Source organism: Oncorhynchus mykiss, chromosome 14 (genome assembly GCF_013265735.2).
Source record: "Oncorhynchus mykiss isolate Arlee chromosome 14, USDA_OmykA_1.1, whole genome shotgun sequence".
Lineage (NCBI taxonomy): Eukaryota > Metazoa > Chordata > Actinopteri > Salmoniformes > Salmonidae > Oncorhynchus > Oncorhynchus mykiss.
Window position 1 is genome coordinate 5521596 of NC_048578.1, and position 72089 is coordinate 5593684.

Below are 72089 nucleotides of genomic sequence, written 5' to 3' on the forward strand. Positions count from 1 at the left end.
CTCCAAACTAAGTGTATGTAAACTTCCCACTCGTGATTTTTGCAATTCGTTCCAGTCATTGGCAGCAGAGGACTGCACGGAAAGGCAGCCAAAGCAGGAGCTGACTTTGGGAATGACCAGTGAAATATACCTGCTGCAGCGCATGCTACGGGTGGGTGTTGCTATGGTGACCAGTGAGCTGAGATGATGCAGGGCTTTACCTAGCAAAGACTTAGATGACCTGGAGCCAGTGGGTTTGTGACGAATATGAAGCGAGCGCCAGCCAATGAGAGCGTACAGGTCGCAGTGGTGGGTAGTATATGGGGATGGCACTGTGATAGACTACATCCAATTTTCTGAGTAGAGCGTTGGAGGCTATTTTGTAAATGACATCGCCGAAGTCAAGGATCGGAATGATAGTCAGTTTTACAAGGGTATGTTAAGCAGCACGAATGATGGAGGCTTTGTTGCAAAATAGGGAGCCGATTCTAGATGTATTTTTGGATTGGAGATGCTTAATGTGAGTCTGGAACGAGAGTTTAGTCTACCCAGACACCTAGGTATTTGTAGTTATCCACATATTCTAAGTCAGAATCGTCCAGAGTAGTGATGCTAGATGGGCAGGCAGCGATCAGTTGAAGAGCATGCATTTAGTTTTACTATCAGTTAAGAGCAGTTGGAGGCCACGGAAGGAGTGTTGGCATTATATGGCATTGAAGCTCATCTGGAGGTTTAACACAGTGCCCAAAGAAGGGCCAGTAGTATACAGAATGGTGTTGTCTGTGTAGAGGTGGATCAGAGAATCACCAGCAGCAACATCATTGATATATACAGAGAAAAGAGTCGGACAGAGAATTGAACCCTGTGGCACCCCCATAGAGACTGCCAGAGGTCCGGACAACAGGCCCTCCAATTTGACACACTGAACTCTATCTGAGAAGTAGTTGGTGAACCAGGCGAGTCATTTGAGAAACCAAGGCTGTGAGTCTGCTGATAAGAATGTGATGATTGACTGAGCCGAAAGCATTGGCCAGGTTGATGAAGACAGCTGCACGGTAGTCTTTTATTGATGGCGGTTATGATATCGTTTAGGACCTTGAGCATGGCTGAGGAGCACCCATGACCAGCTAGGAAACCAGATTGCTAAGCGGAGAAGGATTGGGATTCGAAATGGTCGGGTGATCTGTTTGTTAACTTGGCTTTCGAAGACTTTAGAAAGGCAGGATAGATATAGGTCTTTTATTTTATTTACAATGACGGCCTACCCCATCGAAACCCTAACCCGGACAATGCTGGGACAATTGTGCGCTGCCCTATAGGACAATCACGGCCGGTTGTGATACAGCCTGGCCTCAAACCAGGGTCTGTGGTGAAAAAATTCTAAAAACAAATTCGTATTTTTATACAATCGGGATATATTGTATAAAAATACTTTGTTTTTAGAATATTGGTTCCAAAATAATATCCTATTGGTAAGCCAACTGGTAAATGCAGAGGGTCGTTTACTTAGTTATAAGGAATTCTTATCACTTTACAAGGTCCCTGTAACACCTAAAGATTTCGTAATGGTTTTAGATGCCATTCCCTCAGGTGTTGCTTTATTATTCAGAAACGTGTCAAGACCTGACCCTCAGAGCCTACCTTCTGTTGACCCTGTTGACTCATCAGTAGGAAAGATTTGTTTCTCTTTTGGTCCATTCAACAACAGAGCGATACGGACCTTGTTTCAGCAGGATGTTGTATCTATAACTTATGTCATGCCTTATAGGAATGGATTTATTGATATCGGTTGGAAAAAAGTTTGGATGTTGCCACACACATACCTACTTGTTAACAAAATTAAGGAAGTTTCCTTTAAAATTATTCATAAATATTATGCCAACCACTATATGAAGAAGTTTAAGGAAAACATCAACTCAAATTGTTCCTTTTGTAATGACCACCCAGAAACAGTGTTGCATATTTTTTGGAATTGTATTCATGTAAGAAAACTGTGGCAAGACATCAGTAGGTTTATAATTGATGATCTTACACTATTGTACTGCTTGGATTCTTTACCTACAATAGAAATAAGAACCTTTTTTATGTATTTAATTTCATTATTCTTTTGGCCAAATTTCATATTCACACATGTAAATTTACAAACAAAACACCACATTTTCTTACCTTACAAAAATAAATTGAACTGTATTTTAAGACAACACTCTACTAACAAAAAAGCTGTATAATTACAAGTGTATGTATGTCCCTTAAGGTCCTTGTGTAATGTGATATTGTACCCCCCTAGCCCAATTGTCCTTTGTATATTATTTATATATACTTGTGTTCCCACATGTACTTACTGTATTGATTTCTTGTTATTAAAAAATGTATAAAAAATAAAAACATTTTCAAGGTTCTGCTTAGGATATTTGGATTGATTGTGATTGTGTAAGACGCCGCCTCTTGTATTTGCATATATCCACGTGATTGGATTAGAAGGGGCACTAGTAGAGGTGGGCGTTGCGTCGATGGAAAGACATTTGTGTCTGCTGCACCAGGTAGATTTTAAAAAAAGCTGTCTAAAAATAATTTGACCTTTATAAAAAAAAGTGCGATGTTGTCCAGTCCGGATTGACCCTTCTGGGTCCGGATTCAGACCACCAGTTGAGTTTGGCTGGCCTACATTATGATCAAATAGCCACAGTAGCCTACATGGTCACTATTAAAACTAACTTAAAGCAGGTACAGCCAGTGTTCACAGTAAACGCACACTGGAAGTTGCACAGAATTTACAATATTCAAGTTTGCGCTCAGCAGACCTGAAATTTGCAGTGCTGAAAAAAAATGAGGGAACGTTGGTTGAGTGCTATTGTTGATTTTGCCTTTAGAATGTGCTGGCAATACAGAATCCGTTTTAACTATTGTAACGAATTCAATGGTCGTGTTCGACAGCATCAAAACCTTGATGGGATCATGGGGAAATCGTTTCTGCCTGATCTACAAATCACTACTCATTATTTGTAGAACCGTCAATCGATCACAATTTACCCATGAGACATAAGCGTTTTGATCCTCTCGAACACGGTTAAAAACACTGAATGTAAAAAAATTGAGACTCACCAGCAATATATTTTGAGTCCTCTTTATTTCACCCTCAGAGCTTCTTGTGCCATCTAGTGTCATAAGATGTAATGGTCCAATCAGCAACATTTTCACAACTTTTATTTTTAAACCAACAGTATTTTCTAATGGGGGCAGGTATCCTAGCGGTTGGGCCATTAACCGAAAGGTCGCTGATTCGAATAGCCGAACTGACCAGGTGAAAAATCTGCCAATGTGCTCTTGAGCAAGGCACTTAAACCTAACTTGCTCCTGGGGTAACGTACTATGGCTGACCCTGTAAAACAACACATTTACCTGCACCTATCTGGTGTATGTGACAATAAAAAAAATCTAATGTGGGATGTTATACTCGTGTGCGACGTAAAATACACTAGCTAGTAACCCCACCCCAAAACATGTAATTCTTAGAAGAAAGCTGGATCATAAACAAACATACAGTACCAGTTAAAAATGTAAGTGGCTTTCATATGGGGGATCCGGCCCTTTAAAGTTAGCAATTAAGATAAATAATTAACCACAAATGCTGGAATACTTTTGTTAGTGTTGAAATTATTTACAGCCCAAATCAGTAGACCAAGCTATAGTTATTGGAATTCATCTTGGAACATCTTGCAAAAACAAAGAACAGTATTCATTCTAAAATAATAGTCCATATAAAAAAAAGCTTTTAAAATGACCATTTCAATGCATTGTACTTCATATCAATATATTCTTAAAGCATTACAGACTGGTATGACAAATATCATGACACTTAAATACTAACAAACAATATCTGGATGTTATGAAGAAAAACAAATAATCCTGGTTAGCAGTAGCCACTCATCCTTTCAAAAAAAAGAAAAAAAAAAAGGTCAACTGATGTGACCAAGATGCCAGCAGCAAGCTTAGGCACAACGTCAGTAAAACCACACTCACTGTTAAATTTGTGATAAAAAAAAAAAACTAAAGCGTCAGAGGCGATTGAGTATAGTTGAGTGAAATGACATTGGCTGGGTACTGTACAGTGCTTTAAGTGAAAGTGAGTTAAATATAATGAGCTTGGGGGTTTTCATCCAAAGCAGGGGACTCATGAGACATCAAAACCACAATTTCTATCTCATGACATCACTGAGAAGCAGACGACAACAGGGCATTGTATGACAAAGCACCCCTCCAAAAAAGTGACCCTCTTGAGGCGAGGTGGATGGAAATGCTCCGTTTGGTGCTTTAATTGAGGAGAAGTGGGGGGAGCAGGCATAGGGTCATAAAACATCAGGGTTCAGGGAATATGGGGATATAGTTCTGTAGCTCGTCCTCCATGTTTTCCATCTCGGTGTTCCACAGAAGCTGAGGAGGCTTAGGAGACAGAGGAGGGTAGTAGACCTGCTATTGGCCAACAAGGAGGCAAGGGTATCAGAATCCAGATGGTGTCAGGACGTTCATGTCCCGGGGTTTGAGTTTGTGTGGGCGGGTCTGGAGGGGTCTGTTGCCCTCGATGCTGTTGATCTCAATCTTGGGGGGGTTGAACTTGGCAGGGTCATCCACCATGAGGTTGACCTGGGTCTTGATGCCCTCCATGGTGCTAGACTTCTGCACACCAAAGTATGACTTTACTGTGAAGCCTGAGGAACAGCAGAGGAGACAAGGTTGTTAACGTACCTGACAAAAAGGTATGGCATCAAAGCAAAAAAAATGCAACATCCATTACATTTCAAGTTATTTTTTAGAAACCGAAATGCTGACTTGACCATGACTATAGAAGACTATAATTCACACATTCTCTCTTGGGAACACAGAGTCTATTCTTAGACCCTTCTCACTTTTTTTATACGAAGAAAGAAACAGTCCTGATAATTGAAACTCCTGAGGGACTGATTACTCACCTGTGTTGGTTTCTGAACCGGGGTCAGTGGTGGACTTCTGTACTACTGGGCGAGAAGTTCCAAATAAGCTCCACCTCTCCCCTCCCGCTCCACCTCCTCCCTCATTGCCTCCCATTTCAGGGCTGAGGTTAGGACTACTGAGCTCTGGGGCAGCGAGAAATGGTGCAAGACTCTGGCTGTTGAACCAGCTCCTGTATGCCCACACACAACAAAGCTGTTAGAGACATAGAACAATTGAACCTAATGTGCCATCTGAAAATATTACTCAGATTTGAATCTAGTGCTCATTCAGAGGGGAGTGGACGTCTATTCTACTACAGGAACTCTTCCAAAATAGCCAAAAATAGCCATTTGATGCATACCTGCGGTTGAGTATCGGTGAGGAGTGGGGGCTGATGCTGGGGGTAACACAGGGGGTGCTGGAAGGGGTGCCACAAGGGGTGGATTGAGCTGATGTCGTAAGCCTGTCCTCCTTGAAGTCCCCGCTTGGCATTCTCAGCTTCTGCAGAGACAAAGAGGTAGAAAGATGCAGCTTAGACATGTTGTTCAGTAGCACTCTTGTTTGCAGCCCATGAGGGAGCGAGAGGCATGCGTTTTGCATGGTAAAGACACGCATACACAGACAACTACCCAAATGACGAGACCCAAGAGCAAGATTGTGACATTGAGGCGGGTCAAATGATGGTGGACCACGTAAACACACAAACCAAAGACCAGTTTGGCCTGTTTTCCCCCCATCAACATTTGTTTTTGCATCAAACTAAGGATATTTGGAAACTGTTGACCGCAGTCAGTGCGAGAGATGAGTGATTAACCTAAGGGGGCCACTATCTGGCAGCCTACCAGGCTACACAAAGTCCATTTGACTGGTGCCCAGACTAATGGTCTTCTAAGACCCCTCTCTATGCAGGAATAATATTATTGTCAGCAGTGGTAAAGAGTACTGAAGTAAAAAAAAATACTTAAGTACTAAGTAGTAGTCTGTACTTTACTATTTATATTGTTGACGACAACTTTTACTTTTATTTCACTTACATTCATAAAGAAAATAATGTACTTTATACATTTTCCCTGACACCCAAAAGCCCTTTTGAATGCTTAGCAGGACAGGAAAATGGTCTAATTCACACACTTATCAAGAGTACATCCCTGGTCATCCCTACTGCCTCTGATCTGACGGACTCACTAAACACATGCTTTGTTTGTAAATGATGCCTGCGTGTTGGAGCATGCCCCTGGCTATTCATTAAAAAAATATATATATATAAAACAATTCTTCATATATAAGGAGTTAGAAATGATTTATACTTTTAGTATATTTTAGCAAATACATTTACATTTGATACTTAAATATATTTGAACCCAAATACTTTTAGACTTACTCAAGTAGTATTTTACTGGGTGAGTTTTACTTTTTCTAATAAGATCTTTTTACTTTAACTCAAGCATGAAAATTCTGTAATTCTTCCACCACTGCTCCTCAGTCCAAAATGATATGATCACTGCATGCCACGTATTTATTATACACAAGTATATAACTCAGAGGCATCAAGCCAGGGAGTGTTTTCCCCAGGCCAAATAATAAACAGGCAGACCACAACTGTCCTGCACCCACCAGCACAAGTCAAGACCTGTCACCAAACAACACCTATTCCCTATATAATCCATAGCAGGGTACCCAGAGTCAAATAAGGTTTCCCAGCTAGGTATCAATATTCCCAGAAGACTCAGCCTAGTCTCCTATCTAGAGTTTCCCAGCTAATGAAATCCATAGAACCATCATATGCTAATGAAAAAGCATGCTACCCAAGCTCCAATCTTACCCTTTCGAGTCTGTTGATTTTGGTTACTACTATCTCTGGAACGATATTCTCTATGTTCCATCATTCTACATTCCTTCTGGGAATGTTGGGAGAAATATCCCATACTTCTGTGTGTGCTATGCTCCTGCATTCTCGGCCTGTCCTCACTGTTGCAATCCTTTCCTTACGAGTTCTGATCACTGTAGTGCTCATCATTCGAATGCAGCGTATACACTGATCCCTCTTAGACTGTTAGGAGCAGAGAAAACTAACTAACTATCTAGAGGTTTCTTCTAGGGTGTCAGCACAAGACCCAAACATCTTTGGAACCCTGCCCTTTCGAAACCAAATCTGGTGTTCAGCATAGCACAAGCCGGTTGGGGACCACATTTTGATGTCATACAACCACTTAGCCCTTGATCATGACTCTCAGTTCCATTACATTGCAGAAGAATCATGGTGAAGAAGACGTCTTCTGTATGGGAGAGTGTCAGAGCCCAGACACTCCGTCTGAACAGTAACATGCATCGCTTGCAGTACGGTTTTGGAAGCATAAAGGACCTTATCTTTACTTTGTTTCAACTATACTAGAATGCTTTAAAAAAAACGCAAACATTGTAAATATTGGTTATCGGTAACTGTATCAGGTTTTTTGGTAAGGAAAAGATTGGATATCAGTAATGACAAAAATGTCATATCGGTGCATCCATTCTTTATAGGGTTAGGGTTAGGGTTAATTGACAGCATGCCAGGGTGGATTGCAGAGGTCTTGAAAAAGAAGGGTCAACACTAGAGGTCGACTGATTTATCGGAATTGCCGATAAATTAGGGCCGATTTCAAGTCTTCATAACAATCGGAACTAGGCAAGTGGTTAAGAACGCATTCTTATTTTCAATGACGGCCTAGGAATGGTGGGTTAACTGCCTTGTTCAGAGGCAGAACGACAGATTTTTACCTTGTCAGCTCTGGGATTCAATCTTGCAACCTTACGGTTAACTAGTCCAACGCTCTAACCACCTGCCTTACATTACACTCCACGAAGAGCCTGCCTGTTACGCAAATGCAGTAAGAAGCCAAGGTATGTTGCTGGCTAGCATTAAACTTATCTTATAAAAAACAAACAAAATCAATCAATCAATCATAATCACTAGTTTACCAATAATATCATCAACCATGTGTAGTTATCTAGCGTGTCCTGCATATAATCGATGTGGTGCGCAGTCGCGAAAAAGGACTGTCGTTGCTCAAACGTGTACCCAACCATAAACATCAATGCCTTTCTTAAAATCAATACACAAGTATATATTTTTAAACCTGCATATTTAGTTAATATTGCCTGGTAACTTGAATTTCTTTTAACTAGGGAAAATGTGTCACTTCTCTTGCAACAGAGTCAGGGTATATGCAGCAGTTTGGGCCGCCTGGCTCATTGCGAACTGTGTGAAGACTATTTCTTCCTAACAAAGACAGCCAACTTCGCCAAACGGGGGATGATTTAACAAAAGCGCATTTGCGAAAAAAGCACAATCGTTGCACGACTGTACCTAACCATAAACATCAATGCCTTTTTAAAAATCAATACACAGAAGTATACATTTTTAAACCTGCATATTTAGCTAAAAGAAATCCAGGTTTGCAGGCAATATTAACCAGGTGAAATTGTGTCACTTCTCTTGCGTTCATTTCACGCAGAGTCGGGGTATATGCAACAGTTTGGGCCGCCTGGCTTGTTGAGAACTAATTTGCCAGAATTTTACGTAATTATGACATAACATTGAAGGTTGTGCAATGTAACAGGAATATTTAGACTTATGGATGCCACCCGTTAGATAAAATACGGAACGGTTTCGTATTTCACTGAAAGAATAAACATTTTGTTTTCGAGATGATAGTTTCCAGATTCGACCATATTAATGACCTAAGGTTCGTATTTCTGAGTGTTATTATGTTATAATTAAGTCTACGATTTGATAGAGCAGTCTGACTGAGAAATGGTAGGCACCAGCAGGCTCGTAAGCATTCATTCAAACAGCACTTTCGTGCTTTTTGCCAGCAGCTCTTCGCAATGCTTCAAGCATTGCTCTGTTTATGACTTTAAGTCTTAACTCCCGAGATTAGGCTGGTGTAAACGATGTGAAATGGCTAGCTAGTTAGCGGGGTGCGCGCTAATAGCGTTTCAAACGTCACTCGCTCTGAGACTTGGAGTAGTTGCTCTGCAAGGGCCGCGGATTTTGTGGAGCGATGGGAAACAATGCTTCGATGGTGGCTGTTGTCGTTGTGTTGCTGGTTCAAGCCCAGGGAGGAGTGAGGAGAGGGACGGAAGCTATACTGTTACACTGGCAATACTAAAGTGCCTATAAGAACATCCAATAGTCAAAGGTTAATGAAATGCAAATGGTATAGAGGGAAATGGTCCTATAATTCCGATAATAACTGCAACCTAAAACTTACCTGGGAATATTGAAGACTCACGTTAAAAGGAACCACCTGCTTTCATATGTTCTCATGTTCTGAGCAAGGAACTGAAACGTTAGCTTTCTTACATAGCACATATTGCACTTTTACTTTATTCTCCAACACTTTGTTTTTGCATTATTTAAACCAAATTGAACATGTTTCATTATTTACTTGAGGCTAAATTGATTTTATTGATGTATAATATTAAGTTAAAATAAGTGTTAATTCAGTATTGTTGTAATTGTCATTATTACAAATACATAACAAAAATATTTAAAAAATTAATCATCCGATTAATCGGTATCTGCTTTTTTGGTCCTCCAATAATCGGTATTGGCGTTAAAATCATAATCGGTCGACCTCTAATAAATATACATACACACACACAACGAAAAACTAATATATATATATATATATATTTCTTTCCTCCCTTGCCCCGCAAGTGTATACTCGTCAGACATCATCAGAGGTGTCCACTTAATTTGAGGGCTGAGGGGATAGGATGTATTTTAAGTGTTTGGAAAGCAGCCAGGGTTTCCCAAACTCGGTCATGGAGGCCACGTCTTGGTGTTTGCCCTAGCACTACACCACAGCTGATTCAAATAATCAAAGCTTGACGAGTTGGCTATTTGAATCAGCTGTGTTGTGCTACGGCAAAAAACAAAACGTGCACCAAGGGCCGAGTTTGGGAAACCAGGTCTAAGAGGTGCGCCAATGGGCCATTTCTGAAACATAGCATAGGCTGGCTAGCTAGCGTTACAGGCTAAGGGCTAATTATTTGTTTAGCTCGAAATGACAACCAACCATGTGGCTTGACAAATATTTTGAGTTGGCTAACTAAACAACAACTTAGCTAGATAGCTAACTAACCTACAACCAAGTAAACTCTTTAAAGTTACCCATATAACGTTAGTGTGATGTTTCTTTGAGGACAACCACACAAACACAGCTAGGTAGTAGCTAACGTGTTAGCTAGCCCAGTGAAAACGCGAATATTGCATGGACCAAATTGGCTAGAGCCTGAGCAGCGGTAAAACGTCGGCTAACTAAAAAAGCTTAAACTAACGATGATTACAAAAATAACGAACGTTACTTTGCTGTCCTGATACTATATCGACAGAATACACGTAAAGAGGTACACTTTGTGCTAGCTACGTTGACGTTACGTAAAGGTCGGTTAACTATTCAACTGTTATGGCTTAACAAATAGCAAGATTTGGCTCTGATCAAATACCTTTTCATGGGAAGATTTCTTTGACTCTCCAGGCCAATCCACTCTCTCATTTTATCCATTATTCGTTGTTTTTCAAGTGTAATAAACAAATACAGCACGGAGGTACAATGTGTATTGCAGCTACGAACCTAAAAATGGCCTCATTCTCCCTTTGTTACAGGTGTTCCGATTGGCTGTTTTAGGGAAAACGTGGGCTCGTCTAATTTAACTGTGTTGCCTGGCAACATGCACAGCACAAATAGCACTCAAATGTGGAACAGACAGTTATTTAATTGTTTCAACATTGTTTCAATAATATATAGAACTTTTCTCACAGCTCTGGTATATAAAGCTTTTTTGAGGCCTTGCTCACAATGCATTCTGTGGCAGCACAATGACCAATCGATATATGTATGTGAGGCTCTTGATCAAATCTTTGATCATGACACTGGTGAGGAGGAGAAAGGCCAAGAAACTGACTGTGAAGTAGTAGTCTGCACAATATGTTTCATCTGAGTATTGGTTATAGACCAAATAATCCATACATTCATACTTTTTTTTACTCAAAAACGAGTTGTATGAGCTCAGGTCAATGAGGCCTACAGGCCATAAATAGCCAATTGAAGTTCACAACTTGGAATGTTCACAAGAACTTAAGTTGATAAAAATATCTAACACAACATTAGGTGATAATATATGTATTGTTATGGATTTATATTCAGATATAATGGGGCGGTCATTTTGGACCGGGAACACATAATTAATAACATGAAACAAATCCAACAGGAGGGTTAAACCGCATTACGTAATTACGCACCTAGAACCCTGAAAATCGAATTGAGAACCTGTCAGTAAGTCAGATGATCTAAAAACAAATAAATCACACAAGAAAATAGCCCTGATTTGTTATTGGTGACAATTTATATATCCAGTAGTATTTTCATAAACTTTAGTAGTGGTGTTTGTTTTACACAAAGTAACATTTCTATAAAGCTATTGAGCCATTAAATGTGTTGATTGAAATGAGTCAACCACATGTGGAAATCATTCACCTATAAAATAATGTGATTATGTTTATAGTAAAAACATCTCTGTGTCCTGTTGAATATGAGTGGATACATTAATTAATATGTGTTACATTGTTGGTTATGCCTCCACTTACCACTTTAGAAATATGTAAGCAGAGGAGGGAACATGCCCCAATCCATATCAACAGGGCTGCAGTAGATATAGTCAGCAGTTTTAAGTTCCTCTGTGTCCACATCACCAAGGACTTGTCATAGACCAACAAAACCACCACTCTTGTCAAGAACCCAATGGTCACTCTGACAGAGCTCCAGAGTTCTTCTCCCTTATTTTTGAGCTACAGCCATCTTCGTTCCCTTCGGACCGGTTGAAGACGATAATGTCAGGAAGGGCACTCTCCTGGGCTATGGCAGTTTGGGAGCAACAATCTGCCATTTGTCATTCTCCGGTATCCGGGAGAGAGGCGGCCAGAAAACTACTTGAGTTATGTCAAGACTCCAGAACAAGAGCAGGAAGTCAACATACCCTCGGCCCAGATGTTCATCCGCCGCTTTCGGCGTACCTGGAGAAGAGCCCGGGCGGCACTTCTCAAGACCAACTCGCTATCGCATTGGCAGAGGGTATGGCTATCCACACGGGACCTGCCCCTTCGGGTGGAGTCATGCAAACTTTCCACCCATTTCATTGGCCGTTTCCCTATCTCTAAAGTCCTTAGTTCCATTGCTGTTCGTCTTTTGTTACCCCGTACGCTCCGTATTTACCCTACGTTCCATGTGTCTAAGACTAAGCCCGTGTCTCACAGCCCTTTGTCTTTTCTGTTTCCAGGCCCACCCCTCCAGCCCGTGTCATCGTTGGCCATTCGGCGCACATGGTGAGACGCCTCCTGAGTGTTCGACCGCGGGGCAGGGGTTTCCAGTACCTGGTTGACTGGGAGGGTTATGGCCCGGAGGAGAGGTGCTGGGTCCCCGCTAGAGACATTCTGGACCCAGTCCTCATCACCGACTTCCACCGCTGGCACCCCGGTCAACCATGTATGCGACCAGGTAGGATGCCAGGTGGCACCCCTAGAGGGGGGGTTGGGGGGGTACTGTCACACCCTGATCTGTTTCACCTGTCCTTGTGCCTGTCTCCACCCCCTCCAGGTGTCACCCATCTTACCCATTATCCCCTGGGTATTTAAACCTGTGTTTTCTGTCTGTCTGTGCCAGTTCGTCTTGTATTTTCCAAGTCAACCAGAGTGTTATTCCATGCTCCTGCCTTTTCTATTTTCTTTTGCTAGTCCTCCCGGTTTTGTCCCTTGCCTGTTTTCTGGACTCTGTACCCATCTGCTTGACCATTCTGCCTGCCCTGACCTCGAGCCTGCCTGCCACACTGTACCTCCTGGACTCTGAACTGGTTTTGACCTTTTGCCTGTCCATGACCATTCTCTTGGCTACCCCTTTTGGATTATTAATAAATATCAAAGACTCAAACCATCTGCCTTCCCTGTCTGCATCTGGGTTTCGCCTTGTGCCCTATACAGGGAGGGAAATGTAGCGAAAAAAACAAAGCGTAGGGCGATAGATCCCTGTTTTAGATGTGGGGCCATTGGTCATTGGAAGAATGAGTGGTAATGGAGCCCACTGCATTCGGAGAGAATGCATTTTTGGAGGGAATGCATTTTTTTTTTACAAAGAACCAGCAGCCAACACTCTTGAAAGCAGCGGGGCAGGAAACTCTCACATAGTGGCATGTGGCCTTGGTTCAATTAATAGAAACTTTTATCTCTATGAACCTCTATGTGAAAGGAGACGTAGGAGGCCATGTCTCACACAACTTTTGAATAGATGCCTGGGATCAAATATCACTGATTCCTTACGGTGAGAAATAGGCTACATTTATGACAGGGAAAGTGTTACATTTAACAAGGTAACAGGGGCAGCATCGAAAGCGATACGAATACTTCCTGTCTTTAAACATGGACCAGCAACAATACCAAGATCATTTTACATGGGAGTAAGTGGAGACAATTTTGGGGTTGGGGAATCTTTGCGAAATACCAGGGGAATGGATTCTAAAGTGTAATACTTTAAAAGTACCAGTCCAAATACTCCTTGTAAACTCAGAAAACCTTGCGAGGTTTTAATCTCGTGAGGCATTTTATTTAATTTTCGAGGAATTCGATTGGAGTTAATATTGTGGGAAAAAAAACAAAATGCCCCAAACACGGGGACTAAAACAGTCCAGCAAAAAACCCACGAACAGGAAAAACATGTTAACCTCTACGTAAACACTAGTCACAAAATCAATCCCGCACAAAGAGCAGGCTGGCTAATAAAGCCCAACTAATCAACAAATAAACAACAGGTGTATCTAATAAACAGACAAGGAGGGGGAGGAAAGAATCAGTCGCAGCTAGCAGGCCGGTGACGACGACTGCCGAGCGCCACCCGAACGGGAAGGGGAGCCACCTTCGGTAGGAGTCGTGACAGTACCCCCTCCCTGACGCACGGCTTCCGCAGCGCGCCGACACTGGCCTCACTTCTCCTCCGGACCGTACCCCTCCCAGTCCACGAGGTGCTGCAGGCCCCTCTCGAGTCCGGAATGGCCCGTATCGTGTACGCCGGGGACCCCTCGATGTCCAGAGGGGGAGGAGGGACCTCCGGCACCTCACCGTCCTGCAGGGGACCAGCTACCACCGGCCTGAGGAGAGACACATGAAACGAGGGGTTAATATGATAATAGGAAGGGAGTTATAATCGATAACACACCTCATTTATTCTCCTCAGGACTTTGAAGGGCCCTACACACTGCGGCCACAGCTTCCAGCAGGGCGCAGCGGAGGGGTAGGTTTCGGGTCGAGAGCCAGACCCTGTCCCCCGGTACAAACACGGTGGCCTACCTGCGGTGGCGGTCAGCACTCCTCTTCTGCCATCCATTGGCTTGTTGGAGGGATTCCTGGATGGCCCTCCAGGTCTCCTTGGAGCGCTGCACCCACTCCTCCACCACAGGAGCCTCAGTCTGGCTCTGATGCCATGGTGCCAGGACCGGCTGGTACCCCAACACGCACTGAAATGGGGACACGTTAGTAGAGGCATGGCGTAGTGAGTTCTGGGCCATCTCAGCCCAGGGGATGTATCTCGCCCACTCCCCTGGCCGGTCCTGGCAATACGACGCAGAAACCTACCCACCTCCTGGTTCACTCTCTCCACCTGCCCATTACTCTCGGGGTGATAACCGGAGGTCAGGCCGAGACCCCCAGACGCTCCATTCTCCTGGTTGAGAATGAAACGACTGAACAAATTAACAACGAAACAGCACAGCAAGTAAGTTAAATAATTAGGTTTTGATTATGTTTTACTGGTAATGGGGACATACGTAAATGCCAACAAAATAACTTTTGGTGTGTGGTGTGTGTGTAACCTTTATTTAACTCGGCAAGTCAGTTAAGAACAAATTCTTATTTACAATGACGGCCTACCCCGGCCAAACCCGGATGATGCTGGGCCAATTGTGCGCTGCCCTATGGGACTCCCAAACACGGCCGGATGTGATACAGCCTGGATCGAACCAGGGACTGTAAGTGACGCCTCTTACACTGAGATGCCGTGCCTTAGACCGCTGCAGCATCCGTGTGTGTGTGTGTGTGTGTGTGTTAACTATTTAACTGTACTGGAATGCTTAAAAGGCCGCTAAAATTTTAAATATCGCTTATCGGTATCGTATTTCTTTGTCAAGGAAAATATTGGATATTGATATCGGCCAAAAATGTCTTATTGGTGCATCACTAGTAAAAATGATGTTTAGTAACACCAAGTGTAAAATAGTAAATAATGGTTACTTCTCAGAAATAATTGAACAATCAAGAGGAGTTAAACTGTCCATTGTCTCCATATCGATTTGTTATGGCCATAGACATTTTAGCTATTCAAATCAGATCCAACAATAATATCAAGGGGTTAGAAATCCAGGGCTTAAAACCAAACTGTCAATTTATGCCGATGATTCAAGTTTTTTCTTAAATCCACAATCTGGATCCCTGCACAGTCTCACTAGATCATTTTTCTCTGGACTAAAACCTAACTATGGTAATATTACATATTGGATCATTAAAAGACACAACATTTACCTTACCCCTGCCCCCTTGCAACCACTTAGAGGTAAATACCTGTCTATTTATGGAAAAATCACACTGATTAACTCTTTAGTCACATCACAGTTTACTTATTGCGCTGCCTACTCTAGACAAATATTTTTTCTAATTATACAGTGCCTTGCAAAAGTATTCACCCCCTTGGTGTTTTTCCTATTCTGTTGCATTACAACCTGTAATTTAAATATATTTTTATTTGGATTTCAAGTAATGGACATACACAGAATAGTCCGAATTGGTGAAGTGAAATGAAAAAAATACCTTGTTTCAAAAAATTCAAAAAAATGTAGGACTGAAAAGTGGTGGGTGCATATGTATTCACCCCCTTTGCTATGAAGCCCCTAAACAAGATCTGGTGCAACCAATTACCTTCAGAAGTCACATAATTAGTTAGATTGTACACAGGTGGACTTTATTTAAGTGTCACATGATCTCAGAATATATACACCTGTTCTGAAAGGCCCCAGAGTCTGCAACACCACTAAGCAAGCAGCACCACCAAGCAAGCGGCACTATGAAGACCAAGGAGCTCTCCAAACAGGTCAGGTCCAAAGCCGTGGAGAAGTACAGATCAGGGTTGGGTTATATAAACATATCAGAAACTGAACATCCCAGGGAGCATCATTAAATCCATTATTAAAAAATGGAAAGAATATGGCACCACAACAAACCTGCCAAGAACAGACGAGGCAAGGAGGGTATTAATCAGAGGCAACAAAGAGACGACCAAAGATAACCCGAAGGAGCTGTGTGTCATGACTTCTGCCGACGTTGGTCCCTCTCCTTGTTCGGGCGGCGTTCGGCAGTCGATATCACTGACCTTCTAGCCATCGCCGATCCACTTTTCATTTTCCATTGGTTTTGTCTTGTCTTCCATCACACCTGGTTCCAATTCCATCAATTAATCAATCCATCAATTGTGTATTTAACCCTGTGTTCCCTTGTCCTTGTCCGTAATTGTTTGTTGTAGTGCTTGTGCACGGTATGCTGGTATTTACCGGGTTTTGTTTGACCCATTTATTGTATTATTCTGTTGACGGTGGTTTGTGGTTATTAAACACAACCGTTGTAAATCAGTTTCCCCTCTCCTGTGCCTGACTTCTCTGCCGCCAGTAGCACCACAGTGGAGATTGGAGTATCTGTCCATAGACCACTTTAGGCCGTACACTCCACAGAGCTGGGCTTTACGGAAGCGTGGCCAGAAAAAAGACATTGCTTAAAGAAAAAATAAGCAAGCACGTTTGGTGTTCGCCAAAAGGCATGTGGGAAACTTCCCAAACATATGGAAGAAGGTACTCTGGTCAGATGAGACTAAAATTGAGCTTTTTGGCCATCAAGGAAAACGCTTTGTGTAGCGCAAACCCACACCTCTAATCACACCGAGAACCCTATCCCCACAATGAAGCATGGTGGTGGCAGCATCATGCTGTGGGGATGTTTTTCATCTGCAAAGACTGGGAAACTGGTCAGAATTTAAGGAATGATGGATGGTGCTAAATACAGGGAAATTCTTGAGGGAAACCTGTTTCAGTCTTCCAGAGATTTGAGACTGAGACGAAGGTTCACCTTCCAGCAGGACAATGACCCCAAGCATACTGCTAAAGCAACACTCGAGTGGTTTAAGGGGAAACATTTAAACGTCTTGGAATGACCTAGTCAAAGCCCAGACCTCAATTGAATTGAGAATCTGTGGTATGACTTAAAGATTGCTGTACACCAGCGCACCCATCCAACGTGAAGGAGCTGGAGCAGGTTTGCCACGAAGAATGGGCAAAAATCTAGATAGATGTGCCAAGCTTATAGAGACATACCTCAAGAGACTTGCAGCTGTAATTGCTGCAAAAGGTGGCTCTACAAAGTATTGTCTTTGGGGGGGGGGGGGGGGGGGGTGAATAGTTATGCACGCTCAAGTTTTCTGTTTTTTTTTGTCTCATTTGTTGTATGTTTCCCCATAAAAAATATTTTGCATCTTCAAAGTGGTAGGCATTGTGTAAATCAAATGAAACAAATCCCCCAAATCAATCTTAATTCCAGGTTGTAAGGCAACAAAATAGGAAAAATGCCCAGAGGGGTGAATATTTTCGCAAGCCACTGTATGAGCAAAACATATTTTTCTTAATTTGGAACAGTAAGCTAGACAAAATTCATTCCAGTTTCATCCCCCCCAAAAAGAAAAAATAAATATTTAAAAAGTGTATTATTGGTATACTGATAAAAAACATTATTTACAGAAAGAATCTGTAAAAAAATATATTATTTGTTAATTATATTATGAGTAGGAATAGTGGACTTATGTCACACCTGCAGTTAACTAAAATATATGGAAACGTATGCTCTATGCAAAATTACAATCAACTGATTGCAGCGTTACCACAAAAAAGGCAGGTGTAATGGGGAGAAGGTATGGAGCTTGTTTGTCTGCCCTTTATTAAAAACCAACATTGGCATAAATAGACAATATACCAGTTTAATTTGAGGACCAAAATGTTGACAGTGGCACCATACAGGTTGCAAAATAGCTGAGAAGAGATTTTTGATGTTCTGATTCCATGGCACATGGTTTATGAACTGATACACAAACAACACTTGATTCAAAACTTTTTTTTACATTTAAATTATACAAAATTCTTTCCACCTACAGAATGTTACGAATATTGGTCATTCAGTACAATCATCTCAAGAGATGATCATTTGAGCACTTATTCTGGCATTGCCTCTATGTAGCTTGTTTCTGGTCACAGGTTCAGGAGTGTCTGTAAAATCACAACATTTACCTGAAACTAACTCTACAAATAGCACTGTTGGGAGATATGGAAAGCCATCTTCAATCAATCAACAAAGTAGTAACATTCTCAGTAAAAATATTTATCATTAATTTACAATCTGTAGATTAGCAAGGTTCAGAATGTATGTGAAACAGCACAGTTGAAATATACCCTATGTGTACAAACATGAAGGACACCTTCCGGATATTGAGTTGCTTTAGCCTTTCTACTACTAGTGCATAACGTTGTTAAAGGCAGCACACACAGCCAGTCACGCAATAGTTTTCCCAATGCACATGGCTGGGGAATTTTCAGGCATCATAAATAGATGTACACCCTCTTCTCAGTTAACTGCAAGGAATCCAGATGACATTACAACCTGTCAAAACATGGATTGGACCCGACATAGTATATACAGTAGCAATAGATTCATAGATTTCAGCTGCTTTGGATGAATTTCTTCGCAATGCATGTTCATTAGTTTGGAGTGGACAAGACAACTAATCTCTAAGATTGCAACCAATTTGCACCAAAAAGTGAGGGGCTATTACTGTATTTGTGTGTGGTCTGTATCTGGGGACCATGGGGTGTAAAGTAAACTCTGAGACACACCCCTACACTATGGAATGGAAACAGTCTAAACATGGTTCATATCAAAACTAAAATAACCACAGCCTCACAATGGTCAATCGGTCTGTCTTGCTGGATCATGTTGCCGATGATACTTTAGTTGTGAGCATCAGTAGGAGCGTCTAGGACCATGGCATGTGATGGTCCTCGGGCAGAGGAACATTTATGCAAGACGTAGAGAACACATAGATTTATTAGAAGCTGGAAAGGACATCCGTAGTATAGGCTACCATTTTTGTGTACAGTGTACCTGCAATGTGGCATGAGAGTGCAAGCTTTCCTTCTGTAAGCTAGACCTGTCTCAGGCATCTCTATTTACGTGGAGTGCTCTGCTCTTTTGCAGCCACAAGATGGCACTATTTACAAGATTCCAGGTTCAGAACCATTAACAATGTTCCTTCTCATTTGATACATTTTGCTTTCTAACAAAATTATCCAGTGAAACGCATAAAAAATCATGAGAAAATAGATTTATTAAAGTATTTTAAATCACTTGAGACAACAACTGTGCAAAACAGAACACAAAAGCATAACATCCCAACACAGACATATGAAATTGAAATATAAAAAAAGTACAAAATAGAAGTATAAAGTTAATTAGAACAAGAAGCGTCTGCATTAAACTGCTTTGACATTGACTTGGGCTTAAACATTCAGAGTGATGGGATGTCAGACCTTATAGGATAACAACATATTTGTCGTGAGTCAAAGCTGGTCCAATGTGACAGGGTTTCCCAAACTCGGTCCTGCCCCCCCTGTTTTTTCCCTAGCACTACACAGATTAATCAAATCATCAAAGCTTGACTATTTATGGTTATTTGAATCAGCTGTGTATTGAGTGCTAGGGCGAAACTCAAAACGTGCAGCAAGTGCGGGCCCCAGTACCGAGTTTGGGAAACCCTGCTAAATGGAGTCATAGAGGGAGTCTGAGACAGGGAATCAGATATCAGCAGAGTCAATGCTTCTCTCATTAGAGATGGCCTCAATTGGAGTGGGGACAGTTGGGGGAGAGGACTTCTTCCTGTGAATTAAGCAATTGGACACAATGGTGAGACAAGCCCATGCACCTTTCACTCATATGTCCTCAACAAACTGTTGTACTAAATAATAAACAAATGAAACCAACAATGTTAGTTCTTTAAAGAATTATTTAATCTTTCGTACAGTAAATTATGACACTCCTAAACAGAAAATAAATTGGTTTACATGACTCACATCAGGCGAGTGAGAAGTCTTTGCACTTTCTTCACACTGGGGTCCAGGCAGTACTGCACTCCATTCTTAAGGCTAACACTATCAAGATATAGAATGATTAAATTGATATTTACTTCGCAATGATTTTCAATTTTAATTGATGTCATCATATTATCATCATCCTCATCATAACTGATGAGATGATATATATACTCACATGAACTCCAGCCTGTCACAGGAGGGAGTTGGAGGATAGATCTGGATGTCCTCAACAGTGTTTGGAGCGCCAAAGCTGTTCCGCACCTTCCGACACAAACATCGTTGGCTCACAGAACCTATACAGAGAATCAGTGGACAATGAATCGAGTACAATCGAGCTACTTGGAATTACTAAATCGCAATACAAAAACAATTAACCATGCTCAAAAAATGTAAACATCATATTGACATGTAATAAACGTTCCATACCATAGTGATAACAATTATGGTAAAAAAAAAAGAGGTAGACTCACGCTGGGCGACTGTGATACAGATGGTGACAGCAAGGAGCAGGAGTATTCTGGTGATCATGGTCATGTTTTCAAGGTGTGGTGTTCCCTGCGGGTACAGCTGTTGGTTGAGATGAGTCTGTCTGGTGTGAAGAGATGGAGGACTGGAGATAAGATTTGAGTGTGTAAAGAGATATATGAGATGAGACGAGAGAGGGGTACTGTGAGGAGTTGAGAGAAGGGGCCCCTTATATACACAGCCTTTATCTTTCCAGTGATCATAAGAAATGTCCCTTTATGATGGAAACTGAAACTAACTAGCAACCACAAGAAAATGCCCCCCGCTCTTATCCACCCACTCTTTAGTCTGCAACCTCACTTAATTATTACATTTCAGTGTGGATTATTATGCATCTGGCTTTTCAAGATTTATAGTTTTTCAATTGGCTTTGAGTCACTGTTTTAAAATTCTAGTTAAATAAATTGTTTAGTCAGAGGAATGGTGACATAAATACAATTTCTATAGATCAGAGGAATTAACAAAATCCCTTTATGTGATGTGGTTAATCTCCCTAATCCAAGAATCTGGAAAATATGTATATGCCTTTAAATAATATTATTCATTATTATTTCTAATTCTCTGTGGAAAATTATTTTTCACCTCAGTAGGCCTAGTACTATGTTATGTTAATTTAATCTGTTTAGTAGGAACTGAATTGAATAAATTAGGAACTGAAATAATTTCATCCCCTAGAACTATCTATGACTGGGATGTATTTTCAATCATCATTTGCTGTATTTTTAATGTCATACATCAAACAATTGTTTCAGAGATGTGGGGGTTAAAATGTGTTGTGTTTGTTGTGTGCCTGCATCTTTATGTGACGGAGGAGGGTAAGTATTAAGGGGTTTCAGACCGTTCCATTGCGAAGTGAGTCTTTGCCGAACTGCTCTCATCACACATCATTAACACATGTAGTATCTCTGCAGATGAACCTCCTCTAATATTTCCAGTGTAAGAAGCTTTATAATTCTCACCTTTCTGTTCCCCATCAAAAAAACCACTTGTCACACATTTTTCCACCAACTGTACATTTGCTGAGTTATGTGGTCATTGACAAACTGAGTTTTGTCTCTAGAGCTCCCGAGTGGTGCAGCGGTCTAAGGCATTGCATCTCAGTGCTAGAGGCATCACTACAGACCCTGATTCGATTCCAGGCTGTATCACAACTGGCTGTGATTGGGAGTCCCATAGGGCAGTGCACAATTTGCCCAGCGTTGGCCTGTGTAGGCCGTCATTGTAAATATGAATTTGTTCTTAATTAACTGACTTGCTTAGTTAAGTAAAGGTTATATAAATGAATAAATATGGCTCCCTAAAGAGACTTTAGGTGGGCTTACCATTTTTTTTATTGCATATTCTTTCATTGGGACTAATTAAAGTGCCTTCAGAAACTATTCACACCCCTTGACTTTTTCCATTTAATTTTTTGGGGGATTAAATTCATATTTTGTGTCATTGATCTACACACAATACCCCACAATGTCAAAGTGGAATGCTTTTTTTTCAATTTAATAAGAAATAAAAGCTGAAATGTCTTGAGTCAATAAGTATTAAACTCCTTTGTTATGGCAACCTTAAATACGTTCAAGAGTAAACAGTAGCATGGACTCACTATTTGAGAAATAATTGTGGTTAACATGTTTTTTTTAATGATTACTATATACCCAATACAGTGCATTCAGAAAGTATTCAGACCCCTAAACTTTTTCCACATTTTCTTCCTTTACAGCTATATTCAGTAATGGTGTCACGACTTCGCCGAAATCGGTCCCTCTCCTTGTTCTCCGGCGTTCGGCGGTCGACGTCACCAGCCTTCTAGCCATCGCCGATCCACTTTTCATTTTCCATTTGTTTTGTCTTTGTTTTACACACCTGGTTTCAGTGTATGTTCGGTCCGTTATTGTGGGCTCGGTATTACGACATGTTATTGGAATATTTGAGTAAAGTTACTTGTGGTACTCATCCCTGCTGTCCTGCGCCTGACTCCTCTGCACCAGCTACACCCAGACCATTACAAATTGATTTTTTTTTTTTTTTTATCTCATCAAGCTACACACAATACCCCATAATGACAAAGCAAAAACTTGTTTTTAGACATTTTTGCAAATGTATAAAATAAAAAAAATATTACATTTACATAAGGTTTCAGAACCTTTACTCAGTACTTTGTTGAAGCACCTTTGGCAGCGATTACAGCCCTGAGTCGTCTTGGGTATGATGCTACAAGCTTGGTACACCTGTATTTGGGGAGTTTCTCTGTCAGGTTGGATGGGCAGTGTCGCTGCACAGCTATTTTCAGGTCTCTCTAGAGATGTTCGATCGGGTTCAAGTCTCAGGCTTTGGCTGGGCCACTCAAGGTCATTAACAGACTTGGCCCCAAGCCACTCCTGCGTTGTCTTGGCTGTGTGCTTAGGGTTGTTGTCCTGTTGGAAGTTGAACCTTTGCCCCAGTCTGAGATCCTGAACGCTCTGGAGCAGGTTTTCATCAAGGATCTCTCTGTACTTTACTCCGTTCATCTTTCCCTCGATCCTGACTAGTCTCCCTGTCCCTGCCACTGAAAAACAACCCCACATTATGATCCTGCCATCACCATGCTTCACCGTAGGGATGGTGCCAAGTTTCCTCCAGATGTGACCCTCGGCATTCAGGCCAAAGAGTTACATTTTAGTTTCATCAGACCAGAGAATCTTGTTTCTCATAGTCTGGGAGTCCTTTTAGGTGCCTTTAGGCAAGCTCCAAGCGGGCTGTCATGTGCCTTTTACTGAGGAGTGGCTTCCGTCTGGCCGCTCTACCATAAAGGACTGATTGGTGGAGTGCTGCAGAGATGGGTGTCCTTCTGGAAGGTTGTCCGTTTTCCACATAGGAACTCTGGAGCTCTGTCATAGTGACCATCGGGTTCTTTGTCACCTCGCTTACCAATTACCTTCTCCCCGAGTGCTCAGTTTGGCCGTGCTGCCAGCTCTTGAAAGAGTCTTGATGGTTCCAAACTTCTTCCATTTAAGAATAATGGAGGCCACTGTGTTCTCGTCGACCTTCAATGCTGCCGAAATGTTTTGTTACCCTACCCCAGGTCTGTTCCTCAAAACAATCCTGTTTCGGGGCTCTACAGCCAATTCCTTTGACCTCATGGCTTGGTTTTTGCTCTGACATGCACTCTCAACTGTGGGACCATCTATAGACAGGTGAGTACCTTTCCAAATATTGTCCAATCAATTGAATTTACAACATGTTTTAGAGAAAGTTTTAGAAATTGTTGCAACCCCTAACACTAGCCTGTTCAACCTCTTTCATATCGTCTGAGATTCCTAAAGATTGGAAAGCTGCCGCGGTCATCACCCTCTTCAAAGGGGGTGACACTCTAGACCCAAACTGCTACAGACCTATATCTATCCTACCTAAGTTAACAAACAGATTGCCGACCACTTCGAATCCCACCGTACCTTCTCCGCTATGCAATCTGGTTTCAGAGCTGGTCATGGGTGCACCTCAGCCACGCTCAAGGTCCTAAACGACATCATAACCGCCATCGATAAGAGACATTACTGTGCAGCCGTATTCATCGACCTGGCCAAGGCTTTCGACTCTGTCAATCACCACATTCTTATTGGCAGACTTGACAGCCTTGGTTTCTCAAATGATTGCCTCGCCTGGTTTACCAACTACTTCTCTGATAGAGTTCAGTGTGTCAAATCGGAGGGCCTGTTGTCCGGACTGGCAGTCTCTATGGGGGTGCTACAGGGTTCAATCCTCGGGCCGACTCTCTTCTCTGTATACATCAATGATGTTGCTCTTGCTGCTGGTGATTCTCTGATCCACTTCTACGACTACTCTGGACGGCTCTGACTTAGAATACGTGGACAACTACAAATACCTAGGTGTCTGGTTAGACTGGAAAATCTCCTTCCAGACTCACATTAAGCATCTCCAATCCAAAGTTAAATCTAGAATTGGCTTCCTATATCGCAACAAAGCATCCTTCACCATGCTGCCAAACATACCCTCGTAAAACTGACCATCCTACCGATCCTCGACTTCGGTGATGTCATCTATAAAATAGCCTCCAACACTCTACTCAACAAACTGGATGCAGTCTATCACAGTGCCATCCGTTTTGTCACCAAAGCCCCATATTCTACCCACCATTGCGACCTGTACGCTCTCGTTGGTTGGCCCTCGCTTCATACTCGTCGCCAAACCCACTGGCTACAGGTTATCTACAAGTCTCTGCTAGGTAAAGCCCCGCCTTATCTTAGCTCACTGGTCACCATAGCAGCACCCATTCGTAGCACGTGCTCCAGCAGGTATATCTCACTGGTCACCCCCAAAGCCAATTCTTCCTTTGGTCGTCTTTCCTTCCAGTTCTCTGCTGTCAATGACTGGAACGAACTGCAAAAATCTCTGAAGCTGGAGACTCATATCTCCCTCACTAGCTTTAAGCACCAGCTGTCAAGAGCAGCTCACAGATCACTGCACCTGTATATAGTCCATCTGTAAACAGCCCATCTACCTCATCCCCATACTGTATTTATTTATTTATCTTGCTCCTTTGCACCCCAGTATCTCTACTTGCACATTCATCTTCTGCACATCTACCATTCCAGTGTTTAATTGCTATATTTTAATTACTTTGCCACCGTGGCCTATTTATTGCTGTAATAGACTTTTTGTTTTCTTTTGTTCTACTGTATTATTGACTATGTTTTGTTAATTCCAAGTGCAACTCTGTGTTGTTTTGTGTCGAATTGCTATACTTTATCTTGGCCAGGTCGCAGTTGCAAATGAGAACTTGTTCTCAACTAGCCTACCTGGTTAAATAAAGGTGAAATACAAAAAATAAATAAAACAATTAAAACATCTCAAGGATGATGTTGGATCTACAACATTGTAGTTACTCCACAATACTAACCTAAATGACAGAGTGAAAAGAAGGGGAAAAAATTTGTAAACATGCATCCTGTTTGCAATATGGCACTAAAGTAATACTACAAAAAAATTGGGCAAAGAAATTAACCTTTTGACCTGAATACAAAGCATTATGTTTGGGTCAAATCCAACACAACACATCACGGACTACCACTCTTCATATTTTTAAGCATGGTGGTGGCTGCAAAATGTTTGGATATGCTCGTCATTGGCAAGGGAGTTTTTTGGGGGAATGAAAATAAACGGGGTAGAGCTAAGCACATGTAAAATCCTAGAGGAAAACCTGGTTCTGTCTGCTTTCCAACATACAGTGGGAGACAATTTCACCTTTCAGCATAACAATGACCTAAATCTCAAGCCCAAATATACACTGGAATGTCTCACCAAGACAACATTGAATGTTCCTGAGAGGCCTAGTTACAGTTTTGACTTAAAATCGTCGTTGAAAATCTATGGCAAAACATGAAAATGGCTGTCTAGCAATGACTAACAACCAACTTGACAGAGCTGGAAGAGTTTGTGCAATATTTGCCAATTATTTTTTTTGTGTGTGCAAAGCTCTTTGAGACGTACCCCAAAAGACTCACAGCTGTAATTGCTGACAAAGGTGCTTCTAACATGTATTGACTCCGGTGGTTGAATACTTATCTAATCAAGATATATTAGTGTTTAATTTTTCATTAATCTTAAAAAAATGTTCGAATTTCTCTTCCACTTTGACATTACAGAGTAAGTTGTGTATATCGTAAAAAAAAAGAAGACAATTAAATTCATTTTAATCCCAATTTGTAACACAATGTGGAAAATGTCAAGGGGTGTGAATACTTTCTGAAGGCACTGTATACACACCATAGTTAATGATTTGGAGTTACTTAGGGGAGATTCCACCCCCCTTCTCACTTTCGTTTTTTCCATATTTTTTCTTTTGTTTTCACTCTCCCTTTCTCTTTCTTTAAAAAAGTATGTTTTTCTTGTAAAAGTGGTACTGTCACTATTGAAAGATTTTTCTAGTTTCAGGTCCTGTTTGGGTCTGTAGCAGCAGAGTGATCACAGTTCCAGGCTAAAATGGAATGTCCCTGTCTGGATGTCATCGTGGGTGAAAAGGAGTTTGGAGCACAACTATGGGAAGTGAAGTATATAGTTTACAGGAAGTGACATGACAGTTTAGAGAAATTCAAATGAGATGGGCTTGAATATGATAAAATAGCATTACATCAGCTTGTCTATCTCTGGGAGAAGGGATAAGGCTTGGTTAGTAGTTTCAGGGTCAAATGCATTTCAGTTCAGTCAATTTAGAACATGCCTGATGTCTTTGGAGGTTATGTATGAGGTCAAGCAATACCAAGCTTATGGGAGAAGTTGGGTAAGAGAGCTATGGCCAACTGATAATGTGCAATGTTGAAGTAAATGTTAACGTCATTTAGTAGGCGAGTTTCAGTGTACGCGTATGCAAGATCAAATCCATAACTTGGTGATGTAAGCAACAGGGTTGGGCTCAATTCTGGAATTGACTCCAATTCAACTCATGAAGTGATTCTAACATGTATTGACTCAGGGGGTTGAATACTTTTATATTAGTGTTTTATTTTTTAATGATTTATTTTAATTTGACAAATGTTAGACATTTTCTTCCACTTTGACATTAGAGTATTTTGTGTAGATTGTTGGCAAAAAAAAGACAATTAAATCCACTTTAATCCCATCATGTAACACAACAAAATGTGGAAAAGTCAAGGGGCGTGAATACTTTCTGAAGGCAATTGTAACGTTCGTCGCCCTCCTCTGATGAGGAGTATGAAATGTCGCACCAATGCGCAGCGTGGTATGTGTTCATGATGTTTATTAACTGAACAACAAAATTCTAAACAACAACGTGAAATAAACGAAAACTGAAACAGTCCTGAAAGGTGCAGAAAACACTAGACAGAAAATAATCACCCACAACTCAAAAGTGAAACCAGGCTACCTAATTATGGTTCTCAATCAGGGACAACGATAAACAGCTGCCTCTGAGAACCATACCAGGCCAAACACAGAAATCACAAAACATAGAAAAAGGAACATAGACAACCCACTCAACTCACGCCCTGACAATACTAAAACAAAAGACATAATAAAATTAACTAAGGTCAGAATGTGACAGTACACCCCCCCAAAGTTGCGAACTCCGGCCGCAAAACCTAAACCTATAGGGGAGGGTCTGGGTGGGTGTATGTTGCGATGGCGGCTCTGGCGCGGGACGTGGACCCCACTCCACCATAGTCCATCTCCGCCTCTTTACCCGCCTCCGTGGCCTCTTTAACGCGGCGACCCTCACCGCCGACCTCGGACTGGGGACCCAAGCCACAGGTCCCGAACGGACGGGAGATTCCGTCAGCACCTGCCGGACGGGAGATTCCGGCAGCACCGGACGGGCGGGAGACTCCGGCAGCTCCGGAGTGAAGGGCGACACCGGCAGCTCCGGGCAGCTCCTGAGTGAAGGGCGACTCCGGCAGCTCAGGGCAGACTGGTGACTCTGGCAGCGCTGGGCAGGAGGAAGACTCTGACAGCGCTGAGCAGGCGGGAGCACCTGTAGGACGGAGACGGAGAGACAGCCTGGTGCCGGGGGCTGCCACCGGAGGGCTGGTGCGTGGAGGTGGCACCGGATAGACCGGACCGTGAAGGTGCACTGGAGCTCTCGAGCACCGAGCCTGCCCAACCTTACCTGTTTTAATGCTCCCTGTAGCCAGGCCAGTGTGGCGAGGTGGAATAGCCCGCACTGGACTGTGCTGGCGAACCGGGTACACCATGCGCAAGGCTGGTGCCATGTACCCCGGCCCGAGGAGACGCACTGGAGACCAGATGCGCTGAGCCGGCTTCATGGCACCTGGCTCGATGCCCACTCTAGCCTGGCCGAGGCGCTGCTATGTATCTCACCGGGCTATGCCTGCGCACCGGGGACACTGTGCGCCTCACGGCATAACATGGTGCCTGCCCGGTCCCTCTCTCTCCACAGTAAGCATGGGGAGTTGGCGCAGGTCTCCTACCTGACTTCGCCACACTCCCCGTGTGCCACCCCCCCAAGACATTTTTGGGGCTGCCTCTCGGGCTTCCAGCCGCGCTGCTGTGCTGCCTCCTCATACCGCCACCTCTCAGCTTTCGCTGCCTCCAGCTCTACCTTGGGGCGACGATATCCAAAATGCTATATATCCATTTTCAGAAATGTTGGTAAATCAGCTTTTATTGTTTCATCTTAAGAGTCTATTGGTTCAATCTAAATAACATAATAAAAAAATCCCCATCAAAATCTGTCAATTTAAACTAGAAATACAGTGCATTCTGACAGTTTTCAAACACCTTTTTGTTATGTTACAGCCTTATTCTAAAATGGATTAATGTGCCCCCCCATCAGTCTACACACAATACCCCATAATGACAAAGCAAAAACAGATAAAAAAACAAATGCCTTATTTACTAATTTACATAAGTATTCAGATCCTTTGCTATGGGACTCACAGTCACGAGCTGGCTACCACCAGCTTACTCAACCCTGCACCTTAGAAGCCCCATGTACATAGACATGAAATTACTGGTCAATTTAATAAGGAACACTGGTCACTAATAATGTTAACGTACTGTTTTACTAATTTAATATGTATATGCTGTATTCTAGTCAATGCCATCCTATTAAACTATTGCTGTATACGTACTATATTATCTTACATATTCTACAGATATACCATATATTCTATCCGCATACTCTCCATAATGTTTATACAATCCCGTCACATATACACAGTACCAGTCAAAAGTTTGGACACACCTACTCATTCCGGGGATTTTCTTTATTTTTACTATTTTATACATAGAATAATAGTGAAGACAACAACAAGATCTGTATGTAAAACATTAGCATTTTTCATTTAACTAAAATGGTGCTGGAAGAAATGTCAGCAGTTTTACGGGCGTCTAACCAAATGTGCTATTCTGTGATTTTTTTTGCTCGATTTGTAACTTATTTTATACATAATGTTTCTGCCACCATATTTTACGGCAAAAAAGAGCTTTGGGATATCAGGATCAGGATCACTCACCTTGGATTAGACAAAGATTTTTTTCTTCAACAAGCAGGAAGAACGGGATATACTGCGAACACCCGACAAGGCCGACATCCAGACGCAGGTACAGAGGACACAGAGCGGGGTGCCTCATAAGGATCTGGAGAAGGCGAGTGGGTATGCTGCCGTTATCGTCTATATTATTCACCAACGTACAATCATTGGACAATAAATTAGACGAGGTACAAATATCCTACCAGCGGGACATCAAAAGCTGTAGCGTCTTATGTTTCACGGAATCGCGGCTGAATGATGACATGGACATTCAGCTAGCAGGATATACGCTGCACCAGCCAGATAGAACAGCACACTCCAGAAAGACGAGGGGGGCGGTCTGTGTATATTTGTAAACAACAGCTGGTGCACGAAATCTAAGGAAGTCTCTAGATCTTTCTCGCTTGAAGTAGAGTTTATCTTATGATAAACTGTAGACCACACTATTTGCCAAGAGAGTTTTCATCTATACTTTTCGTGGCTGTTTATTTACCACCACAGACAGTAGCTGGCACTAAGACCGCACTCAGTCAGCTGTATAAGGAAATAAGGAAACAGGAAACCAGTAACCCAGAGGTGGCGCTCCTAGTGGCTGGGGACTCTAATGCAGGGACATTTAAATCAGTTTAACCCAATTTCTATTAACATGTCAAATGCGTAACCAGAGGGGAAAAAAAATCTAGATCGGCTGTACTCCACACACAGAGATGCGTACAAAGCTCTCCCTCACCCTCCATTTGGTAAATCTGACCACAATTATTTTCCCCTGATTCCTGCTTACAAGCAAAAATTAAAGCAGGAAGCACCAGTGACTAGATCTATAAAATAGTGGTCAGATGAAGCATAGACTGAAACATGTTCCGGGATTCTTCCGATGGCGTTGAGGAGTACATCACATCAGTCACTGGCTTTATCAATAAGTGCATTGATGAAGTCGTCCCCTCAGTGACTGCACGTACATACCCCAATCAAAACGCCATGCATTGTAGGCAACATTCACACTGAGCTAAAGGGTAGAGCTGCCGCTTTCAAGGTGCGGAACTCTAACTCTGAAGTTTATAAGAAATCCTGCTATGCCCTCCGATGAACCATCAAACAGGCAAGCACCAATACAGGGCTAAGATTGAATCGTAATACACCGGCTCTGTCTTATGTGCCCGGGCTTGCAAACTATTACAGACTAGAAAGGGAAGCACAGCCGCGAGCTGCCCAGTGACACAAGCCTTCAAGACGAGCTAAATCACTTCTATGCTCGCTTCGAGGCAAGCAACACTGAGGCATGCATGAGAGCATCAGCTGTTCCGGACGACTGTGGATCACCCTCTCCATAGCTGACGTGAGTAAGACCTTTAAACATTCACAAGGCAGAGGGGCCAGATGGATTACCAGGATGTGTGCTCCGGGCATGTGCTGACCAACTGGCAAGTGACTTCACTGACATTTTCAACTAGTCCTTGATTGAGTCTGTAATAACAACATGTTTCAAGCAGACTACCATAGTCACTGTGCCCAAGAACACTAAGGCAACCTGCCTAAATGACTACAGACCCGTAGCACTCACGTCCGTAGCCATGATGTGCTTCGAAAGGCTGTTAATGGCTCACATCAACACCATTATCCCAGAGGGCAACACATCTGCCACACTGATCCTCAACACTGGACCCCCTCAGGGGGGCTTGCTCAGTCCCCTCCTGTACTCCCTGTTCACCCACGACTGCATGGCCAGGTACGACTCCAACACCATCATTAAGTTTGCAGACGACATAACAGTGGTAGGCCTGATCACCAACAACGACGAGACAGCCAATAGGGAGGAGGTCAGAGACCTGGCCGGGTGGTGCCAGAATAACAACATATCCCTCAACGTAACCAAGACTAAGGAGATGATTGTGGACTACAGGAAAAGGAGGACCGAGCACGCCCCCATTCTCATCGACGGAGCTGTAGTGGAGCAGGTTGAGAGCTTCAAGTTCCTTGGTGTCCACATCACCAACAAACTACAATGGGCCAAACACACCAAGATAGTCATGAAGAGGGCATGACAAAGCCTATTCCCCCTCAGGAAGCTTAAAAGATTTGACATGGGTCCTCAGATCCTCAAAAGGTTCTACAGCTGCAACATCGAGAGCATCCTGACTGGTTGCATCACTGCCTGGTACGGTAACTGCTCGGCCTCCACCCGCAAGTCACTACATAGGATAGTGCGTATGACCCAGTACATCACTGGGGCTAAGCTGCCTGCCATCCAGGACCTCTACACCAGGCGGTGTCAGAGGACGGCCCTAAATCGTCAAAGACCCCAACCACCCCAGTCATAAACTGTTCTCTCTACTTCCGGCAAGCGGTACCGGAGCACAAGTCTAGGACCAAAAGGCTTCTCAACAGCTTTTACTCTCAAGCCACAAGACTCCTGAACATGTAATCAAATGACTACCTGGACTATTTGCATTGCCCCCCCCCCCACCCCCAACACCTCTTTACACTGCTGCTACTCTCTGTTTACCATATATGCATAGTCACTTTAACTATGCATTCATGTACATACTACTTCAATTAGCCAGACTAACCGGTGCCCCCGCACATTGGCCTCTTGGACTATCTGCATTGTGTCCTGCCACCCACCACCCGCCAACCCCTCTTTTACGCTACTGCTACTCTCTGTTTATCATATATGCATAGTCACTTTAATCATACCTACATGTACATATTACCTAAATTAGCCTGACTAACCGGTGCCTGTATATAGCCTTGCTACTATTATAGCCTCACTACTGTATATAGCCTCCCTACTGTTATTATTCACTGTCTTTTTACTGTTGTTTTTTATTTCCTACTTATCTATTGTTCACCTAATACCTATTCTTTACTTAAAAATTGCACTGTTGGTTAATGCCTGTAAGTAAGCATTTCACTGTAAGGTCTACTTACACCTGTTGTATTCTGCGCATGCTCCAAGGCAGTGATTGGGGACACTGCCCTGTGTTGGGTGCCGTCTTTCGGATGGGACGTTAAACGGGTGTCCTGACTCTCTGAGGTCATTAAAGATCCCATGGCACTGATTGTAAGAGTAGGGTTGTTAACCCCGGTGTCCTGGCTAAATTCCCAATCTGGCCCTCAAACCATCACGGTCACCTAATAATCCCCAGTTAACAATTGGCTCATTCACCCCCCTCCTCTCCCCTGTAACTATTCCCCAGGTCGTTGCTGCAAATGAGAACGTGTTCTCAGTCAACTTACATGGTAAAACAATGGATAAAACAAAACAAATGTGACAAATAAACTTTGATTTTATTTTTTTAATTTAGAAGATGCTGTTATCTAGAGCAACTTACAGTAAGTGCATTCATCTTAAGAAAGCTGCGTGAGACAATCACATATCACAGTCAAATACAGTATATAGCAGGGGAGAAAGGGGTAATTGAGACACCTTTTTTCTAGGAAACCATACACAAAATTAATAATTTGACCCCAAATTTAGAAGAGGTCATAATTTCATCAAGGAAGAAACCACATGGGAAAAGTTAGGACCAAAAAAAATCATTTATTTTGTTACAGGTTACAAGATCCTGGTATCTAAAACCAAAGTATGTCATTTTAAGACGGTTCTATACATCATTTCATGTCTCTATAAGCTTCAATATTATGTCCTAAATCCAGCATGAAAGTGCATCCTTGTAGCTGTGTGGGTTAATACTGTCAAAATGTTTGCATTGGGGTAAGTTGAGCCAATGGTCAGCCAATGGCAAGATGAGCAAATGTAATGCAGGGTATTCTCACAGGCATATGAGGTAATAACAGGGCCTGGCCTATGTTGAAAGTGTTAAAAAAAAGTACAAAGTGTTACGTATTAAGCCTGTGTTAAAACATGCTTAAAACGTAAAAAAGTGATTGTGCTGTATTTGGGAAATAAAGATAGATATGGTTTAAAAAGGTAGTGGTAATATTTATTCAGTATAGAAATGTGTAGGTTGCTTAACATACCCTGTTCTGCAGCTGAACTTACCCCATACCCTGGGACAGTGGTGTAAAGTACTTAAGTAAAAATACTTTAAAGTACTACTTATGTCGTTTTTTGGGGTATCTGTACTTTACTTAACTATTTATTTTTGTTGAAAATGTTTACTTTTACATACACTACATTCCTTTACATGTCAGAGTCTATCTAGAAGATGGGGAAGGAGTCAGGCGCAGGACCTAGGTAAGAGTAAAAAAACACTGTATTTACTCTATCCAAGAACATAACAAAAATCCCGTTATCAAACAAGGACAAAACAGGATAGAACTCCAACACACGAAAGACAATCACGCACAAACAGAAAGGGAAACCAGAGGGTTAAATAAGGAACATATTTATGAGATGGGAACCGGGTGTGTAAACAGACAAAACAAAAGGAAAAATGAAACATGGATCGGTGGCAGCTAGAAAGCCGGTGACGTCGACCGCCGAACGCCGCCCGAACAAGGAGAGGGAACAACTTCGGTGGAAGTCGTGACAATAAAAAATAATGTACTTTTCACTCTTTACATTTTTCCTGACACCCAAAAGTAGTTTTGAATGCTTAGCAGGACAGGAAAATAGTCTAATTCACACACTTATCAAGAGAACATCCCCAGTCATCCTTACTGTCTGATCTGACAGACTCACTAAACACAAATGCTTTGTTTGTAAATGATGTCTGAGTGTTGAAATGTGTCCCTGGCTATCCATAAATTAATTGGTTTGCTTAATATAAGGAATTTGAAATGATTTATTCGCATACTTTTGATACTTAAGTACATTTTAGCGATTACGTTAACTTTTGGTACTTAAGTACATTTAAAACCAAATACTTGTAAATGTACTGCAGACTTTTACTCAAGTAGTATTTTACTGGGTGACTTTCACTTTTACTTGAGTCATTTTCTTTTAAGGTATCTTTACTTTACTTTTAAGTATGACAATTGGGTACTTTTTTCACCACTGTCCCAGGGTAAGTTGTGCCAATTAGACCACGTTTTTTGGGGAAAGCTATGTTTTCAAAACTGTAATGTTTACATATATTCTGATTTCCAGGGATACACAACATCCTGAAATATATGTAAATATATTTGTTAGAAAGATTACTATATTTCCCTTGACTGAGTGATGAATGTAAAAAACAATTGGCTCAACTCTCCCCACTCTTCCCTCTACAAACTTCCATCCCAGCTAAACAATGGATATATAGCGTTTAACCAAAATAATAATTTGAAAGAAATCTATTAAAAAATCTATTAATAAAAAATCTGAGAACAGTAATATTTTACACACACATGAAAGTACCCATAAGCAATCACTTCTGATAAAAAACACAAGTGTGAAGAAAAACAAACTCTTAATTTGTACAGACTACACCTAATATACTGTAGAATAGAAGAGACATTTAAATTTAATTGAATTTCACTGAAATCAATTCTACAGTATTTCCTTTAATTCAAATTCAAATTCGGTATCCTGTTTACTACTTCAATAAAACCTAATTGTAGTAAGCAAGCATCGTGACCATGCTTTGACCAACTGAGACATTGGAACCAATTTGTACCTCAGAAATTGTCAGTGTGTCCCAACCTCTGTTGAGCAAAGTTCAGCGCCAGAGCTAGCTTTAGAGAAGTGGTTACTGTGTTGGATGAGACATCTCCACTGAGTCAACATGCACTGTGTGGGGTGAGGTAAGTCTAGCCACCAGTCACACACTGCCTTTATAAATGTAGGCTAGTTGGGGCTTCCCTTATGCAAAAATCACTGAAGCTGGAGACCCATATCTTCCTCACTAACTTTAAGCACTAGCTGTCAGAGTAGCTCCCAGATCACTGCACCTGTAAGCAGCCCATCTAACTACCTCATCCCAATAGTGTATTTATTTATTTATCTTGCTCCTTTGCACCCCAGTATCTCTACTTGCACATTCATCTTCTGCACATCTACCATTCCAGTGTTTAATTGCTATATTTTAATTACCTCGCCACCATGGCCTATTTATTGCCTTTGTGAACAGCATTTGTGAACAGCAGTTTTCAGTTCTTTCCACAGATTCTCGATTGGATTCAGGTCTGGACTTTGACTTGGCCATTCTAACACCTGGATATGTTTATTTTTTAACCATTCCATTGTAGATTTTGCTTTATGTTTTGGATCATTGTCTTGTTGGAAGACAAATCTCCGTCCCAGTCTCCGGTCTTTTGCAGACTCCATCAGGTTTTCTTCCAGAATGGTCCTGTATTTGGCTCCATCCATCTTCCCATCAATTTTAACCATCTTCCCTGTCCCTGCTGAAGAAAAGCAGGCCCAAACCATGATGCTGCCACCACCATGTTTGACAGTGGGGATGGTGTGTTCAGCTGTGTTGCTTTTATGCCAAACATAACGTCTTGCATTGTTGCCAAAAAGTTCAATTTTGGTTTCATCTGACCAGAGCACCTTCTTCCACATGTTTGGTGTCTCCCAGGTGGCTTGTGTAACGGATGTGAAACGGCTAGCTTAGTTAGCGTGGGCGCTAAATAGCGTTTCAATCAGTGACGTCACTTGCTCTGAGACCTTGAAGTAGTAGTTCCCCTTGCTCTGCAAGGGCCGCGGCTTTTGTGGAGCGATGGGTAACGACGCTTCGTAGGAGTCAGTTGTTGATGTGTGCAGAAGGTCCCTGGTTCGCGCCCGGGTATGGGCGAGGGGACGGTTTAAACTTATACTGTTACACTTGTGGCAAACTTTAAACGACACTTTTTAAGGATATCTTTAAGAAATGGCTTTCTTCTTGCCACTCTTCCATAAAGGCCAGATTTGTGCAATATACGACTGATTGTTGTCCCATGGACAGAGTCTCCCACCTCAGCTGTAGATCTCTGCAGTTCATCCAGAGTGATCATGGGCCTCTTGGCTGCATCTCTGATCAGTCTTCTCCTTGTATGAGCTGAAAGTTTAGAGGGACGGCCAGGTCTTGGTAGATTTGCAGTGGTCTGATACTCCTTCCATTTCAATATTATCGCTTGCACAGTGCTCCTTGGGATGTTTAAAGCTTGGGAAATCTTTTTGTATCCAAATCCGGCTTTAAACTTCTTCACAACAGTATCTCGGACCTGCCTGGTGTGTTCCTTGTTCTTCATGATGCTCTCTGCGCTTTTAACGGACCTCTGAGACTATCACAGTGCAGGTGCATTTATACAGAGACTTGATTACACACAGGTGGATTGTATTTATCATCATTAGTCATTTAGGTCAACATTGGATCATTCAGAGATCCTCACTGAACTTCTGGAGAGCGTTTGCTGCACTGAAAGTAAAGGGGCTGAATAATTTTGCACGCCCAATTTTTCAGTTTTTGATTTGTTAAAAAAGTTTGAAATAGCCAATAAATGTCGTTCCACTTCATGATTGTGTCCCACTTGTTGTTGATTCTTCACAAAAAAAATACAGTTTTATATCTTTATGTTTGAAGCCTGAAATGTGGCAAAAGGTACTTTCGCAAGGCACTGTATATATGTTTATTTTTCTACTGTATTATTGATTGTATGTTTGTTTATTCTATGTGTAACTCTGTGTTGTTGTATGTGTCGAACTGCTGTGTTTTATTTTAGCCAGGTCGCAGTTGTAAATGAGAACTTGTTCTCAACTAGCCTACCTGTTTAAATAAAGGTGAAGTTAAAAATAAATGTAAAAAATCTAAATAAATATGCTCTACCCCCTAGGCACTTTCTGATGATATAAAGGCACTTAATTAACACCCATAAGTGTGTTGGAATTTGCCATTAGAAGCTGACAGTAAACATTTTTCATAATAATTAAATGTCATTGTTCTTAACAAAAAGGTATTTTAAGACTTTCCATCGGAGCTACATTACAGACTGCATGTGTAAATGGAGGGAGGATGTGTGTCGTATCTCGCAGATCTCATGTGGTTTGGCTTTCCACCCAGATAGTAAAGGTGTTTGAGATTTGCTGTGGGCAGATGTAGCTGCAGACAACCCTGGTCTTTTTCTATCTCCACTGTAGGCAGCCTTTTGTCAGCTCCCACTTAAATATTTGATACGCGTGAACATTTCATGTTTTATGTTTAGTAATGGAGAGTGATGTATACGGCCCACCTTAGATAGAGTAAATGGACACAATGTTCCTGCAGTCTCATTTTGATGAGAGAGGGGACCCAATTTTCAAAAGGAGGATGAGGTCGTACTTATTGTTTTTGTTTTCTCACCTACAGACAGGAAAGACGCTTGCACGCTTCCCCCTTCTTTTAGCTGTCTGCAGAACTAGAGCAGGATATTAACATCATGAAACTGCACATATTTCCAAACCACTAAACAGCAAAAGCCCCCTTCCTATACAGAAACCACAGAGAAACAGCTATTGCATCATCATCTCTTCCCCCACAGACAAGTGAATGTGACTGTGTAAGAGATTTACTGTAAACTGGACGGACATTTGGGTATTCATCTAATAGATAATGAATGATAAAAAAAAACATAAGATCAGTCCATACACAAACGTAATGTATGTCAGTCACTTTATCTTATTTGTTTTTCAGACAGGGTCGACCAGGTTGCACAAACAGTGTGCGCCTGCGTGTGTGTGCCAGTGCGGTTGTTGTCTCTGTGGTGTATGATTAGCATGGGTATGCTTGTTCCTGTGCACATGTTTGTAATGTCTTAGCTTCGTGTCCACAACGCGGTTCAACCCTAACCCAAGCCATAACCCCAACCCTTACAAAAGCCTGCACATACTTCAGGTTATGGATTGATCACCACTGATGTAAAGGGAGTTTTTCCTGCATATTTAGGGCTCAATTCAACCCGCATTGCAGTATTTAAGCAGTATACCTATTTTTCCAACAGTCAAATTAACTCACAGACCGGTCTTGGTTACTGTATAAAAACCTACAGCTTCTACCGGAGTGACCCCCTCACATGCTTTCACTTTTCAGAATTAGGTAGTGAGTGGGAACAGGATTAATATTGTAAATAAAGACACTGCCTAAACATTGGAGGGTTTGAATGAATCCCAGCCTTAGGGCTCTAATCAGTCTGTATCGCTGAAGCATTACAGATTGCCCTCTAGCAATGTAAAGGTCATTTCAGATTGAACTGACCTATGCAGCGTTTACGATGAATTTAGTCTCTCTCTGTAACATTGCCTTTAAATTTCAATCACGCTGTAATGCTGAATTTCCCCCGATATGCATTGAATGGAGCCCTAAGAGAAATCCCATGCAGCCTTGTTTACAAGTTCAGACACTGGAATGTGAGATGTAATCCACAGCTCGATTAGGCTGACAGAAATCCTCATTATTTAGTTGAATGATTTTCAATTTGAGCTTAACTATTTCTATATAGCCTACACTCTCATTCTCATTCTGACCTTCTATCTGGAGATGGGGCGGGTGTGACTTCATGACCATGATCAAGAGCAGCTGCTCCCCAATTTTACACCTCCAATGCAGTTACTCCTGCACCCCAGACACCGCCAACCCATCAGCTCCCCGGGTGTCTGCTATCGCCGGTTAACGCTTAATCTGATTGAATCTAGGGGCTCTATTTAATCACTGAAATTTGACTGCATGAACTTTACAACAACCATGTGATCGAAGGTTATGAAGTTCCAAATCAAATTGTATTGGTCACATACACATGGTTAGCAGATGGTATTGCGAGTGTAGCGAAGTGATTGTGCTTCTAGTTCTGACAGTGCAGCCATATCTAACATGTAATCTAACAATTTCACAACAAATACCTAATACACATAAGTAAAGGAAATGAATAAGAATATATACATATAAATATATGGATGAGCAATGGCAAGGCAGCATAGTCAAGATGCAAAAGATAAAATACAATATAAAATACAGTATATAGGAATGAGATGAGTGATGCAAGATATGTAAACATTATTAAAGTGACATTATTAAAGTGACTAGTGATCAATTTATTAAAGTGGCCAATAACTTCAAGTCTGTATGTAGGAAGCACCCTTGTGGGGCCCCAGTGTTGAGAATCAGCGAAGTATAGGTGTCGTTTCCTACCTTCACCACCTGGTGGCAGTCCATCAGGAAGTCCAGGACTCAGTTGCACAGGGCGGGGTTGAGACCCAGGGCCTCAAGCTTATTGATGAGCTTGGAGGGTGCTATGGTGTTGAATGCTGAGCTGTAGTCAATGAACAGCATTCTTACAACGACTGCAGTCCACTTCAATATTCTGCATTTGCACCTCACCAGCTGTCACCTGCATTGTGGAAGGCACTCTTTGTCAACCAATCACCAGTGTTTTCGTTTGACTGCAACGTGACCAAAGACGTGACTAAACAGGAAGCAACTTTGGCTCAATTCTTATGCATGCAGTGGATATGTACAAATTCATGTGATATTTAAGTCTCTCTCTCCCCAATTGATAGTACAATGTTCACATATATATTTACAGTTTGTGAGTGTGTGATATGGGGGTTAGACGCATGTTTACTTGCTTACAGAGCCGCAAGATGAACTGCCCCTCTCTACCTTCAGGTTATGCTCAAACCCTACACCCCAACAACTCTGGTCTCTTGGTCCTCCCACCCCTATGGGGTGCAGCTCCAAGTCCAAGCTCTTCTCTGTCCTGGCGCTCCAATGGGTGGAACCAGCTTCTCCCTGAAGCTAGGACAGCAGAGTTGCTGCCCCGTAGGGCTGGGCAGTATCTAGATTTTCATATCGTCATACTTTCCTATATACAGTATATACGTATTACTGGCTTAGTGCACAAGGGGGTGCCAAGAAAAGGGCAAAAAAGCCAATTGGTTGTCTATTACTAGAATGCTAACATAATTAGCACAAGTAATAGTGAATTTCAATGGAAGCTTTTAGCTAAATATGCTAACGAGCACTGATGAAAATAAACAAATTGCAAAGACAGGCAATCCAGCTAATAAAGTTATACATATAAGTAGGAGCTACCGAATGCCATTTTTTTTAGGTGAGTTTGGACATTTACAAGCGAATGTGAATGAGATGTTGTGCAAATGAACAAAGTTTTTGATGTATGGTTGTCTGAAAGAAGAACCGTACTGGTTCTGCAGCAGCATGTGTAGGCTACATGCAGTGTGGTGTCTGGAGTCGCCAGGGCAATGGACCTGCCTGCTCTGCTTGGAGAAGCGGGGAGGGGAGAAAAAATGCAAGGAAATTAAGATAGTGGCAGCTGTACAAATAACTAATCCAAAGGGCTTTGACTTCTCAAACACGGCAGGAAGCTAAGACAATATGCTATCCAGTCACCTTATTAATTCAGGCACTTACTTGGATTAAATAACAAATTCAATTTAGGGGTTGAGTTAATGCAGAATTCTGCGTTTTTCACGCAGGAAAAAAATATAAAACGCAAACGAGATGTCTTGCTGCATTTGTATTAAACGCAGATGTAAAATGCTTCTAATTGTAATATCTGCTCAGCATCAGACACATTTCATGCTTCAGTTGCACTTCTCCACTCAGATGAAAATTCACAAATGTGCATTCTATCAGGAGAGCGCTCTGACTGATGTGTAACCAGCCTACTCTTCTCTGTAAAATGCAAGATTAACATGAGGAAATGTAGTTGGCTACATTCTTTCTTTTAGAAATATGATGGACATTAATAGTTTTAATGCCGTTTTGTGTTGCACTAATGTATTTTTTTGCGAAGGAAAATTATAGTTGCACATCCCTGATCACTCGATTGTAGAAAGAAAACAAAACTGGAAACTTGTTGGACACAGTTGGACTCACCTGCTCCCACATTCTCCCATTGTGCAATTTACAAACTGTCTCAACTGTTCTAGGGAACTAAGGTAAGCTACATAATGTAAAATAATGTGACAGGTGAAATGAAGAACGCTGTCTGCCTTATCTCCTAACGTATTGCACAAGTTGACTGCAGGTACTGTATTTACCTAAACTAGTGGTTACAAATATTAAAATGTATTGAAAACTTCAAAGAAGTAATTTCAACCATATTGAAGATTTTGAAAAATCGTCCAGTGCCTATTTTTCAAATACCCCAGTATAAGATATACAGTTGAAGTCGGAAGTTTACCTTATACTTAGGTTGGAGTCATTTAACCTGTCTACGATACTGGTTCCCAATTGGGGATCAACCCTCCCACGTTCAGCTGAAACGGTGGCGCATGGAACGCAAAAATATTCTTAAAAATATTTAACCTCCACACATTAACAAGTCCAATAGCTCAAATGAAAGATAAACACCTTGTTCATCTAGCCAGCAAGTCAGATTTCTAAAATGTTTTACGGCGAAAACATAGCACATATATATGTAAAACCACCACCAGACACAGCTCATTTCAATAGCCAAAACATGCAATCAACAAACGCAGGATTAAAAAATAAATCGCTCACTAACCTTTTGAAAATCTTCATCAGATGACAGTAATATGACATATTACACAGTACATATTTTTTTTTTTCAATAATATGCCATTTATATCCATAAATGTCCATTTACAGTGAGTTCACCTTCAGAAATTACTCAAAAATGCCCGCAGGAAATCTATGTAGCGCGGCAAGATAACGTAAATAGACATCATAAACTTTGACTAAATATACATGTTCTACATATAGTTAGAAAGATACACTGCTTCTTTATGCAACCGCTGTGTTAGATTTATTTTTAACGTTACAGAAATCGCACACTATTCCATATGCTGAGACAGCGCTCAGTTCCAAGCTACATTTCCACGTAATGTTGGAGTCAACAGAAACACAGATTTAAGCATAAATATTCCCTTACCTTCGATGGTCTTCGTTCAGAATGTTCTGGAAGGCTTCATACTTACCCAATACATCGTTTGGTTTCAAGTCTTGCGTCTTTGTATTAGCTACTGCTAATAACATCAGCTGAAATGCACCCAAAACGTCCTCTGGTCCGGATAAGTTGCGCATCAAAACTTCAAAATTACACATTATATGTCGACTAAACAGGTCAAACTAAGTGCAGAAGCAAGCTTTATGATGTTTTAGACGTGCAAAACAAACTTCAATTCAATCGGCCATCGTCTGCCCTTCTCTTGAGTGCTGGAAACAAAGGAATGGCTGGGACCAATTCGCGCCCATACGCACAGCCTATTCTCTCGTGGCACGCACTAATTTCACTCCCATAGGGTCAATTGAACGATTTGAAGCTCTAATGAAAGAGGACATCTAGCGGAAGAGAAAGAAAGTGTCCCCAGAATCATAGCTCGTTGGGAAGGGTGGGGGCCATGACGTCAAAGTTGCTCCAACTTTCATGGCCACAAAAACTAGTTTGGAAGAATGCCTGCCCTGTGAGTTCTGCTATACTTACAGACATAATTCCAACGGTTTTAGAATCTTTAGAGTGTTTTCTATCCAATAATAATTTTTATTTGCATATATTAGCAATTTTTGACAGATTTTTTTTCCAGTTTACTAGGGGTACCCAATCTCTCCAAAGGGGGCGTATGTCTGCCATATCCTAAACAGGTTTTAAACCCGTTTTTCAACCACTCCACACATTTCTTGTTAACAAACTATAGTTTTGGCAAGTCGGTAAGGACATCTACTTTGTGCATGACACAGTTACATTTTCAACAATTGTTTACAGACAGGTTATTTAACTTATAATTCACTGTATCACAATTCCAGTGGGTCAGAAGTTTACATACACTAAGTTGACTGTGCCTTTAAACAGCTGTGGAAATTCTAGAAAATTATATCATGGCTTTAGAAGCTTCTGATAGGCTAAATGACATCATTTGAGTCAATTGGAGGTGTACCTGTGGATGTATTTTAAGGCCTATCTTCAAACTCAGTGCCTCTTTGCTTGACATCATGGGAAAATAAAAAAAGTCAGCCAAGACCTCAGAAGTCTGGTTCATCCTTGGGAGCAATTTGCAAACACCTGATGGTACCACGTTCATCAAACAATAGTATGCAAGTATAAACACCATGGGACCATGCAGTTGTCATACCGCTCTGGAAGAAGACCCATTCTGTCTCCTAGAGATGAACGTACTTTGGTGCGAAAAGTGAAAATCAATCCCAGAACAGCAGCAAAGGACCTTGTGAAGATGCTGCTCAGCAAGGAAGAAGCCACTGCTCCAAAACCACCATAAAAAAGCCAGACTACGGTTTGCAACTGCACACGGGGACAAATATCGTACTTTTTGGAGAAATGTCCTCTGGTCTGATGAAACAAAAATAGAACTGCTTGGCCACAATAACCATCGTTATGTTTGGAGAAAAAAAGGGGGAGGCTTGCAAGCCAAAGAACACCATCCCAACCATGAAGCACGGGGGCATCATGTTGTGGGGGTGCTTTGCTGCAGGAGGGACTGGTACACTTCACAAAATAGATGGCATCATGAGGGGGAAAACTATGTGGATATATTGAAGCATCATCTCCAGATATCAGTTAGGAAGTTAAAACTAGTTAGGGATAGGCGGGACGCAAATGTCTCAACTGGCCAATTGCCAGGGAAAATTCAGAGCGCCAGATTCAAATAAAATACTATAAAATTCAAACTTTCATTAAATCACACATGTAAGATACTCAATTAAAGCTACACTCGTTGTGAATCCAGCCAACATGTCCGATTTTAAAAATGCTTTTCGGCGAAAGCATAAGAAGCTATTATCTGATAGCCTGCACCATCTGCACCAGCAGTAAACAAAGGAGTTATCCAAAATGTCCATTTATAAAGCGCGTTTGATCCAGAAATAAACAGCTTACAAAAAAACGCAACGTCACTACAAAATATTTCAAAAGTTGCCTATAAACTTTGCCAAAATATTTCAAACTACTTTTGTAATACAACTTTAGGTATTTTTAAACGTTAATAATCAATCAAATTGTAGACGGGGCAATCTGTGTTCAATACAGGAATGAAAACAAACCAGCGCCACTTTTCACATCTTGCGCAACTCAAAAAAGTATACCCAGTTCCTAGTTGGCCTACTTCTTCATTGCACAAAGGAATAACCTCAACCAAATTCCACAGACTGGTGACATCAAGTGGAAGCGGTAGGAACTGAAAATAGGTTCCTAAGAACTATCCCTTGGCAATAACAGGTCAGGGAACAGAGAGAGGCAAAAAAACAAATTCTGAACAGTTAGTCCTTGGGCTTTTTCCTGCTGCATAAGTTCTGTTATACTCACAGACATGATTCAAACAGTTTTAGAAACGTCAGAGTGTTTTCTATCCAAATCTATGAATAATATGCATATCTTATATTCTTGGCATGAGTAGCAGGAAGTTGACATTGGGTACGCTATTTATCCAAAAGTGAAAATTCTGCCCCCTAGCCCCAAGAGGGTAGTTTGGTCGCAAATGGATCTTCCAAATGGACAATGACCGCAAGCATACTTCCAAAGTGGTGGCAAAATGGCTTAAGGACAACAAAGTCAAGGTAATGGCCATCACAACGCCCTGACCTCAATCCAATAGAACATTTGTGGGCAGAACTGAAAAAGCTTGTGCGAGCAAGGAGGCCGACAAACCTGACTCCATTACACCAGTTCTGTCAGGAGGAATGGGCCAAAATTCACCCAACGTATTGTCGGAAGCTTGTGGAAGGCTACTTGAAGCATTTGACCAAAGTTAAACCATTTTAAAGGCAATGCTACTGAATACTAATTGAGTGTATGTAAACTTCTGACCCACTGGGAATGTGATGAAAGAAATAAAAGCTGAAATAAATCATTCTCTCTACTATTACTCTGACATTTCACATTCTTAAAATAAAGTGGTGATCCTAACTGACCTAAGACAGGGAATTATTATTAGGATTAAATGTCAGGAATTGTGAAAAACTATTTGGCTAAGGTGTATGTACTTCCGACTTCAAATGTATATGAAACCCTACCTCTTCAAAGATTATTTTAAATAATCCCACAGCACCCCACCACCCTACAAAAAACACTCACACTTGACTTTACCCCCCTTACTAGCTCTGACTTTGCTGATAGCTACTTTATTGAGATAAAAAGGGACTTAATATGACTGTGATACTTGTTTGTCCCACTGAGCTATCTTAAGATGAATGCACTAACTTTAAATTGCTCTGGATAAGAGCGTTTGCTAGATGACTAAAATATGAAAATGTAAATGCTTATTTCGACATTACAAAGAAATACATTCATATACAATGGCAACACTGCCATGTTGCACTGTTGCACTTAGCCATGCTGTTCCCTGAAGGAGGGAAACAATGTTGTGTCAAGTTGGTTGGATGTTCTTTGGGTGGTGGACCATTCTTGATACAAACGGGAAATTGTTGAGCATTGCAGCATTGCAGTTCTTGAAACACTCAAACCGGTGCGCCCTGCACCGTTTCACCCTCTGAATCGTACACATAAACAATCCATGTCTCAATTGTCTCAAGGTTTAAAAATCCTTCATTAACCTGTCCTCTCCCCTTCATCTATACTGATTGAAGTGGATTTAAAAAGTGACATCAGTAAGCAATAATATTTTGTACACTCAGTGTACATGTGAAGGAGGTAAAACCAGTGTTGTGTTCAAGACCACCTAAAGCGAGACTGATTCAGGACTAAGACCGGAGAAAATCGAGTCCGAGTCAAGACCAAGACCGGAGGGGGACAAGGGTTTCAAGACCAAGTCAAGGGTTTTGAGACCAATACTAGAAAAATGTGAGTCCAATTCTATCAGACCTCAGGATAAGATCCAGATGCAGACAGTTCTAAGTAACAAAAGTTTATTACACAAACAGGCAGCAGGCAAATGACAGGTCAAGGGCATGCAGAGGTCAGTAATCCAGAGCAGAGTCCGAAAGGTACAGAACGGTAGTTAGGGTCAGTTCATGCAGAGGTCAGTAATCCAGGGCTGTGTCACAAGGTACAGAACGGCAGGCAGGGTCAGGGCAGGCAGAATCGGGAAAACAAGAGAACAGGGATTAGGGCAAAAACGGGAGTAGGGAAAACCGCTGGTAGACGAACTGGCAACTGGCAACAGACAATCAGAGAACACAGGTATAAATACACAGGGGATAATGGGGAAAATGGGCGACACCTGGAGGGGGGTGGAGACAAGCACAAAGACAGGTGAAACTGATCAGGGTTTGACAAATTCAAGACCATGATTGTAATTTTGTCAAATCACCACCATAAGAGTTCAACATGTCCAGTATTTCTGTGTTCATATTTTAGAACAACAAATGGACGTTTAGACATTCAGAATAGTGAAAAAATGCATGCTGAGGGGAATTATTACTAACCCAAACACAGAGGGGAGCAATGGGCCTTAGTTCCTTTTTTGTCTCTATTTTGGTTTGGTCAGGGCTTGAGTTGGGGTGGGCATTCTATGTTTTGTTCTATGTTTTGTACTTATATGTGTTTGGTATGGTATGGTTCCCAATCAGAGGCAGCTGTCAATCTTTGTCTCTGATTGAGAACCATACTTAGGTAGCCTGTTCCCACCTGTGTTTGTGGGTAGTTGTTTTCTGTTTTGTGTTGTTTCACCTGACAGGACTGTTTCGTTTCTAACATTCTCGTTGTTATTTTTGTTTCGTGTTCTGTTATATTAAAATATTAACATGGACACTAACCACGCTGCGTGTGGTCCGATCTACTCTTCCTCAGACGAAGAGGAGATTCGTTACAGTAGTTCTGTTCAGTTTATCGCTAACCTTATCACAGGGACTTCGAAGCACTACAGCTGCATGCTGATCTTGGAATAAACTGACGATAGCAAAGATTCCGTCTTTGACGACACCACATAAATGGAATAGGTACTAGCTAGCTTGACAGCTAATGTTTGCTCGCTAGCTCTGCAAATTCAGCTATTGTGTGCGTGAACCCTGCCAACATAAAACAAAATCGCTATGGTGCGATTGACTGGATTAACCTCACATGAGTTACGTGCATTAAGTGCCTTTCAGATGGTAAACACGAACCCTCTGTTACCATGCCAGCTAAGGAACACTACAATGCAATGCTAGCTTCTCTCATTGACTCAAACTCAAATAGCTGAAAACACTTGTTAATGTTACTTTAGCTAGCTAGCAAACATCAGCTAACATAGAGAGTGACCTGTAATTTAATGCAGCGAAAATGAAGACTGGTGACGGTTATAAATGTATTTTCTTCTATTGAGTGGTGAGGTAAAGAAATATCTAACATATCCTTTGTTTGAACTACTTACTGGAGGTCAGCCACCAACGACAGACCATCAGATTCCCACACATGCACAGTCCCTGCATCACGTGCCACTGATGAGGGCTAGGGGGTTGGGAGGCAGTGGATCAAACCAAGCAAAAGGCAGGGGTCGCAATCTTTTGAAACGTAAAAATGTGCTATTAAGTGTCTATAATCAGCACAAGTACTTTCATTGTGTATTATTAAAATTATTGAAATTACATAGTTATGTTTACAGTGATATATTGGGGGGGACGAATCGTATTTTTCCCAGGATGGGGGGGTCCCCCCGTCCCTCCTGGGATTTCCGCCTATGACCTGTAATAAGGTCCCACAGTTGAAGGTGCATGTGAAAGCTAAAACCAAGCCATAAGGTTGAAGCAATTGTCCGTATACCTCTAAGACAGCATTGTGTCGAGGAACAGATCTGGGTAAGGGTACCAAAAAATGTCTGCAGCATTGAAGGTCCCCAAGAACACAGTGGCCTCCATCATTCTGAACCTGATGGTCACTCTAACCTTTCCAGAAGGACAACCATCTCTGGAGCACTCCACCAATCAGGCCAGACGTAAGTCACTCCTCAGAAAAAAGGCACATGACAGCCCACTTGGAGTTTGCCAAAAGGCACCTAATGGACTCACAGATCATGAGAAACAAGATTCACTGGTCTGATGAAACCAACATTGAACTCTTTGGCCTGAATGCCAAGTGTCACGTTTGGAGGAAACCTGGCACCATCCCTACAGTGAAGCATGGTGGAGACAGCATCATGCTGTGGGGATGTTTTTCAGAGGCAGGCACTGGGAGACGAGCCAGGATCAGGGAAAGATGAATGGTGCAAAGTACAGCGAGAACCTTGGTGAAAACCTGCTCCAGAGTGCTCAGGACCTCAGACCTGAAAATAGCTGCGCAGCAATGCTCCCCATTCAACCTGCAAGATCTTGAGAGCATCTGTAGAGAAGAATAGGAGAAACTCCCCACATATAGGTATGCCAAGCTTGTAGCGTCATACCCAAGAAGACTCAGGCTGTAATCACTGCCAAAGGTGCTTCAATAAAGTACTGAGTAAAGGGTCTGAGTACTTCTGTAAATGTGATATTTCAGTTTTTAATTTTGAGTAAATTTGCTAAAAAATCTAAAACCTGTTTTTGCTTTGCTATTATGGGGTATTGTGTGTAGATTGATGAGGGAAAAAAGGTCTGAGGAGGTCAGAGACCTGGCCATCTGGTTCCAGGTCAACAACCTCTCCCCCAAAGTGATCAAATCAAAGGATATAATTGTGGACTATAGGAAAAGGAAGAGCGAGCACGTCCCCATTCTCATCGACGGGACTGTAGTGGAGCAGGTTGAGAGCTTCAAGTTCCTTGTTGTCCACATCACCAACAAACTAACATGGTCCAAACACACCAAGACAGCCGTGAAGATGGCACCACAAAGCATATTCCCCCTCAGGAGACTGAAAGGATTTTGCACGGGTCCTCAGATCTTCAAAGTTCTACAGCTGCACCATCGAGACCATCCTGACTGGTTGCCTCACTGCCTGGTATGGCAACTGCTTGGCCTAAGACTGCAAGGCACCTCAGAGGGTAGTGCGCATGGCCCAGTACATCACTGGGGCCAAGCTTCATGCCATCCAGGACCTCTATACCAGGCAGTGTCAGAGGTAGGCCCTAAAAATTGTCAAAGACTCCAGCCAGCCTAGTCATAGACTGTTCTCTCTGCTACCGCACGGCAAGCGGTACCAGAGCGCCAAGTCTAGGTCCAAAAGATTTGATTTGATTTGACGAGAGGGATATCAACAGACCACCAATTTACTATCCTGAGACAGATCCCGAGGGTGCGCAAAACCATACAGGACGATGACTTGTCAGTGACTCGACCCACTCAAGTGACGCACCCCTCCTAGGGACGGCATTTTAAGAGCACTAGTAATCCAGAGACTCTGCCCCTGTAATAGGGTCAGAGGCAAAGAATCCCAGCGGAGAGAAAGGAGCCTGCCAGGCAGAGACAACAAAGGCGGGTTTGTTGCTCAAGTGCCTTGCCGTTCACATTTGCACACCTGAGCCAGACTACACTCGGTCATAGAACCAACTGAAGAGATGTATCTTTAGTAGAGACTTAAAGGTCGAGACAGAGTCTGCATCTCATGGATTGGCAAACCATTCCATAAAATTTGAGTTCTATTGGAAAAAGTCATGCCTCCAGCTGTTTGCTTATAAATTCTAGGGACAATAAGGAGGATTACGTCTTGTGACCGTAGTTTATGTGTAGGTATGTACAACAGGAACAAATTAAGAAGAATTAAGAACAAGTAAGAGCAGGCCATGTTATTCTCATGTTGAGTTGCTGCCATGCTGTGTTGTCTTTTGTTACTGCCACGCAATGTTGGCTTAGGTCTCTCTTTATGTAGTGTTGTGTTGTCTCTCTTGTCGTGATGTGTGATTAATTTATTTACATTTCTATCCCAGCTCCCGTCCTCGCAGGAGGCCTTTTTCCTTTTGGTAGGCCGTCGCTGTAAATAAGAATTTGTTCTTAACTGACTTGCCTAGTTAAATAAAGCTTAAATAAAATAAAATAAATACAGACCCATGGAATGCTTTGTAGGTCAGCAGTAAAATCTTAAATTCTGCCCAACCCTTAACAAGAAGCCAGTGTAGAAAGGCTTGCACTGGAGTACTGTTATAATTTTCTAGTTCTAGTCAAGATTCTAGCAGTAGTGTTTAGCACTAACTAAAGTGTATTTAGTGCTGTGTCCAGGTAGCTGGAGAGTAGAGCATTGCAGTAATCTAATCTAGAAGTGACAAAAGCATGGATTTGTTTTTCTGCATCATTTTTGGACAAAAAGTGTCAGATTTTTTGCAATTATGAAGATGGAAAAAGACTGTCCTTGAAATATTCTTGATATGTTCGTAAAAGAGAGATCATGGCCCATAGTAAAGCCACCATTGTTGCATTTAAAGTAGAATTGACAGCGTTTTAGCAACATGACATTTTAATTTACAACCCCAGGAAGAATATGACACTTAGTGTTAGTTCCACTTTAAACTTTAGGTCAATGGTTACTTTGTGTGCTAAATGTGAAATGTTTTTTTTGCAATGGGAAGTAATAGTTGTACATTTTGTTACGGTGCGTGAATGAGGACCCAAAAGCGAATTAACTTAAACAGAGCTTCTTTAATTACCAAACATAGGTAGGCTCAGACGGACCGGCAGATTCTGACAGGACAAGACAAGGTTACAGCAAACATGACGACAGTCTGGTTCAGGCATGAAACACAACAAACAAGAATCCGACAAGGACAGGAGCAGAAACAGAGAGAGATATAGGGACCTAATCAGAGGGAAAAAGGGAACAGGTGGGAAAAGGGGTGACGAGGTGGTTAGGAGGAGACAAGGCACAGCTGGGGGAAAGAGGGGGAGAAAAGGTAACCTAACAACGACCAGCAGAGGGAGACAGGGTGAAGGGAAAGGACAGAGACAAGACACAACATGACAGTACATGACAGTACCCCCCCACTCACCGAGCGCCTCCTGGCGCACTCGAGGAGGAAACCTGGCGGCAACGGAGGAAATCCTCGATCAGCGCACGGTCCAGCACGTCCCGAGAGGGAACCCAACTCCTCTCCTCAGGACCGTACCCCTCCCAATCTACGAGGTACTGGTGACCACGGCCCCGAGGACGCATGTCCAAAATTCTACGGACCCTGTAGATGGGTGCGCCCTCGACAAGGATGGGGGGGGGGGGGGGGAAGACGAGCGGGGGCGCGAAGGACGGGCTTGATGCAGGAGACATGGAAGACCGGGTGGACGCGGCGAAGGTATCGCGGAAGAAGAAGTCGAACTGCGACAGGATTAATGACCCGAGAAATACGGAACGGACCAATGAACCGCGGGGTCAACTTGCGAGAAGCCGTCTTAAGGGGAAGGTTCTGAGTGGAGAGCCAAACTCTCTGACCGCGACAATATCTAGGACTCTTAGTTCTACGCTTATTAGCAGCCCTCACAGTCTGCGTCCTATAACGGCAAAGTGCAGACCTGACCCTCTTCCAGGTGCGCTCGCAACGTTGGACAAAAGCCTGAGCGGAGGGGACGCTGGACTCGGCGAACTGAGATGAGAACAGCGGAGGCTGGTACCCGAGGCTACTCTGAAAAGGAGATAGCCCGGTCGCAGACGAAGGAAGCGAGTTGTGGGCGTATTCTGCCCAGGGGAGCTGTTCTGACCAAGACGCAGGGTTGCGAAAAGAAAGACTGCGTAAGATGCGACCAATAGTCTGATTGGCCCGTTCTGCTTGACCGTTAGACTGGGGGTGAAAGCCGGAAGAGAGACTGACGGAAGCCCCAATCAAACGGCAAAACTCCCTCCAAAATTGAGACGTGAATTGCGGACCTCTGTCCGAAACGACGTCTGACGGAAGGCCATGAATTCTGAAAACATTCGATGATGATTTGTGCCGTCTCTTTAGCAGAAGGAAGCTTAGCAAGGAGAATGAAATGAGCCGCCTTAGAGAACCTATCGACAACCGTAAGAATAACAGTCTTCCCCGCTGACGAAGGCAGTCCGGTGACAAAATCTAAGGCGATGTGAGACCACGGTCGAGAGGGAATAGGAAGCGGCCTGAGACGGCCGGCAGGAGGAGAGTTACCGGACTTAGTCTGCGCGCAGACCGAACAAGCAGCCACGAAACGACGCGTGTCATGCTCCCGGGTGGGCCACCAAAAACGCTGGCGAATGGAAGCAAGCGTACCCCGAACGCCAGGGTGGCCGGCTAACTTGGCAGAGTGAGCCCACTGAAGAACGGCCAGACGAGTAGGAACGGGAACGAAAAGAAGGTTCCTAGGACAAGCGCGCGGCGACGGAGTGTGAGTGAGCGCTTGCTTTACCTGCCTCTCAATTCCCCAGACAGTCAACCCGACAACACGCCCCTCAGGGAGAATCCCCTCGGGGTCAGTGGAGGCTACTGAAGAACTGAAGAGACGAGACAAAGCATCAGGCTTGGTGTTCTTAGAGCCTGGACGATAAGAAATCACGAACTCGAAACGAGCGAAAATCAGCGCCCAACGCGCCTGACGCGCATTAAGTCGTTTGGCAGAACGGATGTACTCAAGGTTCCTATGGTCAGTCCAAACGACAAAAGGAACGGTCGCCCCCTCCAACCACTGTCGCCATTCGCCTAGGGCTAACCGGATGGCGAGCAGTTCGCGGTTACCCACATCATAGTTACGTTCCGACGGCGACAGGCGATGAGAAAAATACGCGCATGGGTGGACCTTGTCGTCAGAGAGGGAGCGCTGAGAAAGAATGGCTCCCACGCCCACCTCTGACGCGTCAACCTCGACAACGAACTGTCTAGAGACGTCAGGTGTAACAAGGATAGGAGCGGATGTAAAACGATTCTTGAGGAGATCAAAAGCTCCCTGGGCGGAAACGGACCACTTAAAGCACGTCTTGACAGAAGTAAGGGCTGTGAGAGGAGCTGCCACCTGACCGAAATTACGGATGAAACGACGATAGAAGTTCGCGAAGCCGAGAAAGCGCTGCAGCTCGACGCGTGACTTAGGGACGGGCCAATCAATGACAGCTTGGACCTTAGCGGGATCCATCTTAATGCCTTCAGCGGAAATAACAGAACCGAGAAATGTGACGGAGGAGGCATGAAAAGTGCACTTCTCAGCCTTCACAAAAAGACAATTCTCTAAAAGGCGCTGGAGGACACGTCGAACGTGCTGAACATGAATCTGGAGTGACGGTGAAAAAATCAGGATATCGTCAAGGTAAACGAAAACAAAGATGTTCAGCATGTCTCTCAGGACATCATTGACTAATGCCTGAAAGACAGCTGGAGCGTTAGCGAGGCCGAAAGGAAGAACCCGGTATTCAAAGTGCCCTAACGGAGTGTTAAACGCCGTCTTCCACTCGTCCCCCTCCCTGATGCGCACGAGATGGTAAGCGTTACGAAGGTCCAACTTAGTGAAAAACCTGGCTCCCTGCAGGATCTCGAAGGCTGAAGACATAAGAGGAAGCGGATAACGATTCTTCACTGTTATGTCATTCAGCCCTCGATAATCTATGCAGGGGCGCAGAGACCCGTCCTTCTTCTTGACAAAAAAAAACCCCGCTCCGGCGGGAGAGGAGGAGGGGACTATGGTACCGGCGTCAAGAGCTACAGACAAATAATCTTCGAGAGCCTTACGTTCGGGAGCCGACAGAGAGTATAGTCTACCCCGGGGGGGGGGGGGGGTGGTTCCCGGAAGGAGATCAATACTACAATCATACGACCGGTGTGGAGGAAGAGAGGTGGCCCTGGACCGACTGAACACCGTGCGCAGATCGTGATATTCCTCCGGCACCCCTGTCAAATCACCAGGCTCCTCCTGTGAAGAAGAGACAGAGGAAACAGGAGGGATAGCAGACATTAAACATTTCACATGACAAGAGACGTTCCAGGAGAGGATAGAATTACTAGACCAATTAATGGAAGGATTATGACAAACTAGCCAGGGATGGCCCAAAACAACAGGTGTAAAAGGTGAACGAAAAATTAAAAAAGAAATGGTTTCACTATGATTACCAGAAACAGTGAGGGTTAAAGGTAGCGTCTCACGCTGAATCCTGGGGAGAGGACTACCATCCAGGGCGAACAAGGCCGTGGGCTCCTTTAACTGTCTGAGAGGAATGTCATGTTCCCGAGCCCAGGTCTCGTCCATAAAACAGCCCTCCGCCCCAGAGTCTATTAAGGCACTGCAGGAAGCTGACGAACCGGTCCAGCGTAGATGGACCGACAAGGTAGTGCAGGATCTTGAAGGAGAGACAGGAGTAGTAGCGCTCACCAGTAGCCCTCCGCTTACTGATGAGCTCTGGCCTTTTACTGGACATGAAGTGACAAAATGACCAGCGGAACCGCAATAGAGACAGAGGCGGTTGGTGATTCTCCGTTCCCTCTCCTTAGTCGAGATGCGGATACCTCCCAGCTGCATGGGCTCAGCACCCGAGCCGGCAGAGGAAGATGGTAGTGATGCGGAGAGGGGGGCAACGGAGAACGCGAGCTCCTTTCCACGAGCTCGGTGACGAAGATCAACCCGTCGCTCAATGCGAATAGCGAGTTCAATCAAGGAATCCACGCTGGAAGGAACCTCCCGGGAGAGAATCTCATCCTTTACCTCTGCGCGGAGACCCTCCAGAAAACGAGCGAGCAAAGCCGGCTCGTTCCAGCCACTGGAGGCAGCAAGAGTGCGAAACTCAATAGAGTAGTCTGTTATGGATCGATTACCTTGACATAGGGAAGACAGGGCCCTGGAAGCCTCCTCCCCAAAAACAGATCGATCAAAAACCCGTATCATCTCCTCCTTAAAGTCCTGATACTGGTTAGTACACTCAGCCCTTGCCTCCCAGATTGCCGTGCCCCACTCACGAGCCCGTCCAATAAGGAGAGATATGACGTAGGCGACACGAGCAGTGCTCCTGGAGAAAGTGTAGGGCTGGAGAGAAAACACAATATCACACTGGGTGAGGAACGAGCGGCATTCAGTGGGCTCCCCAGAGTAACACGGCGGGTTATTGATTCTGGGCTCCGGAGATTCGAAAGCCCTGGAAGTGGCCGGTGGATCGAGGCGGAGATGGTGAACCTGTTCTGTGAGGTTGGAGACTTGGGTGGCCAGGGTCTCAACGGCATGTCGAGCAGCAGACAATTCCTGCTCGTGTCTGCCTAGCATCGCTCCCTGGATCCCGACGGCTGAGTGGAGAGGATCTGAAGTCGCTGGGTCCATTCTTGGTCGGATTCTTCTGTTACGGTGCGTGAATGAGGACCCAAAAGCGAATTAACTTAAACAGAGCTTCTTTAATTACCAAACATAGGTAGGCTCAGACGGACCGGCAGATTCCGACAGGACAAGACAAGGTTACAGCAAACATGACGACAGTCTGGTTCAGGCATGAAACACAACAAACAAGAATCCGACAAGGACAGGAGCAGAAACAGAGAGAGATATAGGGACCTAATCAGAGGGAAAAAGGGAACAGGTGGGAAAAGGGGTGACGAGGTGGTTAGGAGGAGACAAGGCACAGCTGGGGGAAAGAGGGGGAGAAAAGGTAACCTAACAACGACCAGCAGAGGGAGACAGGGTGAAGGGAAAGGACAGAGACAAGACACAACATGACAGTACATGACACATTTAGATTGGGAAATGGTTGATGGTTGTGTTTTGATATTCTTATGATTGGGACCTACTGGTTTATTATGTGAGAGTTTATGGACTGGTTACCCTTTAACATCATGCTATGTGTTACTGCTGTCTTTCCATCAGCCCTATGCAGTGGTGTAGTGGTGCCTGGAGAACAGTGGAGGCTCCTCAGAGGAGGAAGGGGAGGACCATCCTCCTCAGTGAATTTCATAAAAATAAAATTGGTATAACTACTTTTTTGATATAACTATACTAAATATATTCACATCAGCAGATAATTTATTAAAACACACTGTTTTGCACTGAAGGTCTACAGTAGCCTCAACAGCACTCTGTAGGGTAGCACCATGGTGAAGCTAGCCGGAGGACAGCTAGCTTCAGAGGCTCTTGGTTCTCACCCCCTTCCATAGACTTACACAGTAATTATGACAACTTCTGGAGGACGTCCTCCAACATATCAGAACTCTTGCAGCATGAACTAACATGTTGTCCACTAAACCAAAGGATCAGAGAATTAATCTAGTACTGAAAGCATAAGCTACAGCTAGCTAGCACTGCAGTGCATAAAATGTGGTGAGTAGTTGACTCAAAGAGAGAGAAAGACAATAGTTGAACAGTTTCCAGCAGATTCATTTCTTCAAAAATGAAGGAGAAGCTTCACTTAGTTAGCTAGCAAATGCAGCTGGCTAGTTTAGCCTACTCAAACACTCAGCTCAAACAGAGGGATGCTATGCTAGCTAGCTATCTATGACTATCCAACACAACACTGCAACTGTTCCAAGTCAAGGTAAGCTTTTGGTTTAATTAATTTATTGTCACTGGGACCCGCCAGTGTAACTGTTAAACTGCTTACTTACTATACACTGTAATGTTACTGCATGATTGTAGTGGGTTTACTAACACATTAGCTGTATTACTTACACATTCATCTTCTGCACATCTATCACTCCAGTGTTTAATTGCTAAATTGTAATTATTTTGCCTATTTATTGCCTTACCTCCTAATCTTACTACATTTGCACACACTGTATATAGACTTTTCTATTGTGTTATTGACTGTACATTTGTTTATCCCATGTGTAACTCTGTGTTGTTCGTGTCACACTGCTTTGCTCTATCTTGGCCAGGTCGCAGATGTAAATGAGAACTTGTTCTCAACTGACCTATCTGGTTAAATAAAGGTGAAAGAAAAAATAAAGTAAAAATCTTTAAGCTTCATTTATTTCTGTCAATGCATTGTATTACTACTCAGGTCTACAGTCTTGTAGTGTTTTCATTCTCAGAATGGAAACATTGTTCACAACCTGCTACACTTGTGAGAAACACGTTTTGGTTTAATCAAATCAAACTTTTTAGTCAAATCAAACTTTATTTGTCACATGCGCCGAATACAACAAGTGTAGACCTGTGCATGGTGACTAATGTCCTGTACAGCTTGTAGCACAAGGGTTCTCTATCAACTATAACAATTGAGCGCAAGAGAACCAGTTACATCTGATCATCAATGAATTTGGGAAAAAGCCATTTGATTTTTAATAAAGCAGCCCACATATACACAGATAGTTTCCAAAATGAATATTGGCCTATCATTTTTATTTATTTATTACATTTTATTCCACGGTATTGTTGTTACAAAATAGATTTGTGTTGAATGTGAAATCTAATCTCCAATTTGGACTCCTGTCTGTTGCTATTGTTTCTTGGCCCAAGCAAGTTTCTTCCTATTATTAGTGTCCTTTAGTAGTGGTTTCTTTGCAGCAACTCGACCATGAGGGCTTGATTCATACAGTCTACTCTGAACAGTTGATGTTACTTGAACTCTGTGAAGCATTTGGGCTGCAATATCTGAGGCTTTAACTCTAATGAACTTATGCTCTGGGTCTTCCATTTCTGTGGTAGTCCTCACGAGAGCCAGTTTCATCATAATGTTTTTAAATGAATGCTCACAAACAATTCCGAACTTGTTATTAATGCCTAAAAAGGACATTTGTTGATGCAAGTCTTTTTAAAGATTTCATGTTTGAAATATTTGTGAGAATCACCGACTCGTCCGCTTGCTCAGTGGGGCACCGGGGCCTCCCACTCTTCTTTCTATTCTGGTCAGAGCCAGTTTGCACTGGTTTGTGAAGGGAGTAGTACACAGCGTTGTACGAGATCTTAAATTTCTTGGCAAATTCTCGCATGGAATAGCCTTCATTTCTCAGAACAAGAATAGACTGACTAGTTTCAGAATAAAGTTCTTTGTTTCTGGCCATTTTGAACCTGCAATCGAACCCACACATGTTGGTGCTCCAAATACTCAACTAGTCTAAAGAAGGCCCGTTTTATTTCTTCTTTAAACAGAACAACAGTTTTCAGCTGTGCTAACATAATTGCAAAAGGGTTTTCTAATTATCAATTAGCCTTTTAAAATTATAAACTTTGATAGCTAACACAACGTGCCATTGGAACACAGGAGTGATGGTTGCTGACAATGGGCCTCTGTACGCCTATGTAGATATTCCATTAAAAATCAGAAGTTTCCAGCTACAGTAGTCATTTACAACATTACAATGTCTACACTGTACTTCTGATCAATTTGATGTTATTTTAATGGACAAACAATTTGCTTTTCTTTCAAAAACAAGGACATTTCTAAGTGACCCCAAACTTTTGAACGGTAATGTGTTGATATTGATATTGATTTATTGTGATGGTGGACATTGGAGACCCGTCATTCAGGGAATCTCTTTTTTGTTTTCTTGAGTAATGCAGCTCCAAAATGCAGGCATTTCAGCCATTGCTCAGTGCATTCTGTGGTGGTGGGGCAAGCCATTTGAAAATACAGAGTGCTGCGCCATGATTGGCTCAGTGTTCTAAGGGTAGAGATGGAAAGTTCTAGGACCTTGGGTGCTGCCATGGAGTTACATTAGAAGTGCCCTTCCAAGAAGGCTTAAGGTCATTGGCCACAGAATAAATGACGTCAAATCACCTTATATGTATAGTAGCTTTGATTGGACTGATCTTATCAACATACTACTTTCAAAATATTAGCTAGCAGTCATCATCATGAGTCAAGTCGATAATACTGGCAATCCTTTTTAATCCTTGTCATATGAAGATAAATAATGAAGATAAATGATAGATTAAATGTATCTGTGCTCATAGGCCATTGGACATAAACATTACACAACAAGTTGGAATTCAACAAATTCAAATTCAACAGTGAGTGGTTTGGAAGGAATCAGTGACAGTGCCTAACTGCAAGCATTGCAAAGTAATCACTAGCCTGCCATTCAGCGGAGTGGCTATGTGGTCCCAAATCTGTGATTAAAGGGCTCTTTTCCAAGTTGAAAATTATAAACATTCAACATTAGCCATGCTGTCAATGAAGCACGATTTGTGCTACGCTCAAAACAACTGTTAACTCGGAACTGCAAAAACTGTACTTTAGTGAGTTCAAGACAACTGGGAAGTCAGGAATAAACAAGCTTTGACTGTGAAAATACAATTTGAACGGTCATCCAACTTGGAATTGTAAATCTGGCCTCTTCTTAGTGCTAACGCCTGAAGATGAATGACATCAGCATGATTCAACCATGTTTTTTTCTGGAGTTCCCAGTTGTTTTGAAAGCACAATAAGTCCGGAGAATGCCAGAATTGAATAACAAAATTTTCCCGCAAAGGACCACCGCATCACCTTCCTGTTCAAGTAAGCACAACAAGGTGAGTCCAAAAATGTATTGTAAACTACTGCATAAATTATGTAATATAGCAGGGAGATATGTATACTGTAGCTAAGAAAGTAATACTAAGTGTATGTTGTGTCAGCTTTCATTGTCTGCTTGTATGCCCCCTTCATTTATCCTACGGTTCTGACTTGGTGTACAGTGAGAACACTGTAAGAATGGCCCGTGTTCTGAATTCTGTCACTGTACATTTCAAAAGTGCTAAACAAATAGTTATATTGACTACGTCTGTCATAGCTCGCTCATTAATGTCTTAATCGAAATTACGGTTTGCCTCTTAGCTTATTAGGCCAGTAAATGAGGCTGAATGAACTGTTTCGCTGCCAGACAAGGCTCCACTGATAGCCAGGTGTAGCAGTGGTAAGATGTCGGGACTGCCGTATGTAGCTTTATGTAGGCCCTAACAGTTTATGGTCACCATTTGTCACCGTTAAAGTGCAATTAATGTATTGTTTAGTGTTGTGTTCTGTTGTGTCCTGGGTTTGCTGGCATGCATCCCACTTTTTTCTGCATGCTAAAATCGCCACTGATGGTGTATATTCAATTGATTTATTAGACTTTTAAAACATAACGTTCCAAAGGTGTTGAAGGAGTTTATGTACATTAATGGTCAATTAACGTGAGTCTGGCAGTCTTTTGCATGACAATAACTGGCTGACAAAACTTCATGACCTCCACAGCCCTAGTCATGCCTCCTGTAAATATGAGATCCAATATCTTTTGTGTGTGTCATTAGGAAACATCTTGAGGATTTTCAGAAATGTATCATTTGTTGGGTTAATATGTTGGATAGATGTCGAAAGAGGTTACAGAAGACAGAAAGGCAAATAGTGTCCCACTTATTCCGAATTCGCCTTTGTGATTTTCAAAAGCTGAATTTCTGCTGTAAGAATTGAATAGAGACATAAGAGAAATCCCATGTAAGCCTGATTTAGAACTGCAACGCTGCTGGATTTTTCAAACTCAACAGTTTCCTGTCTGTATCCAGAATGGTCCACCATCCATCCAACTTGACACAACTGTGGAAAGCAATGGAATCAACATGGGCCAGCATCCCTGTGGAAAGCTTTCGACGCCATGTCGAGTCCATGCCCCGACGAATTGAGGCTGTTCTGAGGGCAAAAGGGAGTGCAACTCAATATTAGGAAGGTGTTCCTAATGTTTTTTTATACTCAGTGTATATCGGCTTAATCGGAAATGGCCTTTACATTTCTATCCCACAATCTGTAACTCTTCAGTGATACAGAATTAATAGAGCCCCTAGGCCTTAATCTGGAATAACCTCATCCAAATTAGTTTGTGCCCTTTTCAAATCAAATCAAATCAACCCGTATTTGTCACATGCGCCGAACACAACAAGTGTAGACTTTACCGTGAAATGGTTACCTACAAGCCCATAACCAACAGTGCAGTTTGTGACACTTTACAGAGGGTAACAGACTTTTTGTCTGTTGGTTGGTTTATCCAGGATATTTGTTTGTGCTGGTTCCTTCTTCACACACGGAATCAAGATGCCTCCATTTACCTCTTCGGAATCCCTCAGCAGTTGCCGTGGAAACCAGAAGAAACGACAGACTTCATGGAATATTGGGTTTCTGACATTTAATGTGCACAAAAACAAGTTATCATGCCTCTGTAAAGGGTCACAGGTTAAAAATCATGACAGACAGACACTGTATTAAAAACATGTTTTAAAAAAAATCTATTCATTTTTTGGGCACCATGTAGAGTCCATGCCCCAATGAATTGAGGCTGTTCTGAGGGCAATATTAGGAAGGTGTTCCTAATGTTTTGTACACTCATTGTATTTGTAGTTTTTTTGTATTGTAGTTCAGTGACATTTGTCATAGATCAGCATCTATATTTGCTGCCGTGTCAATTCAGCAGGTCTTTTACTTTTTTCTCTTTAGTTCATTCTCTTGGTTGTTGGTGCATTGTGGGGTTCTTGGGGGTGGGGAATGGAATTAATTGTATAAAAAAAAATATATATATATATATTCTTGGGGGGAGACTATGGGAGGGGTCTCGAATGGTTGAGGGACAGCTATTGGGGAACTGTGGGGGGATCTTGGAGGGTTCAGGTTCATGTTTTTTAGCCTGGTGGGAGATCGGTCAACATGCCCTTGAGCAGGGCATTGACCCTGGATGCTTCTGTGTGTCCCTCTGAATGGGACTCTGTTGGATGACTGGTATGATGTAGTTGTTGAGCGGCTTCACTGCAAGTACATTGCATGTTTCAGATATTCAATTAAAATATATACATTTTCTAACAAACAAAAAACATTTCAGCAGGTATCTACTGTCATAGTGAAACTGTGGTGTCTTGTCATTGTACATATCCTGTCATATAGGTCTATGAACTGTTGATGTGGTTCAGTGGTTCTGGTGCCTTTACATATCTGCGATGGTGGGCAGAAGGCAAGCTCGTACACAGGCCTCCATCCAGGCACAGGGACAATCTGACATCCACTGAGAGATCAGGGAATGTTTGACTGTGGAGCTCTCCATTTTCCTCTCCTCCTTCCTCTCTTTCCCTCTCCCTTCACCCCCCTCGTTTTCTTTGTTAAACGGGCTACTTATCCTAGCCTGTAGCTGTTCTGCAGAGTCCTGTATAGGTGTGCATGTCTGTGAGGGCTGTGTGGTGAGGTAAGAGAGAGAGAGGGCACAGTCAGGGGTGGCTGTATCACAGAACTTAGGACAGCTGCTCTTACGTTGCTGCTGGAGGCCAGAGGGGCAAGAGCGCTGTTAACTGTGTGCCCATGGGCAGGACTGGCCCTCAGACACCACCCAGTGTCTTCTCAAACCCAATCCCTGCCTCCCATTCCCTGATTGACAGGTGGAGTGGGTGGGGCTGCTGTACAGGAATTCTAAAGGATCTGACGCACCATGGCGACCAAATGCAGGCTTGCTACAGTTGGAATCTTTCTCCTGTCCTCCGCACACAGTAATGAGGTCAGAGTACATCCCAGGCTCCAACCTGTCCTTACCATGAGCCTTTTCCCTGTGACAAAGTGCAGTGGTCTTTGGAGAGTTTTCATCTTGCACAGCGAGCCGCAGCAGCCTCGGCCTGTGGTGCAGCGAGTCCTGCTGGCGAGGGTTGATAATGTCATTGGTGGGAAGGGAGGTGGGGTGAGCCAGGTGGCATATGGACAGCAGGTAGTCCTCTGAGGAGAGAGAGTGTGGGCAGGGCCCTGGGTGAGTGGTAGGCTGGGCAGAGTGGAGGGTGTTGGACTGGTTAATCTGATTCAACTGGTTCATGTCTCTGACTAGGTCCTCGTAGCCCTCTCTGATGGTGGGAAGCTGTAGTCTCCTCTTCTGGGACAGGAGTTTGGATCTAGGACGCATGGCTGCGGGGAAAGAAAGAGACAGACATCTGTCAGCAAGAGGTAATGTTTGAATCATATCTGAGTGACTTTGTCCTCATGAACTGACATTTGGGAAATGGTATCTTATTAAATACTCTGATTAATCATATTTCATAACTGCTCCTTTCAACGGTCCCCAAAGAACCACATCAACACCATTCTATACCTGGTAACCCAAGCCACAAAGATCCCCGTCTCCACTACTCCTATTTCTTTACACAAATCCATGCTCTCCTCTCCTCTTTGTTTGCTCAGGAGGAGTTGTGTAAATGTGACCGTAAGACAAACACACCGTGTCCATGAGAAACATAGCTATGTAAACACACTGGTACACAGAACAAAAATATAAATGCAACATGTAAAGTGTTGGTCCCCATGTTTCATGAGCTGAAATAAAATATCCCAGAAATGTTCCATTTGCACAAAAATGTATTTCTCTCAAATGTTGTTAGTGAGCATTTCTCCTTTGCCAAGATAATCCATTCACCTGACAGGTGTGGCATATCAGGAAGCTGATTAAACAGCATGATAATTACAGAGGTGCACCTTGTGCTGGGGACAATAAAAGGCCACTCTAAAATGTTTTGTCACACAATTGGCATGTGACTGAAGGAATGTCCACCAGAGCTGTTTCCTTTACCATAAGCTCTCTCCAACGTCGTTTTAGAGAATGTGGCTGCACGTCCAACCGACCTCACAACTGCAGACCACGTGTAACCACGCCTGCCCAGGACCTCCACATCCGGGTTCTTCACCTGTGGGATCGTCTGAGACCAGCCAGCTGGACAGCTGATGAAACTGTGTGTTTGCACCACCAAAGAATTTCTGCACAAACTGTCAGAAACCATCTCAGGGAAGCTCATCTGCATGCTCGTCAACCTCACCAGGGTCTTGACCTGACTGCAGTTTGGCGTCATAACCGACTTCAGTGGGCAAATGCTCACCTTCAATGGCCACTGGCCCACTGTAGAATGGATGAATCTCGGTTTCAACTGTACCGGGAAGATGGCAGACAAGCCTGTATGGCGTTGTGTGGGCGAGCCGTTTACTGATGTCACGTTATGAACAGAGTGCTCTATGGTTGAGGTGGGGTTATGGTATGGACAGCCATAAGCTACGAACAATGAACACAACTGCATTTTATCAATGGCAATTTGAATGCACAGAGATGCCGTGACCAGATCCTGAGGCCCATTGTCATGCCATTCATCCATCGATCACCTCATGTTTCAGCATGATAATGCATGGCCCCATGTTGCAAGAATCTGTAAACAACTGAAAATGTCAAATTTCTTCCATAGCCTTCATACTCACCAGACATGTCACCCATGTTCTGGATCGACGTGTACAACAGCGTGTTCCAGTTTCTGCCAATGTCCAGCAACTTTGCACAGCCATTGAAAGCAGTGAGACACCATTCCACATGCCACAATCAACAGCCTGATCAACTCTATGTGAAGGAGATGTGTCACGTTGCATGAGGCAAATAATGGTCACATCAGAAATTGACTGGTTTTCTGATCCACGCCCCTACCAGTTATGTGAAATCCATAGATTATGGCCAAATTAATGATTTCTTTATTTGAAATGCAACTCAGTAAAATCTTTGAAATTGTTGCATGTTGTGTAAATGTTTTTGTTCAGTGTAAATACCATAAATACCAAACCAGTCACCCAGAACCATACAGAACTACATACTCAAACCTATATTTTCTTATGGAACCCATGTTATTTCAGCCCTGACAGCAGCCTGCAGAGTATTTCAGTCCGGACCTCAATGACAAAAATAGCACCAGCCAAACCCTAAAAGCCAGCCTCTCCCTGTATCCCTCAAGGTGGAACGGCTGCTAAATATAGAACCACACCTAGTTGGTATACAGTGATTCAGACCCATACTAGCATTGTTACTATACACAGAAAAGATATATAGCAACAGGGTTGGGGAGTAACTGACTTCATGTAATCAGTTGCATGTCATCTGATTACAAAAAAAACTACCTGTAACTGTAATCAGTTACATTACCAGCGAAAATATTGTAATCTGATTACATATACTTTTGAAAAACTAGATGATTACTTCTTGGATTACTGTTTTCTCAGTGACATTCAGTTCAGTATTGAAAAAAAGGTGCAAGTTTAAGTTTGTTACACCTGAGGGAGTCTGACCACAAGTCAGAGACAACTATGATGACCCACCAAATGCATTTGACAGATGGATCCTTTTTTCTCTTCTTCGAATGCCTTTAAAGGATAAGGTCATCCAAAAGTAATCAGATTACGTTACTGAGTTTGGGTAATCCAAAAGTTATGTTACTGATTACAATTTTGGACAGGTAACTAGTAACTGTAACGTATTACATTTAAAATATAACCTACCCAACCCTGATTACCATCATGTCTATATTCTATTACACTAGTTATGACTGTAGGCTCTTGTAATGGTCTTCGGCACCACTGTCTTGCAGACTCACCTGTAATAAGAGTTGTAGAGTGTATATCCAAGTCTCTTCCTCTTTCTCTGTTCTTTGCTACTGTAGTGTATATCCAGGTTTCTCGCGTCAACTCTTTAGTCAACTCTTTAGTAGAATGTGTGAATGTCTGTGCAGATAAGATCTGTGTCTTCAAAAAAAAAGAGAATTAGCGACGCTCGTCTCTGAGTGCTCTCTGTAGTTCTGTTTCCGACTGTGTCTGTCCTGAGGCAGCAGTAGAGTGTAGATGTATCTCCTCCCTCTCTCTCTCTCTCATTTGCTCCCTCAATCTGCCCTCCTTCCCTGATTCTAAATATAGCACCGTCCTCCATTTCCTATCCCAGAGCACTGTCATTGGATGCTTGTGTTGATGGATAGAGACAGAAAGAGATGGAGGTAGATGAAGAGATTGAGAAAAATATAAATAGAAGTCGAGTGGGGAGTTCCAAAAGAGCAGAAGTAGGAACGGGGGAACAGATTGAGAGTTGTGAAAACAGGAAAAGTCTAAATCTACCCCATGTTCATTACCAGGCTGTAATTTGCTCCGGTATAGAATAAAGCTGGTATACTAGACCAATGCTTATCTGATACAAAGTGTCTTGATAAAACATAGAACCCCTATAAAGTGGTACTGTAGCATGTGGTAGAATGTAGCCTCAATATCTCTGATAATGTTACTGATGCCATAATGTGTGAGGTTGGCCTTATGTGTGTGTGTGTCCTGTTGGGCTGAGTGCTCTACTCATGTCCTTCTGCTCTTTGAGTCCAACAATGACTAGAGATGGAGATGGGGGGTCTATTTACCCTGATCAGCTGCTCCCATCAAGGAGCTGTCGACGAGTTGGGAAACAGCTTTGAATTCTCAGAGGTACCACTTTGGACAATCCACATGGATTGTGTATATGTGCCATTCACATATAGGGTGAATGGACAAGACAAAAGATTCAAGTGCCTTTGAATGGGGTATGGTAGTAGGTGCCAGGCGCACCAGTTTAAGTGTGTCAAGAACTGCAACGATGCTGGGTTTTTCATGCTCAACAGTTTCCCATGTGTATCAAGAATGGTCCACCACCCAAAGGACATACAGCCAACTTGACACAAATGTGGGAAGCATTGGAGTCAACATGGGCCAGCATCCCTGTGGAACGATTTCGACAACTTGCAGTCCATACCCCGATGAATTGAGACTGTTCTGAGGGCAAATGGGGATGCAACTCAATATTAGGTAGGTGTTCCTAATGTTTTGTACACTCAGCGTATATGAACTTTGTATAGTGTTCTAGGTGATCTATACAATTAAATGATGTGTGTGTGTGTGTGTGTGTGTGTGTGTGTGTGTGTGTGTGTGTGTGTGTGTGTGTGTGTGTGTGTGTGTGAGAGACTGGGTGTGATGATTCATAGACAAATCTGGTAGATATATGATCACAGGACACTTCACCAGAGGCCAAGTCTCCCCACGTCACTCTCTGTATGTGTGTCCAAAACAACAATGTCAAAATGGACAAAACCATAAATACAGTTCATTCTGTCTCAGGACCCTCACCCAACTTCCCAGTGCTTATGCAACAGAGCTGAGTATACGACCTGAAGAAGCCCTGGTTAAACCACATCATAACACCATTAATTTATTCTCTGAAGCCATGCCTGGCAGACATCACTGGGTTCCAAGGAAATCTAATTTCTCTGAGAGATGAGGAAACAGAAGAAGGCAATGTCCTCAACTGGTTATTCACACCATCACACATAGAGGGGAGGGAGAACGAGAGAAAGACCACCTTGTCTGTGCAGGCAGCGTTCTTTGACGAGCAGGGCAGAGAGTGTTGGTGTTTGTTTGCGATAGACAACTGCAATGGCTGGGTGGGGGTCAGGATGTCATAGGACATTATTGGTGGTGGTGCAGCCACATAAACACTTAATGCAATGTTGTGTGTGTGTGTGTGTATGCTTATGAAGAGATTACTTATACTCCATCTTGACATCCCATCTCTAAAAAAAGATCCCTTGCTTTTTTTAGACTCTCTAATGTGAGCAGTCATAAGAGACAGCAGCTAGTGAGTGCCTCACTCTGATTCATATTAGATGTGCACGCACGCACGCACGCACGCACGCACGCACGCACGCACGCACGCACACACACACACACACACACACACACACACACACACACACACACACACACACACACACACAGATGGTTAGAGACGGATATGGCCATAATAAAGACGTTGAGACACGCGCAGTCAGTACAGTGTGAGGAGCAAGCCACATGCTAGTTCATTTAGCCCTTATGAACAGGAGGCAGCACAGGAGAGACGTGCACACTGACTCAAACGTACAATACTGACTGTTCTCAACAACAACATGTTCAGATATATTCTCCATGATCAAACCGGAACAGACATTCATTCATTCAGAACAGGAACAAAACAAATATAATAATTAAAAGGAACATTGCAACATGACATCAACATCTGACTGCTATATTTGAAATGCTTATGAACAACATATTGAAGTCAAAATTAATATTGTCAGACGTAAATTAGCATGAAAAAAAGCAAATATATTTCCCGCTGCTAATAGAGGAGAAAGGTGTTTGGGGAGAGGAGAGAGAGGAGAGGAGAGGAAAGGAGTCAATCTGTTGTCTGTGGCAGAGTGACCTACATGTGTTGAGCCATTGAGGTCTACCAGCAGGATGCCACTTCCCAAATCGCTTTTCTATGAAACTGTGATATAACCAACCGCGTTGTGTTTCATGGAACTGGGCTCTGAGTTATTTGGGGGTGAGACAAACATCCTTGTCTGTCAATTTGAACCATTCACCAGATTAGTCGAAAAACCCCAGACAAAAATATACATTTTCCAGAAGCCTAAATTGTTTTTGAATTGCACAGAAACAACAATGGGCATTCAGTCTTTCTCAAACCGTCCTACCTTCAGGATAAATTATTATTTCCTTATTTGGATATGTCAAAGCACCAAAAAATTACTCAAAAAAAGATTACTACTTTTTTTCTGTATTTATTTATTTGTCTGTCTGTCTGTCTGTCTGTCTGTCTGTATGTACAGTGCCTTGCGAAAGTATTCGGCCCCCTTGAACTTTGCGACCTTTTGCCACATTTCAGGCTTCAAACATAAAGATATAAAACAGTATTTTTTTGTGAAGAATCAACAACAAGTGGGACACAATCATGAAGTGGAACGACATTTATTGGATATTTCAAACTTTTTTAACAAATCAAAAACTGAAAAATTGAGCGTGCAAAATTATTCAGCCCCCTTAAGTTAATACTTTGTAGCGCCACCTTTTGCTGCGATTACAGCTGTAAGTCGCTTGGGGTATGTCTCTATCAGTTTTGCACATCGAGATTTTTTCCCATTCCTCCTTGCAAAACAGCTCGAGCTCAGTGAGGTTGGATGGAGAGCATTTGTGAACAGCAGTTTTCAGTTATTTCCACAGATTCTCGATTGGATTCAGGTCTGGACTTTGACTTGGCCATTCTAACACCTGGATATGTTTATTTTTGAACCATTCCATTGTAGATTTTGCTTTATGTTTTGGATCATTGTCTTGTTGGAAGACAAATCTCCGTCCCAGTCTCAGGTCTTTTGCAGACTCCATCAGGTTTTCTTCCAGAATGGTCCTGTATTTGGCTCCATCCATCTTCCCATCTATTTTAACCATCTTCCCTGTCCCTGCTGAAGAAAAGCAGGCCCAAACCATGATGCTGCCACCACCATGTTTGACAGTGGGGATGGTGTGTTCAGCTGTGTTGCTTTTACACCAAACATAACGTTTTGCATTGTTGCCAAAAAGTTCACTTTTGGTTTCATCTGACCAGAGCACCTTCTTCCACATGTTTGGTGTGTCTCCCAGGTGGCTTGTGGCAAACTTTAAACAACACTTTTTATGGATATCTTTAAGAAATGGCTTTCTTCTTGCCACTCTTCCATAAAGGCCAGATTTGTGCACTATACGACTGATTGTCGTCCTATGGACAGAGTCTCCCACCTCAGCTGTAGATCTCTGCAGTTCATCCAGAGTGATCATGGGCCTCTTGGCTGCATCTCTGATCAGTCTTCTCCTTGTATGAGCTGAAAGTTTAGAGGGACGGCCAGGTCTTGGTAGATTTGCAGTGGTCTGATACTCCTTCCATTTCAATATTATCGCTTGCACAGTGCTCCTTGGGATGTTTAAAGCTTGGGAAATCTTTTTGTATCAAAATCCGGCTTTAAACTTCTTCACAACAGTATCTCGGACCTGCCTGGTGTGTTCCTTGTTCTTCATGATGCTCTCTGCGCTTTTAACGGACCTCTGAGACTATCACAGTGCAGGTGCATTTATACGGAGACTTGATTACACACAGGTGGATTGTATTTATCATCATTAGTCATTTAGGTCAACATTGGATCATTCAGAGATCCTCACTGAACTTCTGGAGAGAGTTTGCTGCACTGAAAGTAAAGGGGCTGAATAATTTTGCACACCCAATTTTTCAGTTTTTGATTTGTTAAAAAAGTTTGAAAAATCCAAATCCGTTCCACTTCATGATTGTGTCCCACTTGTTGTTGATTCTTCACAAAAAAATAATTAATTCATCTTTATGTTTGAAGCCTGAAATGTGGCAAAAGGTCGCAAAGTTCAAGGGGGCCGAATACTTTCGCAAGGCACTGTATGTATGTATGTATGTATGTGTATGGGGTGGCAGGGAGTGTGTGTGTGTGTGTGTGCGTGTGTGTGTGTGTGTGTGTGTGTGTGTGTGTGTGTGTGTGTGTGTGTGTGTGTGTGTGTGAGTGTGTGTGTGTGTGTGTAAATCATAAAATTTGTTAACAATACCAAAATGTGTCATCCACCCACCACTTTAGCTGTCCTCATTCTTCTGAGTCGCCCACTTGGGTCTTAAAGTCAAGGTTACAATGTTCAATTCTGAATGGGAACGCATGGAAAATATCACAAATTCTCGATCATAAACAGCCATGTTTTACAGCCCTAGTCAGCAAGGCTCTCCCCTTTGATCTCCAAACCCTTTCATAGTAGTAGGTCTTCCTGTGTGCAGTTTCATAGTGATGAGAAAGGCAGCAGTTCAAGTGACGCCTGTCACACGCCATCCTGACACATCCATGACCTACATTATATACAAGGATAGACCTCATACACACGCACATACACACACACCCAGCCACCCACTGACCCACCCACCCACCCAACAAATGTGAATAGTTAGAGAGAGGAACTCATGTACAGAAAGGAGGTTGCTATGAGACAAAGCACTGCGGCTGTGACAGAGAGAGAGAGATTAGGAGCTGAATGTAGGTGTTCTCTGTATTTCGGCAACATTACGGTGAGGGAAAGAGTGTGAGCATGTGTATGTGTGTGTGTGTGTGTGTTTTTGTTTATGTGTTTGTGTTTACAGTGTGTGTATGTGTGTGTGTGAGTTTGCATGCGCGCATGTGTGCACTTCTATGTCTATAAGCCATGTCTGAAGAGTTTATAGTGTTATTCAAAGCAATGCCCGTGTAAGAGCTGATCTCCTATGCATGCATATTCTACAGAACAACGTGATAACATAATGAACTGCAGAACACAGCACAAGTACTGTCGATAGAGAGAGACAGAGAAGTAGGCAGAGAGGTGAAGAGGTACTTTGACTCAAAGCAGAAGCCAGTATGCGGTATGTAGATGTGCTATTCTATTCTACATGTGCTATTCTGTTTCCCCCTAGTGGTCGGTGAGGAGAGCGAAAAGAAGCGAGAGACTCATTGTAAACATTAGAACAGGATCATCACGCAACACCCAATGTGCCAAAATACATCAGGCGCTGGACCGTTAATAAATATTCAACATTGAGCTCTGATTCATATGTACAGATATCGTACAGAGAGATTCCTAGGTGCTTTTGCAGCAGATGCAAGGCAAAATGCGCCGATAATAAGACAACTGTTAGAAATAAAATACAATAAAAACAAGACAGCTGGCCCTGAAAGCGTCTATTGTTATGCAGTAGATACAAATATTTATATTTTTGTATTTTTTTGGGGGGCTCTTTGAAAATATAATACACACAAGTTAATTGATAAGGTTCCTGTGACTCTTTAGGGGGCATTGCTTTCAGCACCAACAAGGATAAAAGCATTGCACCACCACTGACCATTTCAACTCAACAACCTGATTGTGATTTCCCTCAATTAAATTCATATGACATGTGATACTGTATATTACCAGAGAGATGTATAATCGTTTTGTAAAAAATGACATACAGTTCAATAGAGCACCAATATAATCCAACAGAGTTGTCAGCAGTGGCCCTCCATAGTCCCCCAGAGTTCTTACTCGTTGACTCTCTCTGAGAAGCAGCAGAAAGAAGCATGTGAATAGAGTCGGACATAGATGACTCGTGGACATTGGCAGCACAACGCTAAACCACTAGCTTCCATAGTTTTAACACAACCAGGAGAAGGAATATTCTGGGGGACGACGACAGGGTA

The 72089-nt window shown here is 42.6% G+C and overlaps 2 protein-coding genes across 2 annotated transcripts; both read right to left on the reverse strand.

Moving 5' to 3' along the window:
* Positions 1-3087: 3087 nt before the first annotated feature.
* On the reverse strand, positions 3088-9222 carry LOC110488608 (putative monooxygenase p33MONOX). The gene is made up of 4 exons (XM_036942739.1): positions 9201-9222; positions 5309-5448; positions 4947-5137; positions 3088-4685 (listed from the first exon to the last, which is right to left on the reverse strand). The coding sequence occupies exons 2-4, from the start codon at positions 5437-5439 to the stop codon at positions 4477-4479; spliced, it is 531 nt and encodes a 176-aa protein (XP_036798634.1). The 5' UTR covers positions 5440-5448; positions 9201-9222; the 3' UTR covers positions 3088-4476.
* Positions 9223-19439: 10217 nt separating this feature from the next.
* Positions 19440-20974, reverse strand: LOC110489463 (C-X-C motif chemokine 11-1). Its single transcript, XM_021562166.2, has 4 exons — positions 20679-20974; positions 20384-20501; positions 20188-20265; positions 19440-19993 (listed from the first exon to the last, which is right to left on the reverse strand). Exons 1-4 carry the CDS (start codon positions 20740-20742, stop codon positions 19912-19914), a joined length of 342 nt encoding a protein of 113 aa, XP_021417841.1. The 5' UTR covers positions 20743-20974; the 3' UTR covers positions 19440-19911.
* Between the last annotated feature and the right edge of the window lie 51115 nt (positions 20975-72089).

What these genes read in the sequence shown, in the direction of transcription:
- LOC110488608 (XM_036942739.1), bottom strand. Translation starts at nt 5,439, where the DNA reads ATGCCAAGCGGGGACTTCAAGGAGGACAGGCTTACGACATCAGCTCAA. An exon ending in TCACCGATACTCAACCGCAG is followed by an intron (nt 5,138 to 5,308) that starts GTATGCATCAAA and finishes GTGGGCATACAG; the next exon opens with GAGCTGGTTCAACAGCCAGA. An exon ending in CGGTTCAGAAACCAACACAG is followed by an intron (nt 4,686 to 4,946) that starts GTGAGTAATCAG and finishes GCTGTTCCTCAG; the next exon opens with GCTTCACAGTAAAGTCATAC.
- LOC110489463 (XM_021562166.2), bottom strand. Translation starts at nt 20,742, where the DNA reads ATGACCATGATCACCAGAATACTCCTGCTCCTTGCTGTCACCATCTGT. An exon ending in CTGTATCACAGTCGCCCAGC is followed by an intron (nt 20,502 to 20,678) that starts GTGAGTCTACCT and finishes TTCTCTGTATAG; the next exon opens with GTTCTGTGAGCCAACGATGT. An exon ending in AGACTTCTCACTCGCCTGAT is followed by an intron (nt 19,994 to 20,187) that starts GTGAGTCATGTA and finishes CTTAATTCACAG; the next exon opens with GAAGAAGTCCTCTCCCCCAA.